Source organism: Populus nigra, chromosome 1, assembly GCF_951802175.1.
Source record: "Populus nigra chromosome 1, ddPopNigr1.1, whole genome shotgun sequence".
Lineage (NCBI taxonomy): Eukaryota > Viridiplantae > Streptophyta > Magnoliopsida > Malpighiales > Salicaceae > Populus > Populus nigra.
Genome location: NC_084852.1, coordinates 45056947 through 45117894, shown reverse-complemented (window position 1 = coordinate 45117894; position 60948 = coordinate 45056947). Strand labels below are relative to the sequence as shown.

General features: G+C 33.2%; 9 protein-coding genes across 11 annotated transcripts in view; 2 read left to right on the top strand and 7 right to left on the bottom strand.

Annotated features, from left to right (window-relative positions):
- Window positions 1-824: 824 nt before the first annotated feature.
- Window positions 825-5014, bottom strand: LOC133680795 (photosynthetic NDH subunit of lumenal location 5, chloroplastic-like). Its single transcript, XM_062103787.1, has 7 exons — window positions 4689-5014; window positions 4354-4581; window positions 3845-3995; window positions 3647-3735; window positions 2610-2664; window positions 2190-2275; window positions 825-1235 (listed from the first exon to the last, which is right to left on the bottom strand). Exons 1-7 carry the CDS (start codon window positions 4710-4712, stop codon window positions 1077-1079), a joined length of 792 nt encoding a protein of 263 aa, XP_061959771.1. The 5' UTR covers window positions 4713-5014; the 3' UTR covers window positions 825-1076.
- A 1859-nt stretch (window positions 5015-6873) lies between these two features.
- On the bottom strand, window positions 6874-12254 carry LOC133680794 (uncharacterized). 3 transcript variants are annotated; one of them, XM_062103786.1, is made up of 10 exons: window positions 11940-12253; window positions 11682-11854; window positions 11443-11601; window positions 10498-10647; window positions 9806-9949; window positions 8906-9062; window positions 8287-8459; window positions 8006-8061; window positions 7409-7511; window positions 6874-7307 (listed from the first exon to the last, which is right to left on the bottom strand). In XM_062103786.1, the coding sequence occupies exons 1-10, from the start codon at window positions 12157-12159 to the stop codon at window positions 7218-7220; spliced, it is 1425 nt and encodes a 474-aa protein (XP_061959770.1). In that variant the 5' UTR covers window positions 12160-12253; the 3' UTR covers window positions 6874-7217. The 3 variants fall into 3 exon arrangements, 1 of the variants encoding a protein (XP_061959770.1); XR_009836385.1 differs by lacking the exon at window positions 6874-7307 and having other exon boundaries at window positions 7915-8061; window positions 11940-12254; XR_009836386.1 differs by lacking the exon at window positions 6874-7307 and having other exon boundaries at window positions 7449-7511; window positions 8232-8459; window positions 11940-12254.
- A 6881-nt stretch (window positions 12255-19135) lies between these two features.
- On the bottom strand, window positions 19136-20452 carry LOC133696984 (uncharacterized). Its single transcript, XM_062119295.1, has one exon. The coding sequence runs from the start codon at window positions 20097-20099 to the stop codon at window positions 19410-19412; it is 690 nt and encodes a 229-aa protein (XP_061975279.1). The 5' UTR covers window positions 20100-20452; the 3' UTR covers window positions 19136-19409.
- A 3161-nt stretch (window positions 20453-23613) lies between these two features.
- On the bottom strand, window positions 23614-25085 carry LOC133694952 (sulfated surface glycoprotein 185). The gene is made up of 2 exons (XM_062116652.1): window positions 24675-25085; window positions 23614-24581 (listed from the first exon to the last, which is right to left on the bottom strand). Exons 1-2 carry the CDS (start codon window positions 24853-24855, stop codon window positions 23764-23766), a joined length of 999 nt encoding a protein of 332 aa, XP_061972636.1. The 5' UTR covers window positions 24856-25085; the 3' UTR covers window positions 23614-23763.
- A 1305-nt stretch (window positions 25086-26390) lies between these two features.
- LOC133704545 (glutaredoxin-C1-like) lies at window positions 26391-27172 on the bottom strand. The gene has a single exon (XM_062129794.1). The coding sequence runs from the start codon at window positions 27067-27069 to the stop codon at window positions 26689-26691; it is 381 nt and encodes a 126-aa protein (XP_061985778.1). The 5' UTR covers window positions 27070-27172; the 3' UTR covers window positions 26391-26688.
- A 9445-nt stretch (window positions 27173-36617) lies between these two features.
- On the bottom strand, window positions 36618-38993 carry LOC133701862 (exocyst complex component EXO70C1). Its single transcript, XM_062126006.1, has one exon. It carries the CDS (start codon window positions 38759-38761, stop codon window positions 36743-36745), a length of 2019 nt encoding a protein of 672 aa, XP_061981990.1. The 5' UTR covers window positions 38762-38993; the 3' UTR covers window positions 36618-36742.
- A 9487-nt stretch (window positions 38994-48480) lies between these two features.
- Window positions 48481-53724, top strand: LOC133680790 (serine/threonine-protein kinase PBS1-like). The gene is made up of 5 exons (XM_062103783.1): window positions 48481-49070; window positions 49622-49830; window positions 50892-51081; window positions 52341-52732; window positions 52852-53724. Exons 1-5 carry the CDS (start codon window positions 48950-48952, stop codon window positions 53326-53328), a joined length of 1389 nt encoding a protein of 462 aa, XP_061959767.1. The 5' UTR covers window positions 48481-48949; the 3' UTR covers window positions 53329-53724.
- A 598-nt stretch (window positions 53725-54322) lies between these two features.
- Window positions 54323-56763, bottom strand: LOC133704671 (bidirectional sugar transporter SWEET15-like). Its single transcript, XM_062129584.1, has 6 exons — window positions 56512-56763; window positions 55661-55697; window positions 55350-55560; window positions 55084-55245; window positions 54876-54995; window positions 54323-54767 (listed from the first exon to the last, which is right to left on the bottom strand). Exons 1-6 carry the CDS (start codon window positions 56561-56563, stop codon window positions 54501-54503), a joined length of 849 nt encoding a protein of 282 aa, XP_061985568.1. The 5' UTR covers window positions 56564-56763; the 3' UTR covers window positions 54323-54500.
- A 3186-nt stretch (window positions 56764-59949) lies between these two features.
- Window positions 59950-60948, top strand: part of LOC133681099 (delta(3,5)-Delta(2,4)-dienoyl-CoA isomerase, peroxisomal) — a 1956-nt gene continuing 957 nt past the window's right edge. The window contains exon 1 of the mRNA XM_062104197.1: window positions 59950-60749. Coding sequence (XP_061960181.1) covers window positions 60119-60749 — 631 coding nt within the window. The 5' untranslated portion in view covers window positions 59950-60118. The remainder of the gene's footprint in view (window positions 60750-60948) is intronic.

Genomic DNA, 60948 nt, shown 5'->3' with positions numbered 1-60948 from the left:
AATACACAAACTCAACTTAAACAGATACAATTCATCAAAGAAAAAAGAGATCATAAATGTAGCCATAAGCCTAGAATTGAAAAACTTTTTTTTAATCTTTTTTAAGTTGATGGTAAAAAGAGCTGTATAGCTTCATTTATTGGTGGTCATCGGAAAACAACCACAGCTACTGGAGAATAAAAATAAGGCCATGATTGTCAGAACCTCTTATATACTTTTTATTACCGTGGAAGTTCAGGCTGTTGATCAGATTCTCCTCGACCTCCATATTAGAATTTTAACCACAGGTGTATCAAGCTACTATTATGATAACTCTCCGAGTAATCACCGGGATCAGACACAACAGGCTTACCTGTTGTTCGGTAGGAGCACGGACACTGGTAAATTAGGATCATGCTTGATTTCAATACAGGTTTTCTGGGAGATTTTAACGCCATGGGGAGATTCTACGAGAATCATGATACGTAATAATTGTGTTTTCAGTGATTGAATACTGAAATTTCATTTATTTTTATATAATAACCTACGTTTTCTGGGTGAAGTTCAGTACAATTCAGTGGGCCTTTTCCAATGTCTCTCACATTTTAGAAGTAGGGGTGTTAAGATAAACTGAATCAATCTATCATCCCAAGGCCCATTGAGTGGTTTTCTGGTGGCCTCATGGAGCTTAGGTATCCTAAGGCCATACTCGGGCTCAAGTCCATCCTAATCAAGCAAACCCACTACAGATCCGGGTCGCTAGTAAATGTCGAAGTAGGCAGCCTGTGATCCCTTGGAATCACTGAGAGCACTATGAAGAACAATCATCGTCCTGCCATCATGAGTAGAATAACAATGAAGTCCATTGTGGAAGTTTGGATCAAATGTTGAAAATGATATATGCCTTAACAACCACCCGATAAAATTTTTCCTATCCGAGAAACAACTCTTTTTTGCTGAAGCTTTCTACTGGATACAAGTGAGCAAAGAAACTGTCAGAGATTGATTCCATACTCATTTAGACAAAAGCCCTCCAAGAGGGGTAAACTTCTCTCAGGTTCGTTGTTGAGGAGAATAGAATAGATGGCTAGAATTGATCATGCCTCAGTCATGGGAAGCTCGCCACTTTCAAGGATCACCACTCTCTTTGTGGGACGGTCTCCTCTGTCTGTCTCTTGTGACTCGATCAATTTAACAATGTCCATGCCTTCCAAAACTTGCCCAAACACAACATGCCTTTGATCTAGCCATGGAGTCTTCCATTTCCCGTGAACAGACAAACAAAACGAAAGTGTGTCAAGTTATATAAATGTAACGTAAATCTGCAAAGATTTGACCACTGAACTAGAAGGAATTGATCAACAGATCACATAAGAAGCATTTGCAGAAAATAACCTGTCTCCATTAGTGACTACTAAAAATCATGCCAGCTATAAGAAATAGGTGCTATGCCGACAGAAAAATGAAAGTAGCCTACTGTAAGAGAATGGAACTTCATTGGTAAAACTTAGTTGATATAGACCATATCAGTTACCACAAACAAAAAGAGTACCAAATGGATTTGGATTGTTAGAGTGGATTCCAATTTTCAAGCACCTACACATACTATCTACACACAGGCATGATCAACATCCAGTGGTTTTCAATACATAGCAATTTTGCCTTCTTTATAATGGCCTCGTCACACGCAGAAAGCAGTCCGACAAGCAAAATCACCTGCATAGTTTCCAGAAGAAGGGGATAACCCAGAAAATAACCAGCTGAACATTTTATTCCATTCCTTCGCCCCTCTTGGGAGGTACAAAATTAAGCCCCATTTAACGACAACTAAATATTTGTACCTTCCAAAATCTGAGTGTTAGAGTTGGCTTCAGAAACAATGACCTATTTTCCTAGTTCCCTTGATCTCTTCCCCATTATACCTCAAATCAAGTAACCATGCAATTTATTATGTTAAACATATTTCAAGTTCGTGACTTCACAAAGAGAGAACCCCCAGGGAAATTCATAGTAGATATACAATCATTTTCCTTCTTTAATCTCTCCATTTGAGATCCTGCTCCATATATATTCAAAAAAACACTAATGATAAAAATTCTCGGGTACTGTAACAATAGGATATGATGTGTTTATGTGCACACCCACATATGTGCATGTCTCCACGCACATGCATGAGGAACATGTATCTAAATGGAAAGACAATTATTTACCTTAACAGTGCAGATAAAAAATTGGCTTCCATTGGTGTTGGGCCCTGCATTTGCCATACTAAGAACTCCTGGTCCAATATGTGACACTGCAAAACATTTGATTGAGATTTCATAATTAGACATATAGATAAATATACACATCAACCACCGAAATGTAAAAATGATGACCGGGCAGAATCCAGGAAGAAGCAATCACTTGATAAACTCCCAACCATGAAGAGATGTTCTTGGCAAAAACTCATTATTAAAATACGGGGAAATTTCTGTTTAGGGACCGCTCAAACTTAAGACAGGATGAGAGTGAGTTATGGAGAAGGGATCATCTATCTTCAACCAAAGAAACTTCCTAGGTGGGATTTACAGTTTAATGAGCATGGGTTCCAACCTAGAGCAATAGTTACATGAGAAGTACCGACTTACACTTGAAGTTTTCATCTTTGAATGTGCGGCCGTATATGCTTTTACCTCCAGTGCCCTGCAAATATTTCCAAATACTGACAATTAGAATACATTACTAATTTAAAACACTTTTGAATGCCCTAAGTGCAAAGCTTAGAATATCATGGACAGTGTTTCATTTCTTAACAAACACTCACAGAAACAAGGGAAACAAAAGCATAGAAATTGAATAAAGAGAAAATTTCAAGGGTTTTAGAAACTGAACTGAACATCTTTTTTCAAAATAAATCCATTAACCCTATACTTAAATGGCGATCCCATCCCAACTAAGATATCCTTTTCAAAATAAATGTTGCCAAGCAAACTGGACAAATCATGTAAACTTTCTAACTAAACCCACAAGAGTGCAGAGATTCCCATTCATTTGACCCTTAACTTGATCTGTAAAGTGCACATATCCTTGTTCAACTTAAGAAAATATTTGCACATGGGCCATTTAAAGCATTAGGTCAACACCCTCACACATCTCAATCACAAGTTCGCAACTTGAATAGTGATAAACTCAATATATTTGCAGCACGGCCAACTTATTCATTGAATCAAATTTCACAAATTATAAGTTTGACAAGCAAGCACCTTGTGTTTCTGAAATGCATTTAAATACTGGTGCAGCTCTGATATATCAGACCAAGTGATGAAAAACTTCAAAGTGATCTCTTATTTCATAAATAGTAAAATATTTCTTAGAATAAAGAACACCACATTGTTCAATAGGAACTTGAAAGGTGAAATTGTCTAGGAGGTAAGAAAATTAAGGTGGAAACGAGATATTCAAGTTCCCATAGCATGCAACTGAAATTCTTGCTCTTTTATCAGATTTTAAGCAAATATTACAATTTCTAGTGAGACAATAAAGGGAGGCGAAGAGTTCCTTTAACAATGACAAAAGGCCACTAGCACTGCAAATTAATTGATATCTTTAGTGGTACGTATACTTGTGAAACAGGGATTCAAAACTTGCTAACTAACAAGACAATATATTGCAAGAGGGCACTCACATTTCCTTTGTCAAAGTCCCCTCCTTGAATCATGAAATCTTTGATGACACGGTGGAAAGCAGAATTTTTGAAACCGAAGCCCTTCTCTCCTAATCAAAATACATAATTGAAAGCAAATTATAAAAGATTCAAAGCGTTGATGTTAAGGAAAGAAACGAGCTAATGGATAGTATAGATCCCAAGTTCATATGACACAACCTGTACATAATGCACGGAAGTTCTCTGCTGTTTGTGGCACATCATCACCATATAACCCAATGACAATTCTCCCAACAAGCTTCCCTACTGGATTCCCAATCCCTATATCAAAATACACTTTGTTGGTCACCTTTGACTGCAACTCCGCAACCTGAAAATTTTAACAAACAAAAAAGAAAATCAAGACACCGATATAAAAAAGCCACATACAATTCAAACTTCATTCATTCATAAAACAAACTCTAATAAGCATTTCAAACAGCAATTCAAATTTTCTGATCCGAAATTGGTTTCTTAAACTTTACAAAAAGCTGCATTTAATCGACAGAATTCAAGAAAGTTAAAAAAAAACACAACAGTTCACTAAAATCTAAAAGGAATACAATATCCAGGTCTCAAGCAAACAATACCCTCAATCGATTGAACCGATAAAATCTACATAATAAACTAGATACATAGAACAACCGGGGAAAAAAAATAGAAAAGAAAAACCCTGCAAAACCCCTTACCTCTGCACTAGCTCGAACGGAGCTTGGAACACGGGATTTCTTCGGAGACGAGGTTGTAAGAGAAGCAAAACGAAGCGAACCCGAGAAGAACAAGCTCGATGAAGACGAGGAAACATTAGACGGCATCAAATTTCTGCTGGGAAACTTCACTGCATTACACGCGGCGGAGCTTCCTGATTTTACCCGCGACATGGTATTTATGGGGCTGAATAGCGAGCCCACATTTGGCTGCAAAGAATAAAACACAAAGTTCATGTTGGATTAGTAAAAAAGAAGAACAGTAAAGTAGGGGTGTGTTTGATCAGTGAGAAAATGAAAAGGAAAAAAGGGAGTACCAGAGTTGTAAAAGAAGCCGCCATTGATGGGGATAGGGATTGTCTATGCAAGTGATAGAGATAGAGAAAGGGAGAAGGTGTTTGGTGTGGAAGCGCTTGCTGGAGAGATGATGATGATGAAGATGAAATTTACAGATATTGTGTTTGGTGTTAAGAAAATGACAAATGTGTCCTCTAAGAATCACCAGGGCTCAGGTTTGTTGAAAATCCACAACCATACCAACAACCCTTTAGCGGCCACCATAACCCCAAAAAACCCTACCCTTCCCCTCCCTTCCCCTGCTGAAAACAAAAGGTCAACGGAAACAACAAAGATTGTATGATCATCACTATTCAATTTACTGGTAATTTTGACTTAAACCATAAAATTAACACCTTACATTATGCCTTTATTTCGTTATTTTAACATTAACAATTAATTAACAAAACAATTAAATCACATGATTTAGTTTCACTCTTTATATAAAAAATAATGATATGAGTGGGTTTCACTTTTTCCCCTGTTAATTTAACCTTTTTATGATATTAGGTTCCAAATTATCATGAGAATATAAAAATTAAAAAATTAAAAACAGGAAACTAAAACATGAAGACATTAAATTTATAATAATTTTTTTTATTCTTAAAGTTTATTTTATTTATTTTTAAGAAATGAGTGAATTATTAGTTGGATATTTTTTGACAAAGAAACTTATTGTTTCTTGTGTCAATAAGTTTCATATAATAAAAAAAGTTTAATGATGGTGGTTGTTTTCTTTAAACATCCATAAAAAAGAATTCAGGCTTGGTTTAGAGATTTTTTATTCAGTGTTTTTTTGTGATTTTAAGATATTTTGGGGTTATTAGGTTGTTTAGAAAGGTGTTTATGGCATTCTGAAGATGTTTTTAAGTGAAAATGAGTTGAAAAATATAATTTTCAATAATTAAAAAAAAACCCTTCATTCTAACACTATGATGGTGGCTGAAATCTAAATTGCAACCCAGCGAATGACATGTCATCTACCACAACATGTGACATGTTCTCTATTTTTTTTTAAATAAAAATGAATGACATGATTTAACTTGTTATCTACCTCATAACAAAGAAAAAAAACTACTAGCATAGGCTAACAGGCTTGCCTCCAACCATAAGCACGAGCTTTTTTCCAAAAGGACCAGCCAAGTTGGGCTACTCAGGGCCATATTTATGGGCTCTCTTTTTTATTGGCCCTTTGGGTTGTTTTTTTGGTCATTTGTTTTTTTTTATTTTTAATTTTATTATTTAATGTTAAGTTTTTATTGTAATTTTATTTTTTTATTTTATAATAAAATAAAAAAATTAATTCAACTCATTTGAATCCATAACTCAGGGTGGAAGTTTGATGGATTTATCAAAGTTAACCTGATATATTTTTTTTCCTTGAATGTTTTTTTATACATGCCAAGTTAATAATATCGTATCAGACAATGTCAAAGTTGCTGGGTTATTTTGTATAAACCTAGAATTGCAAGAATTGAATTAAAGCATTTCAAAAAACCACTTTTTTTCCAGTAAACAGCCTCGTTAGATAAAATCTTTTTGATTCTTTTATGTGGTGCTAATATGCTGGCATTGCCCGTCCTTTTGTTGCGAGGTGCTAAGACGCCAAATTTTTATCTTGGGAATCGGGTCCTAAAATGGAGTAATTGACTCTCAATGCTCCCTCCTCCACCAATTCACTTTCGTTTGCCTTGACAAACACGAAACGACACGTTTCTTGCGGCCTAAAATCCCTAACTCCAGAATCCACTCCTCACGACGAATCCAACTTGTTCACATTCTCCTTCTGATCTCGTCTAAACCGGTGTTTAATCTGTATCACGGCTCTAGTTCGCCTCCTAAAGAGATGATAACACTGGCTTGTACCGCTTTTGCGAGGGAAGGAGAACCGATAAGAGCAAGACACTTCTTGTGTGGATTCTTTACTTGGACACACTACTTGTAGAATAGCCTGTAAGATTTTTCTTAAGGTCTAATGCTTTTAGCTTTTCTGTATGGAAATTCCAAATTGATTACGGCTAACAACCATGTTAGGTCAGCATACCCATCACTTAAAATTAAGATTTCACTGAATTATAACGCCAGCTTTTAGCCCTTTTTTTTAGTTCTTCGAAAAATGATACTTTTAAATATGATTTGCCTGTACATACAATACAATGATCAACATCTGACTAAACTACTTCCAATTTCATCAAATCAAAGCCGTTTGATCTGTAAAAGAATCCATCTTCATGTCAATTTAATCTCAATTTGGAGAGACAGTTTTCGTGTCCACGGCTCTTTCACTTATTATCAATTTTCTGAACTCGTTCTGCAAGCGTTTCACCAAGATTACAAGCATTGTTTCCCAATTGGAAGACAGAAGAAACATGACTTGTAGGGAAGTTTTAGTTTGTTGTCCACATCTAAGTTGATGGCTGTGCAGAGGACATTCATTCCGTGTCGCCATCAGAATGGAACATCCTTTCCAGGAACAACTGCAAGCATGGAGAACCTTCAGAGGAAACAAATCAGAGGACATTCATTCTGTTGGGTATGCTGATACCAGCCCTCTTCAAAATCTTGCTAGAAGCTTCCTTTGCCGCTAACAAAATCTCTCCCTATTTTACAACAATTTGCAATCATAAGCATAGCACAAAACTCCATCGGTCATTGGGGAAAGAGAAGATTGATAAACAAAATGATGTGCAGTACAAAGTACCTCATCCACATTCACAATCTTCTTGTCCTTCATAATCCATTTGCCATTGCACATTACGGAGACAACATTCTCAGTCCTCATACTGTACACAAGGCTTGAAATGCTGCAGAACAGTAAAACAAATATCAATCCATTGAACCAAGTACATTTATAGGCTGTTACACACAAATCTAATAGAACAAATGCTGCACTTCAGTTCTGAACAGTTCCAGTGGAAAAGAAGAAAGTTAGACAGAAGGACTGTGCTGCAATTTCTGATGGCTGATGGCCATGTAGAACACATGGCCATAGTTACCAGGAACATCGGACATTTCGGTTGTGGTACAAGATTCAGGACCAGGGTACACACTTAGGTCAATTTGTGGTACGTAGGGGGTAAGCTTAGTAGGCAGTTGTTTATAATTCAGATAAACCTCAAAAGCCCTAAATGAGAATTTTGATAAATGCATTTACATGTGGTTAATCAAAAAGCATACGTTGAGTAGAAGCTGGAGAAACTTCTTTACCCTAAATGGTTGAGTTGACATATATTTAAGGCACTGAGAACATGAGATGAAGAGCTATAACGTTGCAAAAACTTCAAGGCTACTTTCATACCAGTCATGAACAGGAACCATGGACCATGAGTTGGGATGGACCACAGTGATGTCAGCCTACCAAATCATGAAAACAAAGATTAATCAGATTCAACTGCCTGAAAAGACATTAAAAAACCAAGTACTTGTAGTTAAAAGAAGCTAGATCTCTAATTGCAAGTTAAACGTGAGAGGGGAGGGGAGGGAGAGGAGGGGAGGTGGGGAGGGAGAAGAGCAAGTGATCTAACTTAGAATCCATTTGGGACTGCAACACAGTCCTAATTGGAGCTTTAACAATCCGACCTTTTTCCCAATTTCAAGGGATCCTATTTCATTATCCCAGAGCACTGTTTTTGCACCATTTATGGTTCCCATTCTCAGAATTGTTTCAGCTGGGAGAGCTGTTGGATCAGTTGTTCCCTTCGCATAAACTTCCCGTCCTTTGTTGATCAAAGAAGCTAGATACATCTCATCAACTACAAAGAGAAAAATACCACATAAATTTGCAGTCACCTGTATTCCAAGGACCAAGGACATTTTGACCTTAGTGTAAGTATTGACAAAAATTGCTTAGAGGATGAGCTTCGAAATATTATTTTATTCTCCTTAAACTATATTATAGTGCAAAGGAAATTTATCTGACCATGTCTCCAATACGACCCGGGCCCAGACATCTTTATAATGGTACAAGGTGAAAATCTTGTGTTTTAATAGCTACTCTCACTATCTATACATGAAAGCATGTGCGACGAGGAGGTATTCCCCGTTTCTTTCTTTTTAAAGGTCTGTCTAGAGTTCAATAAAAGGGAAACCAGAAACTGAAAATGGCCAAACTTGCATTAAAATCACCACAATAACAGAAAAATACCAAACATCAAAGAAATGTGAGAATGGAAACAATAAAATCATAAATCAAACAAACCGATGCTCATTCTATTATTTGATGGTGCCCCATCTGTTCCCAAGGAAACACAAATGCCAGAATCAAGCATCTCCCTAATAGGTGCAAAACCAAGCATTCTCATTGCAGCAGCAGGACAGTGAGATACTTTGACACCAGCTCTTGAAAGAAAACCTATCTGAAGGAAAAATGATAACATCACTGAGAACATGATCTTAAAATTAGCTAGAGACAAAAGCACGGATCACAGATGGTAAATGAGGAACAAGCAGCCACCAGTCAATCCAGAAGCAAACAACATATGTTAGAAAGTCAAAAGTTACAACAGCAATTTGAGGAGGGGGGGGGTGTTGGATTACAAAAAGAATACAATCTGTAAAACATCAAGCCACCTCCTACATTTCCATTTAGTATAATATCAACCTCTAGCATTTTGCTAATATATTTATTACAATACTAACTGTCTGTTCAGTGACACTGCACACATCAAAATGAAAAATTTCTTTGATGCCAATGGGAAAAAAATGAAAAATAAAATCGTTGGGAGTTAGACTAATCATAGCCTACAAGGAAGCATGCCATCTATGATAATCCATCTCGCATAATCTTCCTTGAAATCCAACTAGAAACTGTCATCTTGTTATAATTACTATAACATGTCCAGTTCCAGAAAATACATTATTACATGGATTTAAAAATGTCTCAAATAAGAACCAAAAATAAAAAAACCAATGGAGATAAGAGTAAGCATAAAGAACAAGTTTATATCAAAGAAGTATTATAAACAATCTCAACTATCCACTAATAAAAGAAAAATTCACCTATTTGCAAATTTACTGGACCTTATTTATCTACGATGCAAGGATGGTAAACTGATGTATTTCCATGGCATCTAGCAGAGAATTAGCAGGAGCAATTCACCTCAGTGTCGTCAACCCAAACTGTATGAGCTGAAAGTAAGTTGTTTTGAAGAAAGTTTATCTTCTCCAAGTGTGTAACAGTCCCGTGTTCAACTTTCCGATTACCCTTCACGAATTGATTCTCATAAGGTATCTCTGCAACATGCTAACAATTGGAAAGATTAGTCCAGCCTGTTTCAACATCTTCTTTCTTTGGCAGGACTTTCAACTTCTGAACCAAGTAAAGTTTCTCATGATGGAAAAGGAATTAACAATATTTTTCATTGCCTTTAATTTATCATTATTATTATTTTGGAAGGAAGGAAGGAGAAACATTGTCATAATTGTTTAAGTCCATATCAAACAGATCATTCTCCTTGCAGTTGACAGCTGACTTGAGTGTTGCATCCTAATTTGGATGGGATATATCCACAGTATCACTATTACGAAGACAAGCTACATGCAGAAACTGAGATTCGTGTCCCTATATATTCAAATTGAATTATGGCATAACATCAAAGAGTCTTGTCACGCTAAAAATTGCTGTTTATTTGGCAAATTCCAGTGCATCTATACTTCCAACCCAAAACAAAAACGTTTTAACAGTTTTCTAATAATAAAACATTCCAATGCACATCAATATCCACCAGATAATAAATCCGCATGTGATTTACAATATAGATGTAACTCTGAGGTAAAGAGAAAGTTCAGTACCATGTGAATTCCAGTTTTCAGTTCCTGAGCTGTATTTCTAGTTTCAAGAAGTAGGCGATCAGTTGAATTCATAATTTGCCTAATTCCAAACCATACTCTAATGCGTCCATCTGCAGTATTATGATGCTTCTCATAAAGCTCCATTTGAGACTGCCCTTGAAGTGAGAAATTTGGCTTCAGTCGATGATATAATTGTCGTTTAAAGTAACTAGTACAACAATTGTGGATATAGAAGGGGGGAAATGATACTAAACAACAGAGGAAAAGGATGAAATATCTTTGCATAGAGACTTGAACAAAATTGCAAAATGCAACAACAATGCGATAGTGTGTGCCTGAAAAGGAAAAGGGCGTAAGATTCACAAACTGGACACGCCTCAAGGGATTTTGAAGCACAACTTTGATCCTAGCTCACTAGCAATGACAAGCCTGAGCATTACCTATTTTAAAATAGTTCATGATCACACATATCAGCATAAATGCTTGTCTTTGAGTGGGAAAATCATGGACACAAAGACACTCATCAAGATTCTAAAGTACGATTACAGTTGACACAACTTTGATCCAAGCTCACTAGCAACGACAAGCCTGAGCATTACTTATGTTACAGTGGTTCATGATCACGTATATCAGCATAAATGTTCATCTTGGTGGGAAAATCACGGACGGGAAGACACTTATGAAGATTCCAGAGTAAGCTTAACTTTCCCTTCTTAGTAACACTTGCTCCTCCAAAGGAAGAAAATTGTAATAACAATCGAAAATGCAAAAAACCAAAGCCCGTCATATATTCTTCAATGGTTTGCATTTTTCACTACTCAATCAACTCAACAAGCCTGGTTGTTCAGACATTAGTGCCGTAATATAAGCACACATCAACATATCAAAGAAAAGCATGGTAATGAACTCCACAATATCAACTAAAAATCCAGTATAATCCTCAACCTGAATACAGTCATCCGTAGTTCGCATAGCCCAAGATGTAGGCAAACCCTCGCCAGTATCCATAATTGACTCAGTTAAGCAGGCGCGCAAGCCCAATTTTTCAACAGCACGAGCCATTCCAGACACATACTGGCCCCCAGCTTCAGCAAAGCAGGTAACCTATATAAAATAATGATAGTAATAATAATCCCAAACATCAAACCGAATTCCAATTTAAAGAGAAAAATAAAAGGACTTACACCAGAGTGAATGAGTTCAATTCCACAAAGTAAAGTAGAAAGATAAGAATCATCCTCAGTCATATTAGATTCATAAGGCCAAATACGATGATGCAACCATGTCATCAGATCAACATCATCAGCTATCCCTCTCGCTAGCTGTTGCGATGTGTGCACGTGCGTGTTTATAAATCCTAATGTATTATGATCAATGGATTCGATTGGAGTATATCTATCAATACAAATAAATAAGCAACAAAAGAGTGAGGGAGGGAGTACCAGGAAGTAAGATATGACTGTGAAGGTCGATGATTTGGAGATGGTGAGCGAGAGAGGAGAATTGAGAGAGAATATCGGAGGATTGACCTATGGCTTTGATCTTATCTTGTTCGATAACAATCCCTCCGTTCTTAAAGACTCGACTCTCGGGGTCCATGGTGACGATCATGGCATTGTGGATTATCGTCACTGAGTTGCTGCTGCTGCTCTTCGTCTCCATTTCTCTCGCACTCTGTGCAGTGCCAGTGCTACGCTCTCAGAGTTTGACTTCTCAGAATAGAGTAGAGTTAGAGTTCAACTGCTTCGATTTTTCTAGCGGTGTAAACTTGTAATTAAGATTTAAGGCATAGATCGCACCGTTTTGCATATGCGCAAGCGTTTAAAAGTGGATATAGTCCCTCTACTCCAGGTTTATTCTCAATTTCATCCCTATACAAATTATTGTCGGATGATGTTTAGGTTGAAACTCAAAAAATCAAACCCAGCAAAACAGCAGCAGCAGCAATAAATCCAAGAGAGAAATGGTTCTAAAATACGCTACATGGAAGAATAATGATAACTATATATAGGATAGGTGTGTGCTAGTTTTAAACAATAGCATCTATGAAATAACAGGGTTAAAATTGAATCAATAATTTATAATATAGAATCTTATAACTCATATCATAATTGAGAAGTGCTAGTTAAAAGTAATGCTAGCTACTGCATAATCTAAACAAAACTAGCTAGAAAGCTAATATATATTCAAGAAGAGTTCTCCTAAGAAGAGAAATAACACCTATGCATACGGAGAGAATTAAGTACAATATCAGATTATAATATATTAGAATTATATTGAGTTACAACATTAGGAAATCTTAGTTTAAGGTCTAATTAGTTAAAAAAAAAGCAACAATAATGAGTATAAGGACCACTTGGAATTATGGTATCAACATTTTAGATTAAAGGATTGTTTGTCATTGCCGTTCCAACAGGTTTTTTTTAAAAAAAATTAGTTTTAAATTAATATTTTTTAGTTATCTTTGTTGTTCTAATGTCAAATTAAAAAAATAATATATTTTTCAATAAAAAAATATTTTATTTTTATTTTTAAATATGCTTTAAATTAATAGAAGAAAAAGGCTCTTAGTTTCATAAACAAATTAAGATTCTAATTCTATTGGTACCAAGTTATATTTGTTTAATTCAATACGATACTACAATTTAATATATGAGAATCATGTAACTCGAAACTTAATATTGATCATGTTAATATATGAGAATTATGTAACTCAAAACTTAATATTGATTATGTTTTACATTAAATAGAAAATAACACTGTAATAGTAGGACTTAATTAATTTAATAAGTTTTTAGATGCTTATAATATCATGAAGAAGGATTCTAAACTTGGATTTAAAATAAACAATCAAGAGAAGGAGTAATGTTTGTAATTTGGATAGTCTGAGAAGTATATTTGGGATCAAATTCTGGTAGCTTATTATATACTTGACAGTGAAGGTATACTTGAAAAACCACTTAACTAAACGTAAAAATTATAGATGAAAGTATTTTTTATTTAAATTATAATATTTTTAAAAATAAAAAACAATCTATAATAACTTTGAAGTGATAAACTGATAAATAAAATTTAAAATCAAAATCTAAATAAAAAAAGAAGAAGGAATAATTATTTTAATAAAAATAATTAATGAAAATTGATATAATAACACGGGAGTTGACCCTATAATTATATAATCCAAATTCTTTTTTGGTTTGTCGTGTTTGACCATAAGAGTCCCTAGCATCTCATCGTTTAAAATGATCACGATGAACAATTCCATTATCTCAACTTTTATCATTAACCAATACTGCTCTTTCTAGATAAATAAATAAATAATCCACTGTCTTCCTATACATGCAACTCAAGTCAGCTGGTGTGCGTTTCTTAAGGTTCATTTAATTGTTTTAAGCCATGTTTGGTGGTGTGATTGCGGGTGCTTTTTAAATAATTTTTCGTGTTAAAATACATGTCAATGAATTTTTTTTTATTTTTAAAAAATTATTTTTGACATCAGCATATCAAAACGATCCAAAACATATAAATCATATTAAATTTTAACAAAAAAATTTAAATTTTTTGAAAACACAGCCGCAGTCTCGTTCCCAAACGTAACCTTAATATCAAATATCTTAGTAAACAAAATTATATATATATATATTGGACACAATTCCTACTCATATCGGAGTACCTCATCAAGGTCTGGAGCAGATATGTCTTTTTTAATATATTTTTTTTAAAATTTCTTAGCACCTCACAAAATTGAATCTTAAAATAAATCACGCAACAAAAATCTCATATACTTAATAATATTTTTTGTTCTAAATCATATTAAAAATATTAAAAAGTGTGTATATGATGTTAAATTATATATGTGCTTATTATTTGGTTAAATTTATTACTATTATCTGCTACAAAAAGAATACATCAACTCTTTAACTTATATAATATACTACTTAGTTCTTGATAAATAGATATTAATTAGATAATTGGTTTGCACAATGCTAGGAGTCAGATTATTTTTTTCATGTAAGTATAAAAAAATTTAATATAGGATTTACAATATAATATTGTAATTTATATATATTAAAAAACTAAAAAAATATTTTTTTGTTATTTATAAATTAAAATTCAGTTAAAAAATAAAAATTATATGATTTTTTTTCCTTTTATGGATTATAATAATTGTGTACATATTTGTTTTTTATAAAAAAATATTTAAATTGGGTTAAGTGGTGCAGCGAGTGAGCCCTTCATTTACTCACACACTCAACATAAAGGAAATCAGATTGGATAGCTTTGAAGATGGTAAAATTAAATAAAAACCAAACCTAACTATATTAAAAGATATTAGATATCTAGTAAATCAGGTCAAATTATCATCCTATATAGGCTACTATATTATTCTCATACTATATTCAGAGAAAAAATAACAATAAAAATTATTTGTTATTTCAAAAAATACAGACGGAAGATAATCTTTTATGAAACAATTGATGCTTTCAACTAGTATGAACAACAAATAAAACTCCTTGAAATATCTAGACGTGACATGCTTATCTTGAGACTTATTACTGGTAGGTAGTATGGCTATGTTTTGTGATTGTAACTTGAAAATTATGTTTTGAAAATCATGGTGACCTAATCTCTTGCAAATTTAATTTCTACGAAGAATTTTATCACCAAATGCTTGCAATATCTTTTACAACTTTGAATCAAAGTTCTTATAGGATGTTAATGACTTTTTCATAAAGGTTACTATCAACAAATTGTTATTAAATAGCTTCTATATTAGATATTAGATAGATAAATATAAATAGAATTGTATCCCTTTAAAATGTTTTGTTATACTTTATAATATAAGAAATAACAAATCAATAGATTTAGATGTGGAGGATAGATTAGAAGGGAAAACACCTAATTTGGTTAAATAAAACTTTTTGATTTGGATTTTTTCCAGTTCCATGGAGAGAGAGAATCGAGAGTGATAGAACAACGTATTATATATGGGAGTCATAATATTATTTAATATATGATTTCAAATTCTAGTTGGATTAGAGATGTAAAATGTAATATTTAAAAAAATAAAAGTAAGGCAAATAATTAATTAAATTATAAGATGGCTGATGTAAAGTGAATACAAAGTCAACTTTGATAACATGGCATGCATGCGTGGTGGTGACATTCTGAAATATCCTTGGCTGGCAACCTGCTTCTTGAAATGGTCCATTGTTGATAATACCTGTTTACTTTTTTATTTACCACTAAAAAGTTTGGTCACATGTATGTTTTTTTTTTTTTTTTTGCAATTGATACATATGAAGATAAGGATTTGAGTTTAACACATAATTAAACTCTAAGATTAGATAAAACATGATCGAAGTTGAAAAAATCTATAGTTTTTTCTGTCAAATTCCCATAAAATCTAAAAAGAAATGTTTTAAATACCCTAAACATTCATGAATATCCATAAAACAACAAATCAAAAAATAATAATAAAGCTAAAATTCAAAATTAACAAGGAAAAAAAAAATCTAAAACGCACCCAAAACCTCAAAGATAATTTAGAGTGGAGTTTAGCGAATCTAAACAGCAAATAAGAGATTAATATCAATTTAATTTTTTATTTAGAATCTTCCTGTAAAATCTAACTTTAATCAAATAATCGGATAAAATTTATAATTATTTTGAATCGTTCTTCATTTAGATAACTTCTAAATTGTTTCTATTTATCAATCTTATCCATAAAATTATAAAATTATAACTGTTCCGCATCACTAATAAGAGGGTAGAGAACATATAATAATTTACATTGATTAAACAACTCTTTACTCAATAAAAAAAAAAAGAGCTTCAAATTAGTTCTGAAATGTGGAAGAGAAGGCAGGCTTACATGTGTGGTAGAGGAAGTGCATGATTTATTTTTCTTAATGAACACTAAGAGGGGACATATAGTGGATTTTTTTATTATTACAAAAAGGCCAAGGTTTTCTCCAGCATAAGGGATACAAACATGGCAGCAGCCTTATTTATTACTCCAACTCAAGAAAATATTTATTTAAATATTCCTTTTGGACATGGCATAGCAATCAACCAATTGCCAACTACAACTTGCTGACAGATGTTTGCATGTGATATCATTTCCATCACAAGTCAATTTCATGATTTGAACTGTGGTGAGGTAAACACCGGGTAAATTGAAGCTGGCTATGGCTATGTTTGTATTTTTTTTATTTTAAAAATATTTTTTATTTTTTTAGATTATTTTAATAGATCGATGTTAAAAATAATTTTTAAAAAATAAAAATAAAAATAAATATATTTTAATATATTTTAAATAAAAATAATTTAAAAAAACAATTGTAACGACAATCTCAAATACGTCTTTTCTATAAATGCTGAGTTTTCCTTGATTATCTTTTCTAAGAGAAGGAATATTTTATTGCAGGTCTGAGTCCGATGGGAGAATCTAATAAGATTTGAATTACATATCCTGTCCTAAATAATCCAAATTTTACATAATTTGATGCTGCTGAGGTTCTTTAACACATGGTATAATAGGATCTCGGTACGCGCTTCCCTGCGATAAGGATAAAAAAGTATATAATTGCATTAAAAAATCTCACATTATTATTATTGTTTTTATTTGCATGCAATAAAATATTTGAAATGATGATTGAAAATTTAATTAGTGTATCAGTATAAATTAATCAATCACTATAAATATTAAAGGAGTAAAATGAAAAGATTAACGACAAACTATATTAATTCGAGTTAATATATAAAATTTACAACTCGAGTAATGGCTATAACCATAATAACTTAATCCAATTGGATAATTTGTCTTTTTTTTCCTCTTCTTGGTTGGACTTTATTGGATCTTAATTGATCATAAATCAGATTAAATCTAGAAGTAAATAAAAAAGTTTTTTAAAGCTAATTGATAAAAAATAATGAAATTGTATTTTTTTTTTATTTGAAGTTCAATAAAAAAAAACAACATTAAATTGTATGTCTTTTTATAAAAGCCTAAGCCTTAGAAGTTATGTTATAACTGTCGAATTAGCAATCCGTGCCAAGAACTCAACCAGGTCTAATAAATTTTTTTTATTAAATTTATGTTGCACCTAAATAAATCTTCATAAAAGAGCCCAGGTATGCGGGCTAAAGACTTATTGTGTTTGGGTCTATTAAATTTTTTTTCCAAGTGCATGGATCTAACGGCCCAAACCCGCACGGTTGAGCCTTATATTTTTTTAATATTTTTGAGGAGTGGACCTTTTAAAATAATTAAACCAATCGACCCATCATTTGCTGAAATAGATAACGTATCATTTGTCTGCCTAAAAACCGGCAACAACAGTAGTGCCTAGAAAATTAAGGTGTAGGCATTTCTGCCCCAAAACTCTCCATTTCTAACCCATTTTTACCAAAAACACTTCATAAACACCGTCTCAACACCTAGAAATTAATTTATCAACCTATAAAACTCCAAAAAGAACCTCAAAACATGAAATCAAATCGGGTTAATTTTTTTTTCCTCGACTTTAATCTACTGTTTTGGTAACATTAAGATTCAAAACAACCACCATCAAACTCTTTTCATCAAAAGAAACCTATGAACGCCAACATCAACTAACTTAGTGGCTATAATATGTGAAAACAATGACTTTCTCTCTCTATATACCGAAATGTGACAAAAAATTTCTTTTTCCTTGAAAATCCAGGAATTTAAAAATAATAAAAATAAATTTATGTATCAAAATTGAATTTAAAAAAACATAAGAAACCGGAAAGGTCTAATTTTATAAATTGGGGGATTAAAGTGTATTTGTTAAGCTAAATTTAAACACAACACCTATTTTCGGTGCATTTTCTAAGTTGATCTTCTGTCTTTTAATTTTGTTCCTATCCAAATATTCGAAGCAATTAGACGCTAATTTTACAGTTAAAGGATACAATAAAAAAAGTTAAAGAATTAAAATAAAAAAATAACATTGCTCCAGTTCATAGTATATTGTGAGTGTGTGAATAATATTTGAATAATATTTTTTCATTATACACCATCTCACTTTAATTTATTTTGTTATGCGAGTATGATATTTGTCTTTTTATTTTTTTATATTTAGATAAATGCTCGAATTAATTTATATATTAATCAAGATTACATTTTTTTCTCCTAATGATTTTAAAAACACACATTCTATATCATTATATTGCATTAAGAGGAATTCAGTAAGTTAGTTTGAATTTTAACTTTAAATTTGAATCTAAAAATCTAAGAAATGAAAACATCTCGTTAACAATTAGACCAATTTTTAAAGATCAAAGATAAAAAAAAATATACATGCATATGAAACATACTATATACATTTTCAACTAATTACTCTTGTTTTATAAAGGAATAAAGATTCATATGTTTTTTTATTTATAGTTGAATAATCTTGGAAAAGTAGGGTTCAAAAACTGGCAACTTCCTCCACCACTTTGATCTGGCACAAGTCACGACCAATTAGTTGACATATTACGTATATGTAAATTGTTTGTATAATTAGTTTTTGCTTTATTTTCCCTCATACCATTAATATTCTGTAGAATAATTTCCAGTAAAGATTTATATTTCACAAATCAAAATCAAACAAAAGTAGGCTCATGATAAGACATCAATATTAATTAGACAGCTTGATTAAACATAAATTCACATAACAGTGGGAAATGTTACAGAGGTAACCTGGATAAACTTTCCGAGTCCTCTGCATATCCTCTAATACTGTACATGATTTCATATAGGAGAAGACATGACTTACACACCCTTAAGGCTTAAACTCAAAGCTCACCTTACCACACGCACTTGGAAGTGCTAATTATGAAGATCGTAACAACAACAAAATACTACATATATAATCCTAATTAGAAGTAATTCAAAGCAGTCAACTAGATGGGCTAAGAAGGTGATAAGATCCGTAGTTCTTGGCAAAGCCACATCCTAGATGAATCTTGTCGTCAATATTAGTGTCCTCCACGGCCATCAACACTCTGTAGAAGATATCAACGTTGCATGGTAGTGTAAGAGGGCCTTCAGAGCTGTAACCATACTCAGACTCCGCTTCTTCAAGCAGCATCTTGAATAGTGGGTGGTTTGCATACTCTGTCTTGATCACAAACCTTTGTTTCTGGGGTCCAACATAGACAGAGAAGCAACCTTCAGGGGCTACGCGTCGTTGCCTAGAATGTTTTCGATCATGGTCGTCTTCGAGTGAAACTTTAATGTGTGGATATGATTTGCTCTTTGGTGTTAAAGAACGTACCAGTCTTGATGTTCTCTTGCTTCCCCTGCCAATAGATTTGCATCTCTCCCATGTCTTGATGATCAGATTACCTTCGGTCTTTCCTTTTCCCTTACTCATGTCCATTAAAGAAGCAATTAAGTAGCCAAAGAAAAGTAAGAATATTTTGGACTTAATAACAACCAGACATACCACCTCCTTATAATTAATAACCAGGAGAATGAACTGATAATCTGGTATGAAGTTATTACTCAGAAAGACAAGGAGAAAGAATGCTTTGATAAAAAGTTGATTAGATAAATAGTGGATGTTCAGGTGGTTAACCTCTATCATAAACCAAATAAACCATAACCTTCACCCTTGGCATCATTGTGTTACTCATATCTACTAAGCAAGGAGAAGTTGTGATCAAAAGGAAACCCAGAAAAGGAAAACAAACCGCAAGAGATTCTTTTGACTATAAAGTGACACAAAAAGACGATTCAAGGTGGAGTGGTGCCCATAAATGGAGTATATTTCAAGAATTGGAGAAGGGATGGAGGAGCAGATGGATAAAAAGGGCAAATTAAGGAACAAGAAGAGAGCGGCTCACAAGATATGCATTCACTTGCGTCTTCAAGGGGGCAATCTCGGCATGGATCGATTTTTACAAGCTCTAGCTCAGTTCATATACAAAGCCCACAAATGGACCTTAAATATTGTTGGAGAGGCCCTCTTGTCAACGCAAGAAAGGTCTTTTTCTGTTTTGTTATGCCGTCTTATGTTTGGCCCCTTTTTTTTATTTATTTTATTTTTGAGAAATTTGGCTTTCATGATCCCTTCAATGACATGAGGTGGCTAGTTTATGTGAATCGAGGAATTTTCAGACAAGTGGACACTCAGGTTTTTTTTTTTTTTAATTATGGCTACAAAATAATGTTATTTGTATAGAATTTGTCTTAAATCACCCGCTAGTACGTAATGTTTTTGGATCGAAGCTGCTAGTGGCCTATATATTATGATATATAATTGCAGAATAATAATAATAAATTTTTTGTTTTTTTGTCAACAAGGAATTAGTCTCTAGCTAGCTAATATTGCTGGTAAATTCGTGGCGGATGGTGAAACCCAATAGAGAGATGAATATGCTGAAATGATGAAACCTGCATCCGTGTATAAAATCTATTGTTCGAAATTGCATATTAAAGCTAATAGCTCACGAATTTCGAAGGGATTATTTTATATAAAAATAGCTAATAAAATTATTTTAATAAATTCATAAATTTAAAGGGTTTTTTTTAAAGGAATTTTGGAGGGAGACTGGTGGCCGCCACCAGTCCTACCAGTTCCCTAGCTCTTTCCCTGCTCAAATTTTTTATATATAGATTTATGATGTATTTGAAATTATAGTAGCGGAAATAATTCAAAGTATCTTTTTGTTTAGAAATATTAAAATAAAATATTTTTATTTTTTAAAAATTATTTTGATACTAATACTTTAAAATGATATAAAAACATAATTTTTTTATTTTAAATAAAAAAAATACAAACCATATTTTCAAACACATCATTAGTAAATCTGGGTGAAGGTTCGACTAATTGAATCCTAATTTCATGGAGCTATACCGGGTTCCTGTGTATTCCGATAATTTGAATTTTGAAGAAATAGGAGGAAAGAGCGAGGAAAAAACTTCGATTATTATATATAAAAAAAGAGCGCAGAAAAAACAATTTCCATCTCCTAATCCGACCGTTATAAATTTATGGTCAAATTAATTATCATGTACTAGCTAACACAGGCCGACAATCACTGATAAAACAAAAAAAAAAGGCTTCAACGATAAATTATTATATGCATGTGGCCGTCATTTAAAATTAAGAGAGTTTTTATAAATTATTATATTTGTCCATATTATTTTATGTCGTGTGCACTATTAGTAAATTTATTGTGTAATTATGATTTTGTTATTGGCGTGATTTACTAAATTAATAAATAAATGATGTGGACAAATTTAATTATTTGTAATAGTTTTATTAGTTTAGTCTAACTAAATATGTCTGGTTTAAGTAATAATTTAAATAATATAAAAACAATAATAGTAAATAAATTGATAAAAAAACAAAAAAAAATCATATTTGAGCCTATTCAGATTATAAAACAACTCAATGTTAACCTAATAAAAAGAAAAAAAAAAGTAAAAGTTTAAAAAGAAAACATTAACTTTAAAAAGAAGGGAAAACACAAAAAAACTCATGTGAACCTCTTAAACCTATCTTAATCTTTAAAACTTGCAACTCTTTAAATCTTGAATTCAAGTTCAATTAAGAATCTTGATTGTCAACCAATTTAATTTTCAATGATGAAATCGTTGAAAAATATTAATAAAAATACTTGCAAAATAAAAATAAAGAAATAAAAACAATGAGGATAAATTTAAAAAAATAATTTAAAAAAATAAATAGCAATTAAAAGAATGAGTATCAAGTTTGAAAGATTAAAAAGTCATAGGAGATGAAATTGAAAAATATTTATAATTTAATAGATTATTTATAGATTAAAAAATGATAAAAGATGAAATTAAAAAAATTTATAGACGGTTAACCCCATAGAATCAAACCCAAAAAATAAGACAGCAAAACAAAAAAAAAAGATTAAAAAAAGAAAAACAAAAGAGAAAAAAACCCAAGAAAACTCGAGCGAATCTCATAAACTTAATCTAATATCTAAAACATGCCATTTATAAAATTTTGAATTTGAGTTCAATAAAAAAACTTAAATTTTAATAAATTTAATTTAGAATAATAAAATCACAGAAAAAATTTGAAAAAAAAACAAAAAAAAACATGTTATTTTACTATTTCAATGTACATTGACGTGTGTCTTGATACATGATGGTATTAATTTTTTTAATTTTAATTTAGTGTTTGTTAAATGAATTGATTTATAAAATAGAAAAGAATAAAATTGACTGTTTCTCATGTCCAACCAGTGATTGCATCGACCGCAACCAGTTTATTAGGCCCACCGGTCAAGTCAATCAGTTTACTAGGCCTTTCATTGATTAGCATATTATTTCGATTTGATGGCATGAGCTCTATCCATAGAGCCTCTGCATTCTGTGTAGTTCCACTTTTATTGAAATGATCAAAATCCCTGATGAATCTTTTATTTTTAATTAACCAAAGGAAGGGTTTGAACTTCTTCAAATCCAGTTGCTGTTTTTTTTTCCTTCACAAAACTGGATTTCTTACATGTATCTGACCATTTTTTACTTGTTTTCTTGTCACTGCTGCTTCGACTTTTGGTTTAAATATATGTATTTCGATGTTTTGAATTTGAAGAAAACTTTGATCAGCAAATACAAATTTTAATACTTTTCTCGACTTGGGCATTAGGACATGTTCTCCTCTAGACCAATCATGCCCCATGTAATAATGAAGTGCAACCTTGATTCAGGATTTTCAGGGCAATTTGGTATCTGGATTCTTAGGTCTCCTCGAATGTAGCATCTCAGGAAATAATTCCAATCAAACACAATATTCTCAAATTCCCGGGAACTTGAATTTCCAACAAGCCAACATTGGTTGAAATCTCATGTCCTGGGAGTTTTTACTCATCCATTGTACCAAACACTACCCTAGTTATGCTTGCATTTTGTTCATCACTCACTTGGAGCTATGGCAGCTGACTGCACTCTGCAGTAACGGGGATCTTCTGCCTGTGTGCGTGTCCTCACATGCATTGAGTGTTTAAGAATAAGCTTGTGAATACTCCTGTGTATGTATCTATCTTCTTGCTTGCATGCAGGTGGATGAATGGATGGGTAGTTGCATTTATACATGAGATGTTTTATTTTGACAAAGTCAATAATAGATGTGATTATCTTAATTATTAAGGGATTAATGGATTACATTGTATTTCTTTGCTCGTCTGTTTTTTATCGTACATAGAAGCTTCATATAATTATGAAATATAACATGTGAAACATAATCATTTGGAGATAACTGGAGTAAACTATCATGGATTTTGGTTCTGAGGGCTACTGGGAGGGGATGGAGGGATATATGGTATCCAAGTTTTAGGATCTCTTAGATTAAATGCAGGCGGAGGTGGAGGTGCTAATGAAGGGATATTCGGTATCCATGTTCTTGGATCTCCTAGATTAAATGCTGGTGGAGGTGGTGGATGGAACAGAGATGGGGCTGGTGGAAAGGGGGGGAGGGGGGGGAGGGGGGGAAATGGGAAGGGCAAAGAGGGTGGGCTTGGAAATGGTAAGCGAGGAAAGGGCAGAAAAGGAATTGGTGGCAATGGAGGGAAGGGTAGTGATGGAAGTGGAGGGAAGGGAAGGGAAGGAAAGGGTGGCAAGGGAGGGAAGGGCAACGGGGGGAAATTAGGCAAAGGAGGCAAATTAGGCAAAGGAGGCCATGGGAACCCATAGGGTGGGAAGTAAGGGAGAAAAAACTTTGAAGAGTTGAGAGAATTTGGCAACTCTTCTTTATGACTCCCACACAAGGTAATATTTTTTTTGGATGGCCTGTAACTCAAAGCATTCAAGCTGTAAATACAGAGATTATTCTGCTTTGACTTGACTGATATCTCGTTTGTTGAGATCTTTAAACCAGGAACGTTGCAGACTGGAGACGAGCTCCCTATTAAACTTGCTTGGCATACTGATTCAATCGCGAAGCCCTCCTCACAGTCAACACCATCAACCTCTGGTACTTCCAGCTTATATATTCCATATCTATCTGTTGTTCTGTTAACAGAGAACTCAATCTTCTCTCTCGTTTTTGGTGAGTTTGCGTTGAATATACATTGAATGTGGACATCCGCACCTGATCAGTCCAATAAGATTGGCAATAAAAAGATTTCAGAGATTTTCTCAACATGAACATAAAATTGAAGGTTATAGTTCTAAATTAATGTACCTGGCAAGAAGTAGCTGTGCCTGGAGAAAGTGTTGGTTGAACAGGTATCACAGTAGACAACACCAACAACAGAGATCCGGGAGGTTGGATTGGTTGCTGGTCGAGCAATTAGAGAAAGTGGGAGAGCAAACAAAGTTGCCAGAAAAACAAGAATGATGATGGGAGCCATGGGAGCGGACATGGGAGGAGCAGGAAGAAGCTTCCACAAAAAGCATCTATTAGCTAGTACTTAGTACTCCACCATCATGAAAAGCATATGTAATGTCGAATTATTCCATAGATCTAGAAAAATATACTGTGTGTGCATATAATGAGCCCGTGAGTAGTTTGGTGTTAGGACCAACTGTAACAGGAGAGCAAAAATGCTTTATCTATTCACTACAAACAAAGACATGTGAAGAGCTCTTTTGACAGATTAAAGATTCAAACTCTGTAGCAGATAAATGACAGATTTGGAGGCTCTATGATTTCTCATATTGGAACAAATCAGTATCAGGTAGTCCAAGGCATAAAAGGACAAGATTGCAGGGTGGTAGCGTTGTAGTTCTTGGATGTTTTGCATGAAGGCTGTGGCTTGCTTTCTGATCCAACAATTTTATTTATTTTTTCACCTTGCATTCTTGGCTACGTTTTCAACTCACTAGTCAATTTCTTTGTCATGCGCTGTTCCCATAACCAACATTTTTGTCTTTAGACTCTTTACAGGACCCAGTTTGAGCTGCTCTATTCAAGTGGCATGCGTCTGATAACAAATGAGAAAGTGTGCTCTTTGGAGTTCGGACCCTAGAAGAGTTCAGACAGGCTGTTATTTCAGGATTTATTATCTCCATTTATTTATACCTGATCGCCTGGCTGCCAGTGCTTCGTTTAATGGCACCCGGGATCCTTTGCAATCTTCAAGCCTGTACCCAAGTTTTTCACTTCGTGATATATATATATATATATATATATATATATATATATATATATATATATAAAAAGTAGAGGTTTATACTCGACATTTTTATTATTAATTATGAGTACTAATTAAAAAAATAATGTAAGTGTACACTACCAAGCTTAAAGAGAACAAGCCCAAGCTTAAAGAGAGAGCTTAAAGAGAACAAGCCTAAGCTTCGCAAAGGAAATCCACAATTGAGCTTGTACTAGTAATGGGCTTGAATACGTGAATTCTTGCTACCTTGGGCTTCAAGATGAGGCCCACGACATCTTTCCGGCACAATTATCAGCGTATATCATCATATGTTCAAGAAGTCCTTCAAAACTAAACCGTATTTTTTTTTTATCAATAAAACTGGATTGTTTGAGAATCAACAGAATTATCATCCGCTTTTAATAAAAAAAAAAACATTAAATCATATTGCATCACCAACTAAGATTTTCAAGTTTGAATATGCTGTCAGTCCATTTATTTTTTTTCTCAAAATCTAGGTATGTACATAGATCTGTTATAAGACTTAATAAATACTAAAATTCAAATGAAAATTACTTTTTTACCATAACTTATTTTTTTTTCTTTAAAATGGATTAAAAAAGAAACATAAAACTTTATAGTAAAACAGTATATTTTCTACAGTTCGAAAAGGGGTGCGTGTGTATATATCACTTGAAGCCATTTCTGAAATTGGTCAAAGTCAACGATTCCGATTTGTAACGTGGCTGATTATTTGATGACTACGTACAGGGGAAAAAAAGGTGGGGGAAGAGAGAAAGCCATTATTTACACATAGAAGAGGGATCGATTACATTAATTTCTTCATTAAACATCCATTCCATTAAAGGAGTTAGAAGAGCTTCACAATAAAAGCTTTGATGGTCACAATCTTAGACAAGAGAGCTCAAATTAAGACAATATGACAATTAGCAAATGTATCGTCATGGAAAAATTAGAAAAAAGAAAAAGAAAAGGAGTTAAGCAATTGAAGTTAAACTAAATCTCTTCATTTTTTCCTTGTTAATGATAACTTCCATGTTTTGGACCCATCCTGTGATGTTAACCTGTGGAAAACTAGAATCAAAGCCAAAGTGCTCCAGCTTCCTTGAGGAGGGGCACGAGAGTTCCACTGATATGGGAAGCCATGACTCGGTCCATGGCACCAATTAGCTTCCCTCCAATGAATACAACAGGCACAGATGTTGAACTCCCAAGCAGCCTCATTAATGCCTTCTCAATCTCTTTCCCTCTTGGATCGTGGTCCAGCTCATAGACAGTTGGGTTCACACCCATCCCACAAAAGAGTCTCTTCACGGCATGACACATGCAACAGCTGCTGATACTAAATACCACAACAGCACTTCCTGATGCCAGCCTCGCAACTTTCTCCAGTGGGTCTGATACCATGCTGGTCCTCATTGGCACATAGTAACCCCATGACTCAGCCTGATGATATTGCATTTTAATTAAATTCCTCGTAATCCCAGAACAAAAACAGCTTGAAACAGCAGAATTAAGAATCTAAAGGAGATGAGAGCTTCAAAATATTGTAAGAATGTGAGAGTGCTATGATGGATCGAATAGAGTTGTTGGTGGTGGGGGTTTTATATAGGAGGCGGGTGTTTATGGAGGGCCATGCCTGTAATAAAAATAAGTTTGTCATTTGTTGTCCAAGCGCGTGCTTAGAAGATCTTGTATTTTTTGCTTTAAAAGGATTGTTGTCTGTATCGAGTGGACATTATGTGGGCACTTATTGAAGGGATTTAAGCTTTGAGATGAAGTAAAGGTGTCAGGTTTAGAAGGCGGCTATTGAATTGTTTGTCTACTGTAGAGAGTATCAGAGTGTACAAGTTTGCCATCCATCGTTTTAAAGCGAAAAAAGAAAATAAAAAGGTGACATTTACTCAGGCATTGATCAGAGACAATGTAGCAGGCTGGCTTTTAAAACATTAGACAAACCAAAGCCTGAAACGGAGATGTGTAGAGTATAGACGGCTGTCTCCGTCCTTGTTGTCGGATTGTAAGATGAAAAGGTTTGTTTCTGGTACGTGAAGATTTCACGCATGTTAAGCCAAACATCAAGTCTTCATTTATTTGGATTGGATTAAATCAAAAGAATATATGTATATTGCATGCATGGCCAACATGATCATCCTTCTCTGGCTTTGTGAATTGACTTGTGCTGTTCAGCTTCGAGAAGTGCAATGGTCAAAGTAAAAAAAAGAAGAAGAAGAAGAAGCAATAATAATAACAATGAGTAATTGCTAGGTATGATAGCTTTTGCCTTTTCGACCAAAATAAAACATGTCTGGAAAGTTGGTGCATCTGGACATAATTGTGTGTTGTTGATTTGTCCGATGTTCCCACTTAGTGTGTACGTTGCCTTAGTAGTGACCTAATTTCTTGATGTAATGTTATGTTAATGGACAGTGTATGATGTCTATTATAAGAGGATTGGAGCTCCAGGGACATCAACGCCCACAGCTTGGTATAAACCTAGTGCAAATAATCCATTGTATGTTCTTAATTTATGAGTGTTAAGCTTGAATTGGCATCAGCTTCCTTTTTCTTTTATTTTGCTCATTGACATCATCTTCTTTTTGAAAAGTTCCGTTGCTATGTATCTGGTAATCTCATGCTATTTTGTCGATGCATCCCGTGAGGAAATCATCGAAGACAACATGTGATGAAAAGCCATTGGAGAGCTCCTGTAACGTGTAAAAGCACACTTCTGACGTAATGGTTAAAGAATGATAGAGATGCAATAATGTAAAGTCCCTACGACACAGTGGGCTTTTCAGCGGGATACGTGCTGCGAGGAGGTGGAGAATTAAGCTGGCTCGTAAGAATCGTTAATATACTGTGCTCCGATATATATATTTTTAATTATAAAAATTCAAAGTATCTGTTAAAGAAAAATAACTATACGCATAAACGTTTTTCTTGGTTCTTTTTAATCGCATCTTACAAATATTATATGCTTTTCAAATCATTATATGCTTTTAATTATATGTCAAAAAACATTACATGAATAACAATCAATTTCTTTAAATTAAAAATTAAATGGCCATATCTTTATTATTTAAATACATCAAAATATATACCCCTAATGATTTTCCACCAGCGATAATCTTTTTATAAATATAAGTTTATGCAGATATTTAATTAATATATTCATAAAATATAGCTAAAGTACAAGAATTTCATTTATGCAGGTTGGATATATAGACAAATTCCACCTTTTTAGCATTAATATTACTTATCACCAAATTTAATTTCTTCACAAAAGAATATTATGGTCACACAAAGAAAATATTTATTTCAAAGATATAATAGAGTAATTGAAATTTTAAAATCTTCGATTTCTACATGATTCTTGTTTTTTATTTGAATAGATTTTGCATTTAATAATTAAAAACTAACATTTTAATAAAATTGGATCATGTCAGAATATGATAGGATAATTAATTTACTGTTACTTTGGTCTTAAGAATACAATTTTGAGTTTTTTAACAGATCTAATAAGGCTTTAATTAATGCTCTAGTCTGAACATTAAATGGTATGATCCCACAACATCGATCGTAATTATCGAACCAGTTTAATTAGCACTAAAATTATTCATTAATGGGTACGTACGAAATGCATATAGCTACAGAAGCGGGAAAAGATCATTTTAACGAATATGTAATGAATAAACTCAAAAATTAAAGAACCAAATAATTGCATGAAATTATCTTTTGTAGCATTGCTCAAAGTTGTCATGATATTTTGAAAGACATGAAAAGGACTGCAGAGGATGAGTATTGATTTGTAAAGAGATTGTTTTTCAAAATTTAGGTTATTTTTTGAATTAAATTGATTAATATTAAGTTTTATTTTCAAAGAATATTATAAATGCATTAAAAATAGAAAAAATAAATTCTCATATAGCTTAATAATTAGTTAATTAATAGTTAAACCTCATTGTACATCGAATATTAGTATTCACCGATCAAGAAAAGAAAACAAGAGCAAATGAATCAAAACAAGAAAGTTAGTCAAATAATCCTAAAGTTTAATATTTTTTCACTTTACTTCCATTTTATTTTTAAATTATAGTTTATATTCCAAGTCAAAATAATTTTTAAATAAAAATAAAAAAAAAACAATTTATCCTTATACATAATATATTATAAAATAACAAACGATATTTTTCTCTTTCTTTTCGCTAGAAGATAATCCTAACTCAAATCATGACCTAATCTCTTCTTCCTTTTTTTTTTTTTTATCTTATGAAACCAACCCAAAATTATCATGATATTTCAATTTCATGAACCCTAAAATTACCAAATCAATTCTTCAATGGCTTTGTAGCATTGCCCCATTTCCTTGCTGCCGCCGCCATCTTTCAAATACCAATTTTCATAAAACTCACACAAACCTTGCTTAATTCCTGGTTGTTGAAGTAAATTGTTAGGTCATGTTTGTTTGTGTATTTTAAAAGTGTTTTTAAAATTTTTTTATTTTTTTATTTTTTTTGCTTTAAATTAATATGTTTTTGATGTTTTTAAATTATTTTGATACGCTGATATTAAAAATAATTTAAAAAATAAAAAAATTTTATTTTAATATATTTTTAAATAAAAAATATTTTTAAAAACAACCAAAATTACAACGCGAAACAAGCTGAAATCCCTTTTTCTCTTTCTTCAACTTCCTCTGTTTCCCAGTTTCCCTTTTCATTCTATTAATAATAAAAACAATTGGGGACAAAATGGGGTCCCCGCAAGACATTTTTTATATTCTACTTTATGACAAATCAAAAGTTTCTGTCTCTGTTGAAATGAGCACACAGTTTTATTTCATAAAATAAATAAATACAAGCCAAAGTACTGGGAACTTAGCTGAAGGATGAGTCATGCAAGCTAAAATTTGGGGGCCCTCTCATTGAAGTGCACTTGCCACTTGTAAGGAATAAAAGAAGTGTGGGACTGAGGATAAACAAATGTCAAATTGCGTGCTTCTCCTTTCCTTTTTCCTCGTCTGAAATGAAGTTGATAAATGATAACCCCTGCTGTAGTTGATAGCTTGATTCTCGTTGTTCATGAAGAAGGACAATTTTTTAGTTTGCATTCACACTAGCAAGGTAACCCTCTACTGTTTAATTAGTAGAGAATGGACATGCATTGCTGTTTGCGAGCAGAACAAGTTTTTCGCATGTAAAGTGTCATCAGATTATAGACTATACACTGTAATTTTCAAGAATTTTTTCTGGAAAAAACTAAATTACACGAGTAATTTTCCCAGTATAAAATAAGACTTCAAAGTACAAAAGTCATTTTCACTCTACTGTACAATTCAACTTCAGCCCTGCGGTTGAAATACAGAGGCAAGTAATTATAATGCATCTCAATGTACGTACCCTGGGCTCGGTACATAGTACATACATGCAAATAGCAAAAGCAATACCGTGATAGAGGGAAAAGGCAAAAAAGGGGAGGGGCTCTTTTATTTCTCTGATGGTGTGTTCACCTAAAGCAGAGACAATAATGACAAAACAACAGTTGCTACAACATAGACGACGTCTGTAAAACCACACATAAGAAAAGAAGGGAAGGCGTGGCCTGCGTCACAGGCCTATCCAGGCGGCGCTGCTGTTGGGTACGGTCGTGCTGAACACCGGCGAAAGATGAGGATTCTTGATGTCCCGAAATCTAGCTTGCTATTAAGGAGATTCCTTCTTTTTTGTTAGCTTTTTAGCTTGTTACATGCACTATATATCGTTTATTCTCTGGTTTTTCTTTGCTCACGGTATTTAAGCATGCAACAAAATGTCCTTTCCTGTCATATAGTTGACATCTGATGTCTGAAGAAGAACATGGACATGCCATGCTTAATTAATTATCCCATGAAATATCCACCGTTCAAGGGCAGTTTAGCCAGTGTAGCGGTAATTTTCTGTTGTAAACAAGTACTGGTAATTAATTAGTAATTTCCAAGAAAAACAAGAAACAGTGATTATCTCATCAGGTCATATGTTTTTTTTTTTAATGTAAAAATAAATAAATTGTAAAGACGTTGCTAGCAGAAAAAAATCCAATCATGAACTAAAAAATTTGATGTATATATACTTGACAACAAACTTATAAAATATGAAGATATTTACACGTTAAACAACATATTATGAAAAGATATATTGTCAATATTATCAATAATCTTACTCGATAACAAAACAAAAATTAAATAGAATTTAATAAAATAATATCTAAGATATATTTTTAATTCATCTAAGAATTACAAAAAAAAAAAACCAACTAACAAAATATTAGAGGGTGAAATGGGAAACAAAACTTTTAATTTTTAAAAAATAACTCGAGTCAACTCAAGTTAAACCACTAAACATGTGACCCTATATATAAGAATGTGACAAGTTTATAGAAAGCAAAACAAAATCAAATCTCGATTCTCAACCAATTTAATACTGAAAGATAAAATTAAATAAAAATCAATTTTAAAAAAATAAAAAACTACTCGAGTCAACATAAATTAGCTTGCCAAACTCGCAACCTGAATTGTGAAACCAAAATAACCCATATAAAGTAAATTGAAAAAAATTATGAAACTTAATTAAAAATTAATTCAATGCAGAAGAATAAAATAAAAAAAATCAATTAATAAAAAGAAGATAAACAAAACAACCCCAGCAAACCCTGTTAAGCCTACCAACCCTTGTGACCCGAGTAATGCGAACGGGATAAACTATTGGAAGGAAAGAAAATATGAAGCATAATTCTCAAATCAATCTAATGTCAAATGACCAAAAAAGAAATTCAATTTGAAGGAAAAAAAAAACCCAAGGTAACCTGAGTTAACTGACTAAACCTGTGACCCAGGTCATGAGATCAAGAGATAACTACTCCATAAAAAAAATTATAAAACTCAATTTCAAAAAGAAAAACCTAATATTAAAGGATAAAATTGAAAAACAAATAATTTATAAAAAAACGTAAAAAAACAACCAAAATTAACTTGAGCTAACCTTCAAGACACGTGATTCGGGGCACAAAACCAGGATTACTCTGTAAAAGACAATCTAAAAAAATCATGAAACTCAATTCTTAATAAATCTAATGTTAAGTGATGAAATTGATGGAAAGAATCAATTCAAAAAAGGGAAAAATACAAAATAAGTAGCAATTAAAAGAACAATACTAAATTTGACATAAAAATAAAATGATGCAACTCCTTGCAATTTTAGATTGATTAGGGTGCAAGAGAGAAGAAGAGATAAAAAAGAGGGAGGAAAAGAAAAAAAAGCTTGTTATAGACTTATCATCGCTTGACCATTGCACTTGGCGTCTCCGATAAAAGACCTCGTCGAGTCACTTCCAACGCAGCCAATAACAATGATGTTCTGACAATACAAAAAGTCGCATGCTTTGCCAGAGTACAACAACTTTCCTCCCATGCTGACGTGTGGTTGCATTCTCCATCTAGTTTGACATTTCCTATGCACTTAAATCCCTCATAGTTGTTTTAGTTTCAAATTTGGTCCATCAAGTATCAATTGTTTTAGATCAATAAAATTTAATTTAATTTTTCCCATTAACTGAGCACTAGTTTTTTTTCTTAATATTGTGAGATATTCATTTCTCATATCTAGGTAACCAAAACAAACAATTAAGTCTAATTCCAAATAAATTCAATGTAAAGGGATCAAATAAAAAAAAGTTGAGCGGGTAAGAAAGTAGTTGAACCTTTTCCCTGCCCATGTTGAACCGTGTTGGATCCCTCATATATTCTATATTTGAACCGTGTTGGATTTACTATCACAACATCCTCCTCTCTATAAAAATCTGATTAAACTTTAGCTCCTGAAAGGGCTGTTTGGGAGTGTAGTTGCAGTTATTTTTTAAAGTGTTTTTTGTATTGAAATCATCAAAATGATATATTTTTTTTATTTTTAAAAAATTATTTTTAAAATCAGCACATCAAAACGATCTAGAATATAAATATTTTTTGAAAACGCGGATTGGCTCGCGTTTCGAAGTATTATAAAACTCAAGTTTTAATATAGTGTTCAAGTTTGAATTATTAATTGAGTTTGTTTAAAACCATACAAAATTCAAATAGATTTTAATATAATATTAATTAACAATATTTTTTTCTCGTGTATTATATTTATTATCCTGAATTTTAATGTTAAAATCAAGCAATATCTTATATGTGATTTTATATTTTCTTTCCAACAAAAGATAAGATAATATAATTTATAATATTTTATAAAGAATTGATTTTTTGTTATAATATTCCACGTTCATGGATATTTCAAGATGATTAATAAATTTTCAAATTTTGCAATTTCAAATTGCGATAAAATTAGATCATTTGGTAAATTCTATATTTCCTCATGAGGTTTATGTGTTTTCTAATTTCTCATAAATTTTATAATTTATTCAATCAGATTCAATACCTTTCATTTTTGTTTCACTCCGTGTAAATTATAATTTCATCTTCAACGTTTATAGTATATCTCAATATGATAGTATCATTTTTTCCATTAAAAAAATATTTTCTATGTCTATTTGTGTTCATTTTTCTTTACTTTTTGGATGATGTTGAGATATCATACAAACTTTGGGGATGAAATTAGAATTTACACTCTTGATGCAAATGGGGAAAAAATTAAAAATGCGGGGGCTGATTGAAATAAAAATAAAATATATCCGGTGTAGTTGAAATAAATCAAAGGTTTTAGATGAAATTGAAACACCACATAAACTTCAAGGGGGCAAGTTGAAAATTTACCCTAATATTTTATATAAAGTGGTTCGTCTTGCTGCCTGTGGCCCATTGAGTGCTCTGTTCTTGCTCCAATGATTAAAAGAGAAGATAAAATTAAAAGGCATCTGCGTGTCTAAACTTCTACAATTGTACAATCGAGTCTCTCCACTCTGAATTGTTTTTTAAACAAGTGTCTCGAGCAGGCACGGCGTCCTGACGGAGTAACTTCTTGCGATGGCCCAATCGAGCCCAAATGGGACTGCGGAAAGATAGGCTGGGCTTGACTAGTCTGGGCTTGAGTAGTATGGGCTTGAGTAGTATGGGCTTGACTCGCCTGCCTCTGGCTATCGTCCTATTTTTCAATTGTTGTCTTTGTATTTGTTCAACGCATACATAATAAACGAGTTACATGCCTGCGTTACGCTACGGGCAGTTACAATTTTTTTATTTTTTTTTATCAATGCAAGAAAAATAATTTTAGCATAAACAAAACGTCTTGCTGAGAAAAATCTTAAATTAACACGTATTATTTTAATAAGAAAATAATTTTTTTCAATAAAAAAATTTCCTATTATAAAAATGGCAAGCAATTAGAATTAACAAAAAAAAGCTAAATGATTTGAAGGTTAAAAATATTTCTTTTTAGTTAAAACTCGTTACCTAACTAAACAGTAGCTTTATTTTTTCATTTTACTTAACCAAAATAATTATTTTTAAAATAACTTGTTTGAGCCATAAATCAGAGTTCTAATAAAAAGACACACAAAAAATATATATATCTTAACATCCTTGAGGTCAAAGGCAAACCCGCTAGTTGGATTATTAATTTTTTTTTAACACCAAAAAATGCGTTCATTGCCAACATATTTTATAGCAGCAAGAAATTTTTTAATTGCAAATAAAAAATTGTCTGTGTTCGTTTAATAATTAAACAGATGAAGAATTAAAGATGCTAGTATACGTTATCATATTTTTTATTGACTTTAATCGACAAACTGCACCATAGGCTCAAATGAATTTAATAACTTCATCTTTTGTTTTTGAAAATTTTTATATCCAACTATATGACAATAAAAGCTAACATGCATTAAAAAGTCATCAAATAAAATTTTAAAAAAGAAATCAACGTGAGGGGCCCAAAAAAAAACTCGCTAATATTATAAAAAATAATGCTATAAAATTTCTTGGAAAAAAATTTGAATATAATTTAATCAATCAAACATCCAAAAAAAATATAGCTATCGAATAGAATTTAGATAAAAAAACATGAAGAGTTGTATAAAAAAATATTTGCTCATATAATAAAAAAAAACCTATAATTGCATTAAAAAAAAAAACTCACACACTTGGCTTGTTTTGTTTCTTTTGTTAGGTTTGTTAAAAAAATAATTTGAAAAACATGCCTTGCCTATTAGAAAGAGGTTTCACCCACACTAGAGGTCTCTTTTTAATATATTAAAAACAAATATAGGTTACGCGTGTTCTGCTAGTCTAGATTCTAGTGATTAAAATGCTGGAAAGTTGTGGCAAGGGTATTTTATACACAAAAAATCATTTCTTAACCTATTTTTGATTAAAAAACGCCTAAACATATTCTAAAGACTTTAATAAACTAATTTATGATATTACATAACCCAAAATTTGATTAAATACTCGAATTCAAAATGCTTCCCAACCCCATTTTAACTCTATGAAGTAAGGTAAATGAAAAAAGCACAACCAGGTAGAATTCTTTTTATCAAATGAAATTCATGAATAACAAAATCAATCTTTTTACTAGTTAAAATGAACGATAATTTTCTATGTTTTTTCTAAAACTAAGGGACTAAAAGTAAAAGAAATGAAGTTTTGCATCAAAAATGAATTTCAAAAATTAAAAAGTTTGTGATTGTATTAGCCAAAAAGTAGGAGGATCAAAATTAAATTTTCATGTTAATTTTAAATGGCTACCTAGTTTTCTTATGTTTTCACTTTAATCCTCTGAGTTTGAGTCTTGTGATTCCTTAATAAATTATAAGCAATTAATCAAAAATCTGGCCACAAAAGAATCATAGAAAATCACCATTAAAATCTTGAGTGTGTGGATAGTGAATTTTGCATATTGAAACCTCTACCTCTTTTAGTTTTTTTCCATTATATAATATAATATTCTACCAAGCCCATGAATGTACGAAGCTGCCGGATGTACCTGACTAGAAGACCTTAAATATTGCGCAATCGAAATCCAACATGGAATCGAAGGATGTAGCAAAATCTCCTGTAACATTACTCAGATCATATTCATACACAATTAAAAGCAAAAATAGAATACATAATGAAATCTCTACTCCAACATCACTTAAGAAGAAAACAATCCATTCAATGACTTGATTATGTCCTCCTCCTGGCCATGGACGTAGGATTTCCATCGAACAATTCATCAATCAAATTCTCAATATCTTCAGGTTGGTACTTTATATACTTGTCTGGTTGTCTACCTGATGCCAAATACTGCTGGAACCTCCCTACAAACGAACGGTAAGCCGGGGTCACCACTGCCGATACCGAAATCCGAAGCTCAGACTGAAGCTGATCATCACTCACCACCCATGTGCTTTGTGTCCTGTGTATCTCATCAAACATGGTGGAGAACATCTTGAACCTCTCTTTCAATATAGTCTTGGATAACTTCCCATTTACCATCAAACCATCATGGTTTAGGCACTGCAACAATCTAGTCCACGTCTCTCTTGTATAGGCCTTGTGGTACTGCCTCAGATCGGATGATCGCTTTCGACACCAAGTATCACCCATCATATCATGAATCTCGTCAGAACCTTTTATCTTTTGCAGAATGTATCTCCCATTATTCATCAGGAATATGCACCTCAATGCAGGATCCCTATACAGCTTTGATTTCATGTCAAGATTCTCGTCCAACAAATCCATAATCGAATTCAACTGCACTGAAAACGGTGAAGTCTTTGGAGTCCCATCATCGTTGGCTCCATTCTTAATATCCAATACAGTGCCATTTGAATTAGCGAACCCTTCCATTTTCTGGTGCTTCTGAAACACTTGCTCTAACGTGTCTTTATACTCACAGGCGTATTTTAGATAATTCATGGTGTAGCGTGTCAAGGGGTGAACTGCACCACTCGGGACAGGAGTCCGGCCATTGTCTCTTCTTATTGAATTCTCCAAATCACAGAAAATGCTCACGGCCACCTCTCCCAGGCGGCCTTTTGCAGCCCAGATTTCAGATTTTAATTCTTCGTAGCATTCGCTTGCACAGGTATCATCATCAAAAAAAGGAATTAAATCGCGCAGTGCCTCATACATGTCCAAAATTTTGAATAGTTTTTCAGCTGATCGCTTTGTTAATGCTATTGCATCTGAAAAATTGACAAACCTTACAGCAACTGCTAATGCAACATGGCAGAATAATCTCTGGGATATTGATGGATGCTCAGAAAATATGGAGCTGCAAAGCTTCCGCTCGCCTGAGAAGAGAACTGAGGAAGATTGCTTGATTACAGTGATCCACATAGCAATTACTCCTTCCAATGATTGCCATTGCATCCTTTGTACGTCATCAATGCTGATATTTTCAAAACCGAGCTTGTCCAATTCGCTAGAGAATGCATTTCTCCTCACCATGTTGTAAACCATGCAACACTCACTCTCATAGCCTGATGAGATCATTGCTGTGGCGATTCTGTTCATTTTCGAGATTGCTTCTGATGTATATGCAGGGAATTCCACGTCTTCGCTTGATTTGGACTCTGGTATAACACAATAAGTAGATTCCTGACGGGAACTGAATGATGATTGTTTTAATGGCTTTGGAGATTTGAGATCTGCATTGTTACCCTGATTACAAGTTTCAAGAATTAAACGGAACTCACTGTCTAATAAGGACATGGCTAGATGCAGGATGGTGCTGGCTCTGTTGAAGCAGGAGGCTGTGGTGGAATTAGAAGGGAATTCGCCGAGAGCATTTATCAACTTCGAAATGCAATTCAAAGATTCAATGAATGACGAGTCTTCTTCTTGCTTTTGGCCAAATTTTGCGTTGGAATCATATTTGGTGATCATTTTTTGGATCATTTCCAGCAACGATTCTACAGAGTTTGGAACATCCAGGGGGTTGTTAGATGCATCATTTCTCGTGGATAATGATTCGAGAAATCGATCAACATCTTTCAGGACTTGAGGCAGGCTTAATTCTGGATCAGAAGAAGGCTCTTCAAGGTTTGAATTAGGCTCACACTCCCCTGGTTGCTGGCAATCTAATCTCACATGGACAGCTTCTGATTCAGGTCCTGCAGGGCCTGGATTGTCATCCATTTGATTGCCATTTCCATTTCTTGAAAAACTACCAGATTTCTCTGGTGGGGGTTTCTCCATGAGGCCTGATTTAGCTATTTAGGTTTTAATTAACAGGGAAGGTGCAGAGAAAGGGAATAGACATGAAGAATCATAGCATAAACATAGCTAATGAAGGGTCATTGTACATTGCTGTTTCTGTTTTTTCTTTTCAATGTCTTGCTAAATTTTGCTCGGATGTGAGATTGGGAGTGGAGGAGGGCGAAGGGATCTCGGTGGCAAATGGGGCAAAGAGAATTGAGGTGTGCGAGGATGTTTAGTTTTTGACCGTTAATTTTATGGCTCGTCATTAACTGTTGACCACCCGTTTGTGTGTGAAGGTCGTGCTCTCCACTTTGTCCCCATGTTGCATGTTCTGTCGACATGTCGCCATACAAAATGTGTTCAGGATCATGCAAATCTATACCACCTCGTCAAGTGTCTTAAATATAAACAAAAGGGGAAAAAAAACAGAGAAAAAAGATGGGTATGAGCCAAGGTTGGTGCAACAATACGTCTGCATTTTATAACTCTAATTGAGCTCTTATATTATGCATGATCTTCTTCTGACTCCTGAGATTTCTGTTTTCACTGATGGCCCAACTAGTATAGTTATGATTCAACTTTGAAACCCGATAATGTGCGTGCGAGCGAAAATGGGCTGGGTTAGGCGGATTCCATTCATTCTAATCTCATTCAGTTTTGCCTCGCAATTATTTGATTCGGTGTTTAGCCCCTTTCCAAGTTTGATTCCACTCTATAGGGATATAACGCCCTAAAAACCATACAAGCCGGGTAGCTAATCAAAATAATATTTTATTTTTAAAATTATTTTTAATATTAATATATCAAAATAATAAAAAAACACTAAAAAAATATTAAATTGAAATAAAAAAAATTAAAAAAAATAATATTTTTTTAAAATACACTTTTAAAATACAAAAACAAACAGAGAGTTTTAGTGGATTTAGGAATATTTCGGAAACATTTTCCCTATTCTGATGCTACTTCTCGGTTTCTTCTCTTCTTCTACCTTTTAACAGAAAATTAAAAGGCATGCTTATTTCTTTTAAAAAATAAATAAAACTTTTACATCACATGAAATTTATTAGTGAATTATTTTGACCTTTTCTTATAACAAATAATTAAAGCTGAGTAACATAAGAAATTAATTATAGTAATTACAAGAATTAATTCTGATCTGCTCTTTTGCCTTCTTTCCTATGTATTTCCAACTTATTTTGCATTTAGTTTTACTCAGTTTTTTTCTTCTTCTTTTTTTATAAAGCTTAGGTTCTAGTATTATACTTAATAGAAATAATATTAATATTAATTCAAATTAAAGTATCATCGGATTTGATTGTGATAGAGATTCAATTCATTTGGTTAATAAAATTGGATCACAATCAAACTTTGATTATAGTATATCAAATCTATTTAATTACATCGAAATCGTTGTGGATCATATTCATATCAAAATCCGATGACCTGACTACCATTAGTATAGGAAAATACAACTGGAAACTTCCTCAAGCCAAAAGCCCAGTTTACCACTGCACGATACATGTTCCTACCGACTCCTCTCCAAGACATTTTCCGGTGTAATTCAAAATTAGCACACGTTTGCGGGGATAGAAAGCGGATTTTTGCCAAAAAATTGCTTACGCTCAAGTTAAGATGATGATTTGATCTTGAAGAGGCGAGGGCACAGGAAGCGGTGAGAGAACCTTTCGGAATCAATTCCTTCTCATTGATTTTATCCTGTGCTGGGCTAAATTTGAGAGAGACTTCACCCCTAGTATTAATTAATTGTAGCAACTTCAATTTGAATTGGGTGGAAACATTATGACTCTTTATGCGCAAGTGCCTGATTGCCCACAGAAGAGGTAAACAGGTGTTCAATGTTGTCTTCAAGAACCCATCTAAACACATTTATTATCCCCACTGCTTTTGCGTAATATGTTCACCGTGCCAGTGGAGATAACATGGACCTCATGTCCACCATCCTTGGTGGCTAGTACAACGCGGTTCACTATACAGTGATGCTTTTTATTTTTTCAAGTCAAGGGATCATGAGTTTACCTTCACACAGACCTAGACTGAGTGCATATCTCCAACTAGATTAAAGACATTATTTACGTAAGGGTTAAAAGATTTACGAGGATTTTTACTTCCCATTGCGTGATTTAAGGTTAGAATTATAATGATCAAGAAAATAGCATATCCACTTAACCCTCAAATTAACAAGGATTCTTTATAAACCAATCAAACTTTAATTATACAAGGAATTAACATAGTAAGGGGGCACTTTCTTACAAGTCAATCAACAATTCCTAGTTTCATGATGATGATGATGCGTTTGAAATCAAAGTGTGAAGTTATGAAAAGTATCGATATCAAGCAGTCAAAAAATATGAACAATCAGTATCTCTGTGCTGCCATTATTTCTTCCGTGTATTTTAGTTTGGGGAAAATACATACATAGCGAGTTGAATCCCAAGTAATTTATTCCTGGGTGGTGATTAAATGATGTGACACCGTCGAATGAGGAGGAGTGGAGGGCGGCTCACAATATGCCAAGAATATTAGCGGTGTGGTGCTTCTGCGGTTTTGCCTGTTCTTCTTGGACTCTTCCTTTATCTGGTTCTGAGCTGTGAAGTTTGTGATCTCAATGAGCCCTTGGCAACAGCCATCTGTTCTGCACTTGACTTTAAGTTTGTGACTGGATCATCCATAACCATCACCCGTTTGGTTTTTGCTGGTTTTTCCATGTCAAAAAGTTCTGCGCTGTGCTGGGGGTTTCGCAACCAGTCACTCCTAGCACCCACGCTTCCTATCTCCCACTCATTCTTTCTAAGAAAAGAACATAGGTGGCAATATTCTTGTGTTTAATTAGAGTTTTCAAAGTCATAAATCTTAAAATGATCTTTCTTTATTTTTATAAAAAAAATAAGAAAAGAAGTAGATATCTATGCCTAGATATTTATGGCTTTATTTTTCAAAAATACAGGTCAAGTAAATTAATATACTTCCTTGCAAGTTTAAAATTGAGTTGGTAGATATTGCAAAATTCTACGAATATGTCACTTAATGAATCATATAATCTTAATTTGTTTTTAATACCAAATATTATATATTATAAATCATGAATTATCACTAATAGTTTGATATTAGTTATTGTAATATCTCATATCGGCGGATGAGGTAGTGTTAGTTAGTCATATTAAGAGTGCTAGTTGTCAACTCATCATACGTGTTTTGGGACATCAAGCTCAGATGTGGGCTCGCGTCATAAAAAACAAAACCGTTAGGGTGATAAGGCCCAAAGCGGACAATATAAGGCAAGTTGGGTCGGGCTGTTACATTTGGTATCAAAGCCAATCTCATTGGCGGTCCAGTTGTGCTGACGGGGTCGTCAGACTTCTTAAGGGGAGTGGATTGTAATATCTCACATCGGCGGGTAAAGGAGTGGTAGGTTTCTTATTAAGAGTGTTGGTTGCCAACTTGTCATACGTATTTTAGGGTGTCGGGCTCAGATGTGGGCTTGCGTCACCAGAAACAAAATTGTGAGGACGGTAAAGCTTAAAGTGGATAATATATAACAAATTAGATCATGTAATAATAACTTCAGTATTAAGGTGTATATATTTTGGAAACAAAGAATAGTCTAGTTTTTCATGTGATAGTAAATTCTTGAGTTTTTTTAAAGAAAAATAATGTATATTTTGCGTGATTGCTTAATAATAGTTTTATCACTTAAAACTAATGAAAATATGGGACTCAAAATCCATTAAGACATTCAAGAGTCAAGACCTAATCACGACAAAAAAAAAAAAAATATAGGTCAGGGCTCTAATAAAGACAGTTCATAGAGATTGGGGACTTTTTAAGGTTCACTCAATTATTTAGATTTATTATTATTTGTACCTAGGCTCTCTCTTGGTATCTTCATCGATTTATTCGGAAAACAACTTAAAGTGAAGGAGAAATTAATATAATCCAAGATTTATATTACTATTTTATTGGAATAGTGATTTGATAATATTGTTTTTTACTTAACTTTTTTTTTCATCTAGGTATCGAGGGTGGGTAGGTTGATATTTTAACCATGATATAATTGTTTTTTATAAAAAATATATTTACAAATTATATGGGTTAAATAAGTTATTTTTTTAAAAAAAGTAAAAATAAAAATTTAACTCTAAAATAAATAAATAAATGTCATTTACCAGTAATATTTTGGTTTTTTTTTAAAAAAAATAATGAAAAACACTGTGATTTCTCCTAATTCATCTCATCTCCCGTATATAGTAAATTAATATTCAAAGAGTTTTGAAAATATAGTAAAAATTATTTTTTAAAGTGTTTTTTATTTATAAATAATTAAAATAATATATATTTTTTATTTATATAAAATTTATTTTAAATATTAACATATCAAAATAAAAAAATATTGTTTTTAAAACACAATAAAACCACTCATTGCACCAAACACCCTGTTAATAAAGACTGAATACTCTCACATTTAAACCTTGTAAACCAATGTCTAAGTTCTAACGCGTATGTATATTATGTTTGGAGCATGTTTAATAATAATATAATAATTGTTTTTTAAAATATTTTTTGTTTTAAAGTGTATTAAAATGATTTTTATTTTTTAAAATTTATTTTTAACATTAACATATTAAAACAATTTAAAATAAAAAAATTAAATTTTTTTAAAAATATTTTAATACTTAAAATAAACCGTAATTACAAGTACCAGTAGACTAGTAGTCCATGCCATATCGTTACAAGACTGAAAAGTGAAAACTCCGATCTGAAAATAACCATTTGACTTTTATTTTTCAGTCAAAGACAAAAACTGAGATTTCAGCGTATAGACTTTTCCCATTTCCCACTAATTTCTTGATCTCCTATATACATGAATTAGATTGGTGGCCCGTAACACGCCATGGCCGAACCAATTTTTTTAACCACGGAAAAAAATATTTAGTTAATGAAAGCATTTTTTAAAAAGTAAAATAAATTTGAAAATTGGGTTAAACCTCTATTAATTTAATAATATAATAAAAAATAGACAATAATAAAAATAAATAAATTAAAAAAATATTGGGTCACATTAAGAAGGGTTAATATGCCAAATATGTTACCTGACGTATGAAAACAAGATAACTCCATAAAAAGATGGAATCAGAAGAAATCAATTGTAAAAAAAAAAATATGAAAAAAAGATCTAAACTAACCCAGTCTAATCTTTCAAGCTTGTGACCCGAAAGATTAACAAAATCTCGATCAATAAAATATTGAAGGATGAAATCGAAAACAAAAATTCTAATAAAAAAAATTAAAAACAAAACAAATAGTAATCAAATAAAATATTGACAAAATCCAATATAAAATAAAATGAACTAAAATATTGAAGGATGCAATTAAAATAAATAAATTAAGAGAATGAAATAAAATATTGAGGGATGCAATTGAAAGGATAGTTTAATTAAGAGAATGATTAAAAAAATTAACAAATCAAAAGAATAGAGACCAAATTTGAAAGGTAAAAAAATAAAATGAGGGTTGAATTGAAAGAAATTCTCAATTCTATGTATTATTTTAAATTAAAAAAAATAAAAATAAAAATCAAAAACAAAAAAACAAAAGGATTGCTTTGAAAATGTGCAAGGGAAAACTCTAAAACTGAGAAGGAGAGAGGAAATAAGGAAGAAAAAAAGAAACAATTACTGATGCAAAACCTGATATTTTTTGTGGAACACGATGCCATAAGAATTAAGAACCCGTTTGGCAACGCATTAGCGTTCATGTTTTTTCAAAAACGCATGAAATGACCGTTTGGTTACAAATACTGAATGTTTCAAAACACATGGATCCCGCCATTTATATGCGGCGGGACCACGAGTTTTTAGAAGCAGTAAAATACTGTTTTTTTACGAGTTTCAACCTGTGAAACACAGAATTGCACTGTTCACGTGCTTCTTCTTCTTTTTTTTTTTGCAGTTTGTTAATTTTTTTTAACAATTTTTTTTAAAAAAACTAGTTTAGAGTGAATTAAATTCACTCGTATTGTGATGTGAACAATATTTTTTTTCATGAAAAATTAGTATAGAGTAAATTAAATTCACTCGCACTGTAATATCAATTTTATACCTGATAATATTTTATCTAATTTTATTACACGCTCACAAAATTATGAAAACTGTAGTTTTCATCGGCTGAATTTTGTATGTAATGGAATTATAAATAGTTTAATGGAATAATAAAAAATATTTTATATCAAGTATTATTTATTTCATGATGTAATAGGAGAAGTTAATTCTACTCTATTTAAATTTAAAACCACATATATATATATATATATATATTAAAATTATTTTATAACCTCAATTTCAAAAGTATTCTTAACCAAACACATTAAACTATTTTTTCTTCAACCTCAAATTCAACCACAGTTTTAACCAAACATCTATTTTTTCAAACCAACCTCAACTAAAAGTACTTTTTATAAAACAATTTTTTTCAAACCACAATCACAACAGCTACCGCAATACTAAAGACACTCTAAAACGCTGCCATGGAAGTTGGATTTTGGCCACCAAACAAGGATGTACGCGCCGTTTGAATAACACAAAAGCACCCACATGTGTCAGTGTGATGTCACGCGCAACCGACTTATTTAAATTAATTAATATTTTATATATGTCTAAATACTAGATTGCCCTTCATTAGACTCAATATTTATATATAAAAAAAACCAAGAGAAAAGGAATATAAAATCCCTTGATTCAAGGCAAAGATAATTTTAATTCAAGGGTATTGTGTTCATTTTTCTATATATTTAAAATGAAAAAATAAAAAATAACCATGCCCACCTATGCTTTAATTTTGCCTCTAAATATATATTAATTATTTCACTGTAAAAAAAAGAGAGATCATTATACCTGCTTCTAAGATCATTTATGTTTTTGTTAACAATGACAGAATTATAATTTATTATTTTAATATATCGTGTAAATGAGTGTAGATCAACGATAAAAATGCTATCGTAATTTTACTACACCTTTTAATTTATTTTAATAGTTTAACAATCCTCCCTCCAATTTTGTGTTTGCTTTTGGAATACTGTCCGTGGGATGATAGTTATGTAACGCCTGCTCAATTTTTCCCTCTTAAATCCATACGATGGCATATATTATCTACCCGTCCGAAATTCAAAAAATTATGGATATAGAAAACGTTATGAACCTCCAATGGAGGTTCGCCTGAAAAAATAGATAGATGTGGAGGCTTAACAATCACAATCAGATGAACTCGGAGGATATGAAGATTGAAAGAAGCTTGTGAAGAGGGAGATGAATGGTGCATCATTCGGATAAATATGCCTCCATTACCAGTTAGTTAATTTGAAATATAATTAATAAAATGCAAAGTAAATTAAAAGCATATTTAAATTCTCAAATCTAATTGTATGCACAAAAATTGATCTTATATATATATATATATATCTCGTCCACATAAAATAATTTGAATCATTATCAATCAATGCAAGAACAAGTTATAATAAATAGTACACGAGTAGTCTCAATATATATTACTATTTGATGCATGAGGATTTTTAGAAAAAAATATTTTTTTTAGTTTTTTTTATTTTTTTTATTTGATTTGCTCAGGATTTTTATTGATTTTTTTCCAGAATTTTTTAAAATTGTTTAGATTTGTTTTTAGAATTTATTTAAAGAGTTATAAATATTTAGAGAGGTATACTACTTAGAAAACAAATATCCAATAATAAAATTATGAATTAGAGTTTTGTATGATAATCCTATACGACTTCAATTTTATTTTTTTAATTTGTTATCTTCTAGTGTAGTGTTTTTATTTACGTCATTGTTAAAATTACATAATTAAAGAGTATGTGTGTGTGTGTGTGTATATATTATTTTAGTTTACATATATTGTTAAAGTTAATAGTGGTGTGATAACCAATGTTTTGAAACCCGGTCTGACGGGTCGATCTGAGATCTAGAGCTGAAATCGGGCCGGGTTTAAAAAAATAAAGGAAGTCAAAACTCGGGAGTGACCTGGCAAAATCCTGTCAAAAACCTGGCTGCAACTCGTTAACTTTTTTTTTTTTTTTACTAAAACGATATCGTTTTGATTTTTTTAAAAAATAAAAATTGACCTAGGTAACCTAATGACCCAGTCAAAACCCGGTGACCCGGAAACCTGATCCTAGTTGACCACTGGGCCGGGTTTAAAAACTCTGGTGATAAACCTAGCTACAAAACCTGATTTGAAACCTATACCGGTTTGAGTTTAGAAAAAAAATAAAAGAAGGATTAGCTTGGCCTAACCATATAAGAAACTATGGTAAACTCGTGACCTGGGATAAAATTCATTTTTTTTTTTATCAAAACAATATTGTTTTGATTTTTTTAAAAAAAAACTTTTCATTGTGTTTGAGTCCATGGGTTTTGAGATATGAGAAAGAAATTCATCAGAAAAACAGAAGATAAAGAAAAAACTTTGATCAACCATATATAGAGTATAAAAAAGCTAATTTTAATATTAATGGGTTAGTTTTAGAGAAGAAAGTTAAATGGGGGTTGATTTGCCCTTTGAATGCGCTTAAAAAAGTAAATCAGGGTCTATAGTTTTTTTAATCAGCTTGATTTAGGTTTTTAAAGTTGAGAATAGCAGTATTGAGGTTTCTAAAATACATCTAGTGTATTTTAAAGCGAAAAAAACTTGAAAATTGAGTTTAAAGAGCTTTGGAATTTTATGATTTGTTTTTTTATTATTGTAATGTACTGAAATGACCTTGATATTGATGAAAAAGTCATGTTTTAGTTAAATAAGAAAAACTGAATAACCAAGAAGATATATTTTAATGGAATAAATACATTTTACTTTATAATTTAAATTATCAATGTTTTTTAAATAATTATCTTAATAGTTAAAAAATTATATAAAAATAGATTTTAACTGATCGCCGGGGAAAAACTAGTTTCTAACTAATATAACATGGTTAAACCATTGTTTTTAAACCCGACTTGAACTAATAAGATGACATGTAATTTGGGTGACCCAACACCTATTCTAGGCCAAGTTTTAATAAAAATAAAAATGGAATTGACTTGATTAAAATTTAAGTCGACCCGATATCTAGATAATCCATAAAAAATTCAATCAAAACCTATTAATTTGTTTCTATTTTTTAAAATAATTTTATTTTTATATTTTATAAACTAAAAAAATCAAGTTAACAAGAACAACCCACGTAACGTATAATCAACCTCCGAATTGGATTTAAAAACTATGGGTAAAAAATTGTTCAAGTCCCTGAGGACGTGCAGGCAAGGGGTGCAAGTTTGATCATGTACCTAACTACAAGGAAAAAAAGTCCCGTTACGAATGACTTCCCGACCTGCAAAAGAAAACAATGGAATTAAATCTTCTTGTTTCCTCCGTCAGTCCCGCCATTTGACCTTTTTTAATTAATTCTCCCGTCAGTTCACACCGTTTACTTTATGATCTTGTAATGAAAAACCAAAGGCAACATAAGACGGTAACAAAAATTTCTCTGCTTAAGCGGTGAGAATATCCAGACTCACACACTATACATAAAAAAATAAATAAAAAGAAATTGTAAAATTTAACAGCGGTCAAAGACAGGCAAGAGAGGGGTAGAGTGTAGAGAGAGATGCTGTCATACCCTCTCTGTCTCTCTATAAAGTTGGGACGTATACAGTTAGTTGTTAGTGTAGACAAAAGCCGGCTTCTGTCTTCTTACATTCTATGCTCTCTCTCTCTCTCTCTCACTGCCAACAATCCCCCCTCTCGCTCTCCTCACCAGCAAGAAATGACACGCACCCAAGAAAAGGTTTTTTCTTTTTGGTTCTTGATAAAGTAAAGTCTCTTCATATTCTCTCTCTGTTATTGCTATTGGTGTTTCTTCAACTTCTCGATTCCTTTACTTTGTCGTTTTGACTCATCGGATAGAGATAGAGAAGTTAATATTATCCTGACCATTATAATTCCATTCCATGATTCTTTTGACGGGATTTGTGTGAAATATTATATCTAAGGGGAAAAGAAGAAGAAGAAGAAGAAGAAGAAGGCAAATGTTTTTTAGAGTAATGAAGCTCTGATTTGAGTTTTGGATTGCACCTGTAAGCTTAAGGATTTGTGAAACGCTTTGTTATTGGATTTCTGGAGATGGGCTGTTTTCCTTGTTTTGATTCAAGGGAAGAAGAGGAGCTGAATCGAGAGAAACAATCTGATGATCTGAAGCAAACTTTGCCTACTGTTCCTTCTAACATCTCCAAGTTGTCTTCTGGTTAGTTTTTGTTTTATTATTTTTTGTTAATAATCAATTTCTTTGCTTTTTATGAATTAGTTGTTTCTTCATATTTGTCATTGCTTGATCTGATCTGGTTACTTTCTGATTTTGTAATGTTTGTGGATATCACATCAATAACACTTGCTTTGCCTTTTCTTTTTTCCTATTTTATTACGAGTACTTGATGATGAAATTCTAGAATGATAGACTTAAGAATTAAGATTGGTTCTGGTGGACCCCACTGGATTGTCATGCAGCTTGTAAAGAGTTTTTCATTCTTTGGTGAAATATTCGAGCATTCGGGTTGGATCTGATCGGTGATTAGAAGGTTGGAGATATTGGGGGTATTAGTAACTTAATTCAATTATCAATTTGTCTCTTTGGAACCATCATTTATTGGAGGTTCAATTCATGACCATTGCTATGCAACTGTTCTATTGATCTCACTGAATTTGAGGACTGAAATTCTTAATCTTATAGTGCCTGGTTGAAAGTAAATGAATTTTTTTTTTATCCATCTGAGTTCTTTGTTTTGATGGAATTTACAGGATCTGACAGGCTCAGACCAAGAAGCAACGGAGGACAATCCAAAAGGCAATTGCCAAGTCCAAAGGATGCACCTGGTGTCAATATAGCTGCTCAAATTTTTGCTTTTCGTGAACTTGCAGCTGCAACCAAGAATTTTATGCCGGAGTGTTTCTTAGGTGAAGGGGGATTCGGACGTGTATATAAAGGGTGTCTTGAGAGCACTGGTCAGGTAAATTCTTCTTCTTTTTCTCCCCCATCTGATTAACAGACCTATAAGCACTGATTTTAGACCACCTATTTTTTGTCAATGAATTATCGTGCTTGAAATAATGAGAGGGATGAAGTAAAACAACACAAAGATCCCCAGGATCCTAAGAAAATGTATTTAAATTCGATACAAGACTGATTCCAAACTTAAATACTATTTGCAATCACTTGAAAGTAAATTAAAGCCACTGAACAACTGGATACAGCAGAAAAAAAGACTACAAAATCAGTCACTGCTAAGAGGTATATGGTCAATTTACTATTTGCAGTTCTGAAGGCAAAATGTAACCGAGATATATTTTCTTTTGTTATGGGTTTATTATCACAGGATACCTATCCGACCTACTTCATTCACAGTTTAGCACAAGAAATCGATTCTTAATTGTTTTCTCCTTTACTTTTCAACTTAGATGAGGATAGAAATATCAAGTTATGAGGACCTGTCTTTGTTTATTACAGTCCCTTAATTGGGTGACAAGGATTAAAGCTTTGTTACATCACCATTAGATCAGCATGGTTGTTAAACTCTTTGCAGTGATATTAGAACCTTGTAGTTCTTGACGATCTCATATGTACACACTAATCAATCCATCTCTGGTAACCTTGACTCTGAAGTTTGTGGAATCAATTTTTATATCTATATGGAGCCATTGATATGCTAATATTCTAATGAGTCATTGATGGTATCCTTTTTAATTTTAGGCCAGTTAAACAACACTTATTCCTTAAGTTTTTCTTTGTTGTTCAACTGACATCGAATCCATTCCCGGCTGCTGTTGTTGCTTGAAATTGATAATTTTTCTAGGGAAAGCAGCAGATGGGATTGATTTTGGCAACAAATAGTTTTGCTCTTTCTGTGAAGCTTAAATTTATGATGCCTTAGTGAAAGTCTGGTGGGTTTCTGGTCAGAAGTTTTTTGAAATTCCCATTATACGTTGATGGACTAACACGAGGGCGTCAGCTTTGGAGAGTGGTGGACATGGTTGGGTTTTTTAATTTCTACTCACTTCCTGTTTTTCACAGGTTGTTGCTATCAAACAATTGGATAGGAATGGCCTCCAGGGTAATAGGGAATTTCTAGTGGAGGTTCTCATGCTGAGCCTTTTACATCATCCAAACCTCGTGAACCTGATTGGCTATTGTGCTGATGGGGATCAGCGGCTCCTTGTCTATGAATTTATGCCCCTGGGATCATTGGAAGATCACCTTCACGGTAACATTCCTTGCATTTCTAAATCTTCAATGTTAATTTTTGTATCATTTCTCTCTCATTTATTTGTATTATCAAGGTCCCTAGCTCCTCTGAAGTTACTATCAGTGTTAAACCCAATGATTGAACTTTCAAAATAAAATTACTGTACAATGCTGAGTCATCAAAGTGATAAATATTCCAAAGAAAAATTTCAAAGATAGGACCAGCTATGAAGCATCATGACCTATGCCATAGAGAAGCTAAAAGGTATGCTTTTTAATTTGAGGTTGGTTAAAGCAAAGACAAGAGCATGGTCATGTCAGGTTATTGGAGAATCTAGTAGGGACATCCCTGATGACTTATTAAACCAATGAGCTTTCTCCACTGATTATGGTTAGAGGAGGTATCATGATCTCTCTTTCTCCTCCCGTTTCCTTGTAGGTGATACTGATTTTCTTTAATAAAAAACTCAGTGGTGGGTAGAAATCGTGATGCATGTTCTCTTGTCTTTCTATCTCTTCATTTTGTTTAGCTCATCTTTAACAGCATTGAAACATTCCATTAACATTGTTGGATTTATTCTGGTTTCTGAGGTGGATTTGATTGTCATTGAGATCATAGCATAGCCGGTGAAAGTGGAATATCTTTCATCATAAAACTAGCATTTGCTCAGAGTAAACTTTTGTTCAAATAAGTTAGTTTAGTTGTACAAGGTTGTTCTGATTTCTGAGGTAATGCACTAAATAAATATCAGAGTCTATATTTCATTTTCTTAATTGAGGAGTTTATTTTTGAGATATTAGAAGCAGAATTTACTGCTTAGTGATACTCATTGGCTTATCATTCAGATAGATTGACCGTCCACATTAATATTTATGGACTCTCAATTCTTTGGTTGGTTTCTTTGAATGACAGCTTCAAATATCAAAGATTGTGTCTGTTGCAATTTGAATAATTTGGAATGGGAAAGTAAAATTTATAAGGGACATGATGGTCACATCATCAAATAAGGAGGCAGATGTTGATATATGAACACAGTAGGCTATTGAAATGTCAAATATGCGCACATGCACAGAAGCACTAAAAGGAAAATGACGTTTCATGCTTGAGATTTTAGGATAGTGTTGATTGAAGTTAATGCTTGGTGTGTGCACTACAATTCTTGAGTTGCTTTTCACTGAACATATTTCATATTTTTTGACAATTAAATTACACATTATTAAGAGGAAATAATGGCTATTTATTTTATTTAACTCACTGGTTGATGGATCCTTCTGCAGATCTTCCACCTGAGAAGGAACCACTAGATTGGAACACAAGAATGAAGATAGCGGCTGGTGCAGCCAAAGGTTTGGAATACCTGCATGATAAAGCAAACCCTCCTGTTATTTATCGGGATTTTAAGTCATCCAACATTTTACTGGAAGAAGGATTTCATCCAAAGCTTTCTGATTTTGGGCTTGCAAAGCTTGGCCCCACTGGGGACAAGTCACATGTTTCCACCAGGGTTATGGGCACTTATGGTTACTGTGCTCCTGAGTATGCCATGACAGGACAATTGACTGTAAAATCTGACGTCTACAGTTTTGGGGTAGTGTTCTTAGAGCTGATAACTGGTCGTAAAGCAATTGACAGCACTCAACCACACGGAGAACAGAACCTTGTCGCATGGGTAATTAACTTTGACCATTCTGCAGTTTAGCCCATTCTCTATGGTCTTTTTGTCTGTACATTTTTCCTATGCTCATGTGATAATTGTGTGTTGATGGAGGAACTTTTACCATTATGCAGGCACGTCCATTATTCAATGATCGCAGGAAATTCTCAAAATTGGCAGATCCACGACTGCAGGGACGTTATCCAATGAGAGGACTTTACCAGGCTCTAGCTGTGGCATCCATGTGCATCCAGGAGCAGGCTGCTGCGCGTCCTCTCATTGGGGATGTGGTCACCGCACTTTCTTATTTAGCAAACCAGGCTTATGAACCTAATGGTCACGGCCACAGAGGTTCAGGGGACAGGGATGAAAAAAGACAGAGAGATGAGAGAGGTGGACAGTTATCAAGGAATGAGGAAGGTGGAGGATCGGGACGCAGATGGGACTTGGATGGGTCCGAGAAAGAGGACTCACCAAGAGAAACTGCTAAGATGTTAAACAGGGATTTAGATAGAGAACGAGCAGTTGCTGAGGCCAAGATGTGGGGAGAAAATTGGAGAGAGAAACAACGCCAAAATGCTCAAGGAAGTTTTGATGGCAGTAATGGATAGTACACAAAAATATTATAATGATGCCTGGCATCATATTTCCTTGCTGTCTAGTTTCCTGCACTTCAGTCGCCATCACCGAGTGAAGAAGAAACATTGGAAATTTAAGCTTTGCTTTGCTGCTTGTAAGGGATTTGGTGCCAGTTAGTGTTCTTTATGTTGAAACATAGAACAAGAAGATGATAACGAAGAAAAGCATAATCTGAGAGTGTACATTATCATCTAGGAGAGCAAGAAAAGAACAAGACGTATTCAAAAAATTTTGAGAGTTAAGACGTCTAGGTCATGTTCTTCTTGCTCTTGTAGGTTCCTTCCAAGCATAAACATTTCAGCTGTCTGTACTCTGTAGTCTTCTTCGACGACATTTTACCGACCAATGAAAGTAATTTTATCAACTAATTGATGTGGTAATCTCGTGATGCATTCTTTCACACATAATTTACCAGAGCACAAAACAATCTTTGCATTTAAAATATTTCTTGTCAAGGTGAAAAAGACTCGATGCAACCATTTAACAGAGTAAATCCCCTTCCCCTGTCAATGACCACTTACCATCTTTCCCAGAGCTGCTATTTATTGGAATATGACTTGGAAATGTACAAGTTTTATACATACCCTGGTCCCAGGTGTACCATGTTTTATCAGTATGGAAGTGCCTGTTATGTAGCTTTAGATGATAGGAAAGTTCATTTCATTGAAGAGAGATCAAAAGGAGGAAGCCATGCCAATAACGAAACGGAACTCACGAACCTTCTACACGTGGCCCTCTGGTGGAAGTGTTTTATATGGCAACCAGGATTTCACATGGCCTGCCCAAAATCAAGGGTCAATCAGAGAAGACCGCATGAAATTGGGCTCACAAGATGCTGCAAGCTAGCTAGGCCACGCATCTATTTTAATAAAGAGAAGCCTAATTTAAGCTATATGGTCTGTTTTACCCAGTGTTCCCAAGTAAGCTCACTAACGTGTAAACCAAAAAAAAAAAAAACAAACAAAATTAACATTTTGTACTGCTTTTGATTCATTCATCTCTTATATCAAGAGGGAAGCAGACACATCTCACTCATACAGAGTGTACAGCATGAAATTAATGCAACTGGTAGGGGATCAATGGCATAGCATGATCATCAGTGAGGAAGATTGTAACAAGGTCATAATAAATAAATACAGGTAGCTCAAACTGCACATTCACTTGATTGGAGGTCATCGTGGGAAGCTTCCATGCTTTTCTCATTCTCTTTAGACTCCTCTGTTCGGTCATGCTCCGCTGCACTCACATCAGGTTGAGCATCAACTGGATAAACTTCAGAAGCCCCTAATGTGCCTAGTATGACAATGCTCTTCAAGTTTTCAGCTGGTATCTTCTTTTTCTCTGCATTTCTGTAGATTCCATACAGCAGCATCTGAAGTAACCCCAAGACGAAGCCCAAGATGTTCGGAAGCTGCGAATTCACAAGGAAACAAAGAGATTAATTTAACGGCCGAGCTTAAATGAAATAGGTGGATTTCTTTTAATTATTTTTCGGAAGTATTGCATGGAAATCACTTACAGCAACACACATGTCCTTGATGAAAAGGCCATAGGCAAACCATATGACAGCGCTCAACGTAAGGAAAAATGACAAGGTGAACGGCATGAACTCAACGCTCTTTGTTCGAATGATTTGTTTCTACAAAAAAACAAGTAAATGATAGGTGAAAACATGAAGCTGGCTAAAATTATGAAGTTGTAGTTCAGTACTCAGAAGTCAAACTCACCACAATGTTTAAGGGTGCTGCAAAAACGCATACAGAGAAGGCAACACAAAGCCAACCAAGAGCCTTGACACGAGTTGAACCACTTGCAAGAAAATGTGTAAGGAGAAGGATCAACGAGAACAACCCCATGTTCATAGAAAGAAGCAATTTGATTGTTGAGACCTGCATCCCAAAACTCAATTCATATCATTAAAATGGATTGTTGATATTCCAAGTTAAATCTTGAGTAAAGCAGTGGTAGCAATTGATAAATCATGCATATATACCCTGCTCTCTCTTGTTGCATAAGCGATATAAATGGCAATGTATATAGTCTCTATGACACATCCAAATGAGTTGATGGTGACAAGAAGAATTGCATCGTTTTTGAGCATTGCATAGTAGAGCCAAAGCATAGAACTAAACAATGCCACGAGATAAGGCAAGGATTGGAAATCTTCTGTTGATTTTTTCCTTAAAATCCTGATAAATGTTGGCCTGTAAGAAAAAACAGCTATTTAATATTTTCTTTCGTTGGATTTTCATAATCAAGAACAACAAGCGAAGAAACACAAACTCATGCACAATATGTACTTACACTGGAGCCAGGTACACCATGAATGAGATGATGTTACCTGTCATCATGCATAAAAGAATTTTACCGATTAGTCAGCTAGTCATCCATAAAAATTAACAACAACATGGAGCAACATCTTGATGATCAGAGAAAGAATGGGTGAACAAAACTAGGATTGACAATAAGATTTTTCTTGTTTTCTTTCTTTGTCCTTGTTTTTCTTCTAAATTCTTTATAAGGTGTCAGGGTAAGATCTCTAACATATGATCGCTTTCCCCTTAATTATTTTTAGCAAAGGCTAATTTCAGGAAAGGAAAGGAAAGGAAAGGAAAGGAAAGGAGTACAGGTAGAACAATCTTACTTTTTTAGGTTACAAAACAAATAATATATACTCGAATAACGAGGAAGGTAGATCGTGATTTTATTATCGAGTTCACATACATTAACTATTAGAAGAATTAAGGATCTATTGGCATTATTACTAGCAAAGCAAATAACTATCTGGAAACCAACAACTACAAGTACATTGAATTAGGACAACTAATTGACATCTTAGCCATATTACTTAATTAGCATTATAATTGCGTGACAAAACGTTGAAGAAGAAGAAGAAGATGTGAGTAGATTGCAAATCTAGAAGTTAGCTAGCTAACTGTTGACAATACCATGAACCTAAAGGAGATTAACTACTGAGAGGATGCTAAAGATAAACGTTTTGCAAGTATCGATCATGTAAAGGGAGGAAGAAAAGGGAGGAAGTTGTGCTTCCTACAGCTAGCTTTCTTTCTGTATATTTGTATGCATTGATTTTCAAGCTAAACTCTTTAAATTTTTCCTCATTAATGAAAAGAAAAGGATGGTGCATAATATACCGAGGATGCCGAATGTAAATGCCAAGGGATGCTGCATGTTCATCACTGCCATGATCTGAACTAATTCCTCCTCAATAAATTAGCACCAAACTAGAACCTCTCTATATGTGGAAACTGAGAAACAGAAGAAGCAGAGGGCCTCAAGCAAATGAAGGATCCCTTGCTTTCTGTGTCTAAGAATCACTCGCTACCTAAAGCTCCCCCTTCTCTCAATGATCTCATGCAAACAACTGGAGCTAGAGGATGGCAAGCCAAGGTTTTGAGCACCCTTTATATACACACAAAAAATTCACACTGTTGATTTACATGTGAAAAACTATACAGGAGAGTGTGCGTATTGAACTCATTCTTGTTGCATGACAAGTGGAGAATTAGTAGGTGGCGTAGCCCAAGTTCATTTTACACAATCACCTTTCCTTTTCCCACGTACCCTCCTCCTCGCGTGCTTACATTTCGGACCCAATATTTAATGAGCATGCATACAATAATTTTTTATTCTTAAGAACACCACCTTTTACAGAGAAAAGTTTCACTCCTTGGTTATAATTGTTGATTTGGCTCTAATTAATCAACAGTAGAATTTACTTAATCATGAATTCTATGACATTTAATTAGATGCACTAGCAATGGTCTTTGTGGAGGATCATACATTGCACGCACCCTGGCAGAGAGTGGGATGGATTAGTGAAGAATGTGTCGAGGCTCTTACGTTACTAACATACAGCGAAGCTATCCCCTAATACAAAGCTTAATTCACGTGACTTCTCCATAGCTCTTCTTTTCTTTTTAGCCGTTTCGATCTCTCCTCTTACAAATCTTCTCCTCTCCTCTTCTTGAATCCTCTCAAACGAAAACAAAAGGAAAAAGAAAAAAACCAAACACGCATTAACACGTCAGCTTAAGTTACAGTATTTCTGTTTTTTGTTTGATAGCCAGCAGTGTGGTGTGTGCATGCATATGCATGTTTTATGTAAGCATTTAGGCTTATAATAAACGCCGTGTTATGGAGGGGATCTTGCTATATTCTCCTCCAAGCCATCTGTTTTTGCAGTTATACAAGGAGAAAGCAGATGACAAAATACATGACCTTGCTATTTCATAAAACAACAAATGATTAATTTTCTGCTGTTCTCTCTTTGCTGTTATTCTTTCTAGGGTTAGCATTTATTTCAGGAATATGCTACGTTTGTATTTAGCTGTACTTCATTTAGCTAATTTATTTATTTGGCAGCTAATTTGTAGTTCTTGTCAAGGCTGAATTTACCAACTGCTAACTAACAAATGGCTTGAATTTCTTCGCTTGCCTATCAGTTTCTTTAAAAGGGTACTGTTATTAATTAATTATTTCCATAAAAGATCTTGAGGTTAAAAGCTTAGTCCAAATCATATATATATATATATATATATATATATATATATATACAGAGTGCTAGCTTAACTGATCACACCCCACTAAATACAAATATAACTGTTTAATTATTGCTAGTAATTTAGCTATTCGTGTTCACCAAGTACTGGAAATCTTCTTTTTAATAAAGAGAGAGGGAAACATTTAAAATTGAATCAACGGAGTTCGCTTGTTCGACATCATGTTGAGTAATGTTTTGTAAAAGTAATTTTTAAATAAGTTTTTTCAGATTGTTTTTTATTTTTAAAATCTTCAAAAAAATAAATAAAAACCCATCAATTCCGAGGTAAACAAACTTTCAAAAAAGGCAGGTGAAAAGGCGATCATATCTTATCCTTCGTTTGCTTTTTATTTGAATGAAAAGATATGTATATATAGTGTCATATTGTCTTTCTAGGCAAACAGCTACTGTTCTTCCGATTTCAATGATTAAAGGGACATGATTGAATAAGAGAATTAATAATAAACGTAAGGATTCAAATCAATGCTATATAGCAGACAGCAGGAAGAATAAAAAATCAAGGCAAGCAACGAAACTAAATCTGGGGCTGACATATGTTACATGAAATATCAAATACTGTCAGCTAAGCATGTGATATGATCATACGCGTGGCATAATTGATTGCTATATATGTTGATGACTTGAAGACATCTATCCCTCTCGTATAATAATTGAAGGTGAACAGCAGGTAAAGGCAGAGTTGCTAGAGAATGTGATCTCGGTAACAACCTTCAAGTTTCAGTCAAAGACAAGTACCTGAGATACTGCCGATGTCTTTTGAGTGTCCACATTTTCTTTATTTTCATCCGTTGGTTTCAGACAGAACACAGCACCATTATTGGATTTTGGAATGGTGATAAGGTGGTGGTGGGGTGAGTTAACATGTACGATATGGGACAATGTAAGCTTTCGATCCCTTTGTTTCTGCGGTTGTAAAATGTTCTTCGTAAAAGGTTCTTTTTTTTTAATTTTTTATATTATTTTGATGTAATGATATAAAAAAATTTATTTTATAAAAAAATCTGCTATAAACTAGAAAAAATAAGATGACGTTTACTGGATTAATTTAATAAAGCTAAATGAAGATACATACCTTTTGTTTCTGGAGATAAAAAGCTGAATTCCCAAACTTTAGAACTCTTATCTACTCTTCATCAGCTTATAAAAATTCTGGTGACGTGGAGATTACTTGATTACGTGCAATCTCAAGATAAATCTTCAATATATACATGTCTGCACAACAACATTTGATCAAACTCATTTCATAATTGGCACGTCATCCTTTTTTCTTTACTTTTAATCTTGATTTAATGCCCCTCTTGAGGTCATCGACTGCATCAATCATGACCGAATTAAGGAATTTTAATATTTTGCTTAACAAAAACCATTGATTAATCTCAATCTCCGCTTCTATGCAAGAAATTAAATGTCGTACACAACTCTTCTAATGAAACATCAACGCCTTATCTCTCAAGAACTTAATCAAGCACGAGCGAATTAAGGAAAGGTTTTTTGTTTATACCGAAACCACTAATTAATTTCAATCTCATCCATATAAAATATCATTGTGCACAACTCTTCTAATCAATCACCAACCGCATTTTAAAAACAATTTCTTTTTAATTCTTTATTATCTCTCAAATTGATTCAAATTTGTATATAAATTTTTTATAATTACGGACACTATTTTAATTATAGGACCTGAAAATATTATAGACTAATTTAATATTAAATCAAGACTTTAAGTATGATATATCAACTCTTTTAATTCTGATGATTTTTTTAGTTTGGTTTGATTTTTTTTTTATGTTTGCTTTTTTATTTTTGTAATTCTTTTTTTTTTCTTTCGTATTTCTTATTGTTAGCTATCTTATCGCTTTTAATATATCAACTTCTTCTAAAAAAAAAAAAATCACCAACCGCATTAATTCTCAATTATTGATCAGCAAAATTATTGGTTAAATACCAAATGAGATATATAATAAATTTGGGGATCCTGGTCAAAGATATTTCTTGGTGTGGTGGTTTGCACTGTGAAGTGTGAACGTAGAATCTGGCTACCTGAGCTCGACTTCTTTTCTTTTTAACATGAACATTAGAAACGTCGTCGTTTAGCTTAGGCCTTCTTTCTTTCTCTCCTAAAAGTTTTCTATCATTTTCTTGAAATTACTTTCTCACAACCCAAACAAAAGCCAGAAATGGAGCACTACAAAACTCTCCATGTATTCCAAAAATACCCAAACTCAGGTGTTTTCCAATTAAATCTCAACCGTACATCTCAGCGAAACGCCTTATCGCGTGATTTCTTCACTGAATTCCCGATTGCTCTCCAATCCCTCGACCAAAACCCTAACGCGTCCGTCATCGTCCTCTCCGGAACCGGCGACCATTTCTGCTCCGGTATCGACATAAAAACCCTAAACTCCATCGCCAACGATTCCGGCGATCGCGGACGATCCGGAGAGAGGCTACGGCGAGACATTAAGTTCCTGCAGGACGCGATCACGGCGATCGAGCGGTGCAGGAAGCCTGTGATCGCTGCGATAAAAGGAGCGTGTATCGGTGGCGGCATCGATATTGTGACAGCTTGTGACATTCGGTATTGTAGTGAAGATGCTTTTTTTTCGGTGAAGGAAGTTGATTTGGGGTTAACGGCTGATTTAGGGACGTTACAGAGGTTGCCGGGGATTGTTGGATTTGGTAATGCAATGGAATTGGCTTTGACTGGTCGGAGGTTCTCGGGTCAGGAAGCCAAGGAGTTTGGTTTGGTTTCTCAGGTTTTTGGATCTAACGAGGAATTGGATGAGGGTGTGAAAATCATCGCCGAGGGTAAGTTGGTCTTATCCTTTGTTGGTTTTAGCTCTTACCGTTATTTGTAGGTCTAAAATTTAGACAATTGTGTGGATTAGGGCATATGTTTCATGCTTGCATATGGTGGGATAGTTTGAACAATTTTCTAGGGGAAGTCTAGATAGAATGCGTATGTGTTGAGCATAGGTGCAATCCTGATTATCATCAGGAAAATTAG

What these genes read in the sequence shown, in the direction of transcription:
- LOC133680795 (XM_062103787.1), bottom strand. Translation starts at nt 4,712, where the DNA reads ATGGCGGCTTCTTTTACAACTCTG. An exon ending in CGGCTTCTTTTACAACTCTG is followed by an intron (nt 4,582 to 4,688) that starts GTACTCCCTTTT and finishes TATTCTTTGCAG; the next exon opens with CCAAATGTGGGCTCGCTATT. An exon ending in GGGACTTTGACAAAGGAAAT is followed by an intron (nt 2,665 to 3,646) that starts GTGAGTGCCCTC and finishes AAATATTTGCAG; the next exon opens with GGCACTGGAGGTAAAAGCAT.
- LOC133680790 (XM_062103783.1), top strand. Translation starts at nt 48,950, where the DNA reads ATGGGCTGTTTTCCTTGTTTTGATTCAAGGGAAGAAGAGGAGCTGAAT. An exon ending in GTCTTGAGAGCACTGGTCAG is followed by an intron (nt 49,831 to 50,891) that starts GTAAATTCTTCT and finishes TGTTTTTCACAG; the next exon opens with GTTGTTGCTATCAAACAATT. An exon ending in ATTGGAAGATCACCTTCACG is followed by an intron (nt 51,082 to 52,340) that starts GTAACATTCCTT and finishes ATCCTTCTGCAG; the next exon opens with ATCTTCCACCTGAGAAGGAA.
- LOC133694952 (XM_062116652.1), bottom strand. Translation starts at nt 24,855, where the DNA reads ATGTCCGCTCCCATGGCTCCCATCATCATTCTTGTTTTTCTGGCAACT. An exon ending in GCACAGCTACTTCTTGCCAG is followed by an intron (nt 24,582 to 24,674) that starts GTACATTAATTT and finishes TGGACTGATCAG; the next exon opens with GTGCGGATGTCCACATTCAA.
- LOC133704545 (XM_062129794.1), bottom strand. Translation starts at nt 27,069, where the DNA reads ATGCAATATCATCAGGCTGAGTCATGGGGTTACTATGTGCCAATGAGG.
- LOC133696984 (XM_062119295.1), bottom strand. Translation starts at nt 20,099, where the DNA reads ATGATAGAGGTTAACCACCTGAACATCCACTATTTATCTAATCAACTT.
- LOC133701862 (XM_062126006.1), bottom strand. Translation starts at nt 38,761, where the DNA reads ATGGAGAAACCCCCACCAGAGAAATCTGGTAGTTTTTCAAGAAATGGA.
- LOC133680794 (XM_062103786.1), bottom strand. Translation starts at nt 12,159, where the DNA reads ATGGAGACGAAGAGCAGCAGCAGCAACTCAGTGACGATAATCCACAAT. An exon ending in TTTGGGTTGACGACACTGAG is followed by an intron (nt 9,063 to 9,805) that starts GTGAATTGCTCC and finishes TTTTTCCTTCAG; the next exon opens with ATAGGTTTTCTTTCAAGAGC. An exon ending in AGATTGTGAATGTGGATGAG is followed by an intron (nt 7,308 to 7,408) that starts GTACTTTGTACT and finishes GTTGTAAAATAG; the next exon opens with GGAGAGATTTTGTTAGCGGC.
- LOC133704671 (XM_062129584.1), bottom strand. Translation starts at nt 56,563, where the DNA reads ATGGCAGTGATGAACATGCAGCATCCCTTGGCATTTACATTCGGCATC. An exon ending in ATTTACATTCGGCATCCTCG is followed by an intron (nt 55,698 to 56,511) that starts GTATATTATGCA and finishes GCATGATGACAG; the next exon opens with GTAACATCATCTCATTCATG. An exon ending in CAGCACCCTTAAACATTGTG is followed by an intron (nt 54,996 to 55,083) that starts GTGAGTTTGACT and finishes GTTTTTTTGTAG; the next exon opens with AAACAAATCATTCGAACAAA.